Source organism: Palaemon carinicauda, chromosome 44, assembly GCF_036898095.1.
Source record: "Palaemon carinicauda isolate YSFRI2023 chromosome 44, ASM3689809v2, whole genome shotgun sequence".
In the NCBI taxonomy this organism is placed as follows: Eukaryota; Metazoa; Arthropoda; class Malacostraca; order Decapoda; family Palaemonidae; genus Palaemon; species Palaemon carinicauda.
This window is the reverse complement of record NC_090768.1, coordinates 54,174,067-54,242,433: the sequence shown is the minus strand read 5'-3', so window position 1 is coordinate 54,242,433 and position 68,367 is coordinate 54,174,067. Positions and strand designations below refer to the sequence as shown.

At 36.3% G+C, this 68,367-nt stretch overlaps 1 protein-coding gene across 2 annotated transcripts; it reads left to right on the top strand.

Annotated features, from left to right (window-relative positions):
• Window positions 1-10,044: 10,044 nt before the first annotated feature.
• LOC137634507 (acetylcholine receptor subunit alpha-like) lies at window positions 10,045-48,690 on the top strand. 2 transcript variants are annotated; one of them, XR_011042518.1, is made up of 11 exons: window positions 10,045-10,151; window positions 13,620-13,800; window positions 14,269-14,384; window positions 17,132-17,300; window positions 18,516-18,652; window positions 19,341-19,487; window positions 28,971-29,087; window positions 29,380-29,478; window positions 38,230-38,455; window positions 38,558-38,710; window positions 48,245-48,380. XR_011042518.1 is itself a non-coding variant. In XM_068366948.1 (10 exons), exons 1-10 carry the CDS (start codon window positions 10,096-10,098, stop codon window positions 48,458-48,460), a joined length of 1,464 nt encoding a protein of 487 aa, XP_068223049.1. In that variant the 5' UTR covers window positions 10,045-10,095; the 3' UTR covers window positions 48,461-48,690. The 2 variants fall into 2 exon arrangements, 1 of the variants encoding a protein (XP_068223049.1); XM_068366948.1 differs by lacking the exon at window positions 38,558-38,710 and having other exon boundaries at window positions 48,245-48,690.
• The last annotated feature ends 19,677 nt before the right edge of the window (window positions 48,691-68,367 follow it).

Below are 68,367 nucleotides of genomic sequence, written 5' to 3'. Positions count from 1 at the left end.
ACTTTGTAGATAACTGTTATAGCTTTGCTATGAAGTGGCCATATGGCTAACTTGAAGCAGGGAAGCAGTTCATCAATAGTGTGTGTGTCACATATTGTGTAGTGGCAGCATCTGGCCTTTGAGCTTGGATGTCCGCCGCTCATAATCCCCGTTTGGGATGGAGGGAAATCTGCCTTGAATTTTATCTCTGTGGTGATGTGGAACAAAAGTTGAATTATTGTTTCATGCAATTCCGGAAATACGCCAATTTATATAGAAAGAGAGAGAAGAAAAGAAAAGGACAGGGTAAGGACGTGGAGATGTGTTGGAGAAAGAAAGCAAGTGGGGTATCTTTGGAGATGTGGCATCAGTGCAGGAATCATTTAAAACGAGGTGCCGTCCATTTCTCACTGCGTTAAGTATAGGTGATTTAATTTAGAGAACAAACAGTGACAAAGCATGGTTGTCTTTGACATTAATATTCTATACCTCATTTAAATTTGAAAATACTTATATTTTTAGCTTGGCTAGAGAGATTTTTTGGTACCTAAAAATCTTATCTTTCTTAAGAATTATTACCAAGAGTTTTTGTCAGGTGGGATCCGGTCAAAATCGTAGTGATATCAAGTATATAGATACTAATTTAATCATGAATGTTTTTCTCGATTTCTGGCCGTCCAATATCTTTCATTTGGAGACAAATATGCTCAAAATAAAGACTCGCTTTAGGAACAAACTGGGTGCAGGTTAGGCCTACTGTAACATAGATCGAAGTTTCATTAGTGTATGCGTATACAGGTGGTTCTACTACCATCCTGTATGGATAAGTAGATTATGTATAGTATCCAGGAAATAGAAAACAATACTAATATCAGGTAGTAGAGGTACAAAACTGGTTTCAAATGAATTACATACACTTATTGGTTTTACTGGGGAAGCTATCTGGGACACAGATTATATGGGATATCAGATTATTACCTCCACCAACGAAGTTGGAAGGTTATGTTTTATGTCTGTGTATGTTTTTTTTTTTTCCTGGCCACAATCTTAATCGTAGAGTAATGAAACTTGCGGGGATTAACTATTATGTAATAAGCTTGAAGTGATTAAGGTTTGGAAAGGTCAAATGCAAGATTACGGTCAAGGAAAATGTCCAATTCATGTAATCAGTCATAAATTTAGACATCGTTGTCACAGAGTTTTCAAACTTGTTCATATTTTTATGTGCTTTGATGCTCAGTTCGGCTTATTTTGATAGTCTGAAAAATTAGGTTATAATAACAATCTCTTTTTCATCCTCTCCCTGTTTTATTGTTCATTTTTATTATTATAATCATTATTATTATTATCATTACTTGGTAAGCTACAACTCTAGTTGGAAAATCCGAATGCTATAAGCCCAAGGGCACCAATAGGGAAAATAGCCCAGTGAGGAAAGAAATAAGGAAAAAATAAAAGAGAAGTTCAAGAGCAATAACATTAAAATAAATCTTTCACATATAAACTACAAAAATTGGAAAATAACAGGAGGATAAAAACTTCAAAATAACAAGAGGAAGAGAAATTATCAAGATAAAACCTATTCCTTATAAGATAAAAAATATTGTAAATTAAATAAATATTAAATTTTATAACCTTGATATTTTCCCAGAAGAGATTTCTCCAGCTGCTGCTTAAGTAAAGGTTTTACTGAGGGAAGGTATTTAGTCATTGTCCACATCGTTGCTCTAAGTCCTTTTGGTGCATTGTTCTTCATACAGGGGATTTACGGAGTCTTTGTTGTCGAAGCGAAACAGTATATTTGTTCAAGTCTTATGGGGTGGTGGCTGGTCTTCTATTTTTAGGCATTAAATATATATAAATTATATATATATATATATATACTGTATATATATATATATATATATATATGTGTATATTTATATATATATATATATATATCTATGTGTGTGTGTGTGTATACGTAAATAACAATCAATATTATTATATACATGTACATATACCTATATATAATTATATAATCTATTTATCTATCTATCTATATATATGTATATATATATATATACATATATATATATATATATGTATATATATATATATGTAGAGTATATATATATATATATGTAGAGAGAGAGAGAGAGAGAGAGAGAGAGAGAGAGAGAGTATGGTGGATAGAAAGCACATTCTTTAATTTTTATATTTCTGATCTTTCGATATATTTATCCTAATAAGACCAAAATGTATACAGTATATGTTTGTGTTTGAGAGAGAGAGAGAGAGAGAGAGAGAGAGAGAGAGAGAGAGAGAGAATTAATAAAAGACTTCCACACTCCTTTAGAAACCCCTATAGGAACATTCTCCCAATGTAATATCAATGGAACGGTTTTACATACTTTATTTCAAATGTTCTTCCGATATCCGGTTGGAAAAGTTATGGAAATTTAGCTGCATAAAGTTTAAGTTGTGACAGTCAACATTGCGTTCTGTTATTTATTGTATGTCTTAGAATTGGATTTATAAGTTTTCTTCCACAAATGCTACATTTGGTGTCGGTTAAATGTATTGAAGAGCAAGGCTTTTCTTTGATTCCAGTCGCTTAACTTTTTACATTTAAATTTTGCTTTTCCTTCCATCATATTTCGCCAGTCGTCTATCTTCAGCTTTTAATTCAATACTTCATTCATCATATCCTACCTCATTCTTCATAGTCCTCAGCCATGTAGGCCTGGGTCTTCCAACTCTTCTAGTGCCTTGGAGCCCATTTGAAAGTTTGGTGAACTAATCACTCTTGGGGAGTGCGAAGAGTATGCCCAAACCCTCTCCATCTACCCCTCCCCATGATCTTATACACATATGGCACTTGAGTATCCTCTTAAGTAACTTTACCCAGTTCATTTTTAAATTTCTCAGTTTTCTTTGTATGATGTCAATTGTATTCCCATAATGTTCTGAATTATCTTGTCAATTTTTATAAGTAACCTTTCGATTTTTTTTTTTTTCTCGTTTGAATCAAGTTTTTGTCCCGTAAGTTTCCATGCTTTTACTTTCCGAAATATCACAATTGCCTATTTACACACACACACACACACACACACACACACTATGTTGATTGATTGCATACTATATTTTTTATTTACCTTTTTTATAACTTAGATATGCCCATATTTAAAACCAAGCCATTTTTCTTTCTCCCATGCCTATATAATTTTTTTTTTTAAATAACGAATTCACCCTCTCATACCATCCCACAGCCCTCCACCGACTTTTTAATTATATCCCTCCTCAACTCGTCCTCCTCCCCAAGTTTGTACTTGAACTCTGCAACAAGATAAAACTTTTGCAAGTTGTCAAAAGTCGATAGTATTCGAGAGGAGAAGACTCCCCCCCTCCCCCCTCCTCCCCCTCCTTGTGTTCCGGGACCTGGCATTATTGCTGACGTGTTCCATCGTGTCCTGAATCCACGTGACGTTTCCGACACACCTGACACTTTCGAGTGTTTTTGGCCCTTTGTGTCCTGTCTTCCACTGTCGACAACTTTTTTTTTTAATATAAGTTTATTTCGTAACGTTTCATTTTGTTTTTGTTTGTGTACTATGTTTGTAACATTTTTGTTTTTTTTTTTTTTGTTTTTTTTTGTTAGGGGAGTGTTTCTTTAACTCTGACACAAGTAGGATTATATATATATATATATATATATATCTATATATATATGTGTATATATATATATATACGATACATACATATATATATATATATATATTTATATATATATATATATATATATATTTATATTATATATGTATATGATCACTATACACATTTCCTCCAATGAAGGAGAAGACTCCAGAACAATTCATCTTCCTGTCATTCATTAAATCTTGAGGTGTGAGATCGCCAGCCCCGTCGTCTTCTTTGAACCCAGCAAGAGAGAGAGAGAGAGAGAGAGAGAGAGAGAGAGAGACTACATGATATATATCCACGAAGAAGGAAATCCAACTATTTTGCAAATTCTAAACTCTGAGAATAAATCTTTTGAAATGGGTCATTTGTGCATCCGATTCTGTTTCGTTGACATCTTTAGTACCTATTTGGGACACAACGTTGGGTAAATATTAGATTAGACCTGATTTATTTCTCATCCTCTCCTCCACTTTTATTCCCTTTATGCTGGAATCACACTACTCATTTCTCGCTCGAGGTTTTCGCTAACCTCTAGGCGATACTCGCGAGCGAAAGTGTTGTAGACTCGCAGTACGATATCGCAGTTTGAGGAGCAAATAGGGAAAAAAATGTAAACAAAACTGATCAGCTGACATCATCATGGCGGGCAGGAATATTCTGGATGTAATTATATGTATTCTCGGAATATTACGTGATTTGATGAATTCTACAACTACCACAGGATCAGCAAAGCAGATTTTTAGTATCTTTTGAGGCTGGTTAGGCCCAAGATTGCCAAGCAAGAGCTCATCCCATTTGTAGCAGCCATCTTGTTTGTTTATATCCAAAGTCATGCTCGCGGTTTGTGCTCGCTGCTTCCCGTCCAGTCGGGAAGCCAATATCTCGAGCAACAAGCTACCGGTTTCCCATTTTCAGTAGCAACAGCTTGCTGCTGGCGAAGACAAAGCCTAGTGTGACTCCAGCCATTCTTGAGAGCTAGGGATTAGGGGTTTTGGGAAGCCAAGCAGATCTACCTGCTGAGTCATCAGCAACCTTTACCTGGCCCTCCCTGGTCCTAGCTTGGGTGGAGGATGGGGGCTTGGACACTGATCATATGTATATATGGCCAGTCTCTAGGGGAGTATCTACAACCTCACCATCCTTGTGAGCTAAGGATGGGTGTTTTATGGGAGTCTATAGGTATAACTGCCGAGTCGTCAGCAGCCATTGCCTGACCCTCCCTGGTCCTGTCTTGACGGAGAGGGGCATGGGGCCTGATCATATGTACGAGTATATATGGTCAGTCTCTAGGACATTGTCCTGCTGGATCATTTCCTTGATCATATACATTCGTGGTCAGTCTAGGGCATTGTCCTGCCAGATCATTGTCACTGTCCCTTGCCTCTTCCATACATGAGTGACCTTTAAACCTTTATGGAAACAAGTACATTATTTCCCTAACCACACTCTATAACTTACACTTATAAATTTGCCTTGAAAACAGTAGAAATCATGGAATAAATGTTGCCAGGCATATACTGTTTTAAAAACGGATATATTGACGTAAAGGAGTGATATTACGGCCACCAACCTGTAAAAGATAACAACAAAGTAGGGTAAAAATTACGGTCTCCTGTATTTTACTGATATACGGCTGAGAACAGTATATTTTTACGGAAAATTTCCGATTGAAATTACGTTTTTTTCAACAACATGCGTACCAACGAAAGCAAACACGTCAGCTAAAATTGAGCCCCTTTCTTAATTAATTGCAGAAAACAGAATTAACCTATTATATCTTCCTAGTCAGGTATTTGAATCGGTAGAACTTCAAAAGTTCAAATTTGAGGCAAATGTTTTGATGTTGAACAGGCTGATGTAAGTCCCTTTTTATAGTTTATATGACATAGGCCTATCTGTTTTGATGTTACTGTTTTTTTTTTTTATTTTGTGGGTTTTTTTCTCATATCGTTTATTTATTTCCTTATTTCCTTTCCTCACTAGGCTATTTTTCCCTATTGGAGCCCTTAGACTTATAGCATCTTGCTTTTCCGTCTAGGGTTGTAGCTTAGCTAGTAATAATATAATAATAATAATGATAATAATGGTAATGATAATAATAATAATATTAATAATGATAATGATAATAGTAACAACAACAACAACAATAATAATAATAATAATAATAATAATAATAATAATAATAATAGTAATAATAATAATAATAACATTATATACTTTACATTCACATCAGTTAATGAGTTCTTCGCCTTTAGGGAAGAGGGAAATTGCTTATTTCGCCAGAAGTCAGCAGTGTTGCCAAGGGTTATTGGCTTCGTTTGGCCTTAATAGCCGTTGCACAGTGCCATGAAGCCTTATTAACTTCATTATGTTTTAATGATCTCTTTATAAACCAGTTGTGTTGATCGTTTTCTCGAAGACTGATTGCAAGTTCAACGTTTGGTGCATTAATTTTATTTTATTTTTTAATGTGTTTTCAAAGCGTCGTTTTATTGATAAACACTTTTTTATCATAAGTATATAACTCATAAACGCTGACGTGTATATCTATTTTTTTATATATCTATATATATATATATATATATCTGTGTGTATTCACTATAATACTTTTCTACCTATTGTTCTTGGTGCAAAATATCAGGAGGAAAGCTGTTAGCCCTTCATCCTCCAAGTATATATATATATATATATATGTGTGTGTGTGTGTGTGTGTGTGTATATATATATATATATATATATACATATATATATTATGTGTGTATATATATATATATATAAATATATATATACATATATATATATATATATATAATGTATTACTAGCTAAACTACAACCCTAGTTGGAAAAGCAGGATGATACAAGCCCAGGGCTCCAACAGGAAACCTAGCCCAGTGAGGAAAGGAAATAAGGTAACAGATATAATAGTGTGCCTGAGTGTACCCTCAAGCAAGAGAACTCTATCCCAAGACAGTGGAATACCATGGCAGAGAGGCTATGGCACTACCCAAAAACTAGAGAACAATGGTAGGATTTTGGAGTGTCCTCCTATAGAAGAGCTACTTACCATAGCTAAAGAGTCTCTCAGCGTTTGGAAAAATCACCCTTCTTTTGTACGATTGCTATAAACTTTTATTTAGAAACCGAAGAAACTTTTGAAAGAACACCAAAAAATGCTTTCATGGTTCTGCAACGTTTGGTCCGTGTTCACGTTGTCAGCAAAGTGGTTTTTTTTTTACTGCGAAAGAATTGTTTGACGACTCGCTCACCTATTGAATATTACAAAGGACGAAAAGTGTCCTTTTGGGAGCCTTCGCAGTTTTATTGTTTCTTTTATCGATTTGTGCATGGCTTCTCTTGCCTGAAAATGCATTTCCAAGGGTATTTTATCGTAATTTTTTAACAAATTTTACCTGATTTGGTAAGCTGGTGTCTCATCGTCATCTCCTACGCCTATTGACACAAAGATCCTCGGTTAGATTTCCCCAGTCATCTCTATCTTGAGCTTTTAAATCAATACTTCTCCATTCATCATCTACTTCACGCTTCATAGATCTCACCCATGTAGGCCTGGGTCTTCCAATTCTTCTAGTGATTGTGGAATCCAGTTGAAAGTTTGGTGAACTAATCTCTCTTGGGGAGTGCAAAGAGCATCCCCAAACTATCTCCATCCACCCTACACCGGGGTAGTATTATTTTTTTTTTAGAGTTAAAACGTTAGTAAGTACGTTGAATTACTTTTTAGCATATGAGATGTTTTGTATCAATAAATTACTGTAAAAAAAAAATTATTGCTTTATATGATTAATCGTTTTTTTTTTTTTTTTTTTTTTTTTTTTTTTTTTCCTGCTTGGACAAGCTGGTGTCTTGTACTCAGTATTTTATTTGAGCGTTAGAACGTTAATGAATACATTGAATTACTTTTTAGCATACAAATATGCTTTGTACCGAAAAATATCGTGAAAATACTATTGCGTTACAATCTTGTTTTTACAAGTACTTTTACACCTAATGCTAATTATATCTTTGCTTGTGTATTTGTACGTATGTCTGTATTCTTGCCAGCCAGTAATTTATGGAAAAGTTCAACTCACATAATCAAGAAATGCTGAAAAGAACAAAACCTGTCTTGAACTGACCATTATTATCGTGATATTTATTGAAAATAATCACTAACTTGTCTGTTGACAATTATCTTTTGTGCTGCAATATTTATTGCCCTCATTAAGCTAGCGTGAAAGAAACCAGATAACGAACAAAGGAAACGTTAAAGCAATAAAGAAATATTGAAAGGTAATAAAAAATGATGGACACAAGTAAAGATACCAACTAAAAGAATAAATAAATGACCAGTAAAAGTGGATTTGTAACTTCAAAGAGAGGATGAAACGCATTGTCAAGCGAGGAACTATCGTGCAATTTTCAGGAGTCGTCAAGAGAGAAACTATCGTCCTATTTTTAGGAGTCGAAAGATAACAGAACTTTATACGTCGAAGGCAGTTGTGCTTGAAGACCGTTGATAACAACAACCGTGACTTTGTGCTTGATTTCAGTCGAGAGATTTATCATTCTTTGTCTTATTTTTGTTGCTTTTAATAGTTTTGAAGTTGCAAGCCACGCCCCCTGCCCGCAGACTTAGGTTTATATACTTGGGTTATTTATCCAAGTGCTAATTTGCATATATTTGGGGAACACTATTTTTTCCGGTTTTTTTTTTATAGTTCCATCAATTTTGTCTCAATGTTTTTCCTGTTTTTTTTTTTTTTTTTTTTTTTTTGTTACATCATTTAGTCTCAAAAACTTGATATTAAATAATTTTATCTTTCTGGATAGAAAAAATACAATTCCAATATCCAAATTAAAATGAATTCAACTCAAGGATCTATAACAATGTAATGTAAATAGCAACTTCCTAATTTTCTATAGTTCAACAATGTCATCTTCATCATCATCTCCTCCCACTTCTGTTGACGCAAAGAGCCTCAGTTAAATTTCGCCAGTAGTCTATCTTGAGCTTTTAAATCAATACTTCTCCATTCATCATCATCTACTTCACGCTTCATAGTCTTCAGCCATGTAGTCATCTTCAATTATTCAATTTTACATTTTGATAAAATTTATTGTCAACTTTTGCTTGCTTCCTTTTTCACGCAATAAAACCTTTTGTAACTTTATTTTTTTTTATATTGGATTCGGTCCAAGTAATGAATAGCTTTTTTCTCTCTCTCTCTCTCTCTCTCTCTCTCTCTCTCTCTCTCTCTCTCTCTCTTTGATTGAACCCATCAAAACTCCCTTTATTTCGAGGCTTTGATCAATTTGGTCTAGTTCATAGAGTGTCGTTTTTAATAGAGTAGATTTTGTTGGACCAAGTTTGACTTATATTGTGCCTACTCACCCGTTTTCTATATATAATTCTTTCATCATCATCATCATCACCTACGCTTATTGACGCAAAGGGCCTCGGTTAGATTTCGCCATTCGCCTCTCTCTTGAGCTTTTAAATCAATACTTCTCCATTCATCATCTCCTCCTTCAAGCGTCATAGTCCTCAGCCATGTAGGCCTGGATCTTCCAACTCTTCTAGTGCCTTGTGGAGCCCAGTTAAACGTTTGGTGAACTATTCTCTCTTGGGGAGTGGGAAGAGCATGCCCAAACCATCTCCATCTACCCCTCATCATGATATCCACGAATGGCACTCGAGTAATCTCTCTTACAGTTTCATTTTTAATCCTGTCAGAATTAAGTATGACAGTAGGCTAATCCTATACAGGTTTTCGTTTCGGAATGCAGGTGTATTTTAACAATTAGATCCACATCTGTAGTGTATGTATACACTATTGGACAGATTAACAAGAAATTATTTTTCCCAACTTGTGAACCCCCCGTAGAATTTAACTACAAAATTATCATTCGAATGCTTACATCAGTGGCATATATATATATATATATACATATATATATATATATATTTTATATATAATATATATATGTATATATATATATATATATATATATCAGTATACTCCAACTGTCAAAAATGACAAAGTTATTTACATATACAGTATATGCACAGCGCACAGAGATTCGACCCTTCCCACCCCCCCTCCCCTTAGTCATATGTTTGATAATGACCGGCAATATGTGTATATATATATATATATATATGTATGTATATATATATATATATATATACTGTATATATATCTGTATATATGTATGTATATATATATACATATATATACATATATATATATATATATACATATATATATATATATATATTAGCGTCTGACTTTCATTCAATCTACTGCTATTTTCCACTTAGTATTTACACCGATTGTTGATATATTCATTTGAACTAATTTTAAATCTTTTGATTTCAGTTTTGGTACGACTACAAACTACAATGGGAACCCGAAGAGTACGGGGGCGTACAGATGCTGCACGTACCTTCAGATCATATATGGAGACCTGATATCGTGCTCTATAACAAGTGAGTTTCAAAAAGGCCCAGAGAGAGAGAGAGAGAGAGAGAGAGAGAGAGATTTTCAATATTATCAGGTGAAAGAATTTCTTCTCTAATACCGTGAGAGAGAGAGAGAGAGAGAGAGAGAGAGATTTCCAATAATATCAGGTGAAAGAATTTCTTCTCAAATACCGTGAGAGAGAGAGAGAGAGAGAGAGAGAGAGAGAGAGAGAGCTTTTGATAGTTGATTGCTATTATGCACCAAAGTTATTTATATTTTCACAACGGAAATTATTTTTGGGGAATTAATACTGTAAAAAAAATTTGGAGTGATTACAATAAAAAAATTTGAATGATAACAGCACAAGTGTTTTTAATAATTACAATATAGGTTTTCCTGGGGATAATGACAATAAAAGTTTTGGGGGAATAATTACAATAAAAGTCTTTTGGGAATAATTATAATAAGTTTCTATGGGAATGATTACAATTAAATGTTTTTGGGAATAATTAAAATAAAAGTTTTTTCGCAAAATGATTACAATAAAAGTTTTTTGGGGAATAATTACAATAAAAGTTTTTGGGGAATAATTACAATAAAAGGTTTTGGGGAATAATTGTAATAAAAGTTTATTTTTGGAATAATTACATCAAAAGTTTCTTTAGAATAATAACAATTAAATTTATTTTTGAAATGATTACAATATTTTTTTTTGGAATAATTACAATAAAAGATTTTTGGGAATAATTACAATAAAATTTCTCTCTCTCTCTCTCTCTCTCTCTCTCTCTCTCTCTCTCTCTCTCCAATTCGGTTAATCGAAGACAATTGGAAACGACATTGCACCATTTAATGTAAACTGCTAATTGCAACCCGGGACGTTTAAAAGTGTTTGCGTTCGATAACAATGCTTTAATCATACGCTCCCAGTTGTCCTACATAATGCGTATAATGCGTACCTTTTAATGGATGGCGTTCATCAATCATCAAGGGAAGTATTGATGACATTCATTACGCCATTGCGTAGATCGGCGTTCATTAGTGATACGCCTCATTTAATTCAAAAGCAATTTAACATTACGGTTTTGGGCGTTTATGCCATCCGTTGTTTACATGGTCGTGTTGATTTTGATTTTTTTTTATTATTGTTTTTTAGAGAATTATTTTGGTGTCATGTTGCTAGAATTTTTTTCAGGTCGTGATGCTATTATTTATATATATATATTATATATATAAATTATGTATGTATATATATATATATATATATGTATATATAATTTTTATAGCAGTATATTGTTTAAAATTTATATCTATGGTTAATGTGATTATATATGTATTTGTTTATATATGAATTGTATATATTTGTGTGTGTGTGTATGCGCATGTATGTATATATATATATATATATATATAAATATATATATATATATGTGTGTGTGTGTGTGTATGTGTGTATGCATTGACATTTTTTATATATAATTTCGAAATATGCCGGGGGAGATATATATTTGACCACGTGAATCTGTGTAAGACAGCAATAATGTACGTATTTAATATATATAAAAAAGAAAGTCTGGAAATGTATGAAAAATGACGGTGGAGAATTTCAACATTGGCGGTAGTAAAAGAAGATGAGGAAAGAAAATTAAATTGGAGTCGATTGAAAATGGAATGGGAAGTTGATGGAATGGGCGTGTTATGGCGATTGTTGGGGAGTTGAATGGCAAGGTGATCTGATGGAAATAAAGACGGACCCTTTTTTTTTTTTTTTTTTTTTTTTTTTTTTTTTTTGCAAAGAAAATATTGCAGGAAGAGTTAAGAACAGAGCGAGAATTTAGTTTGTTTATCTACACAGCTTAGGACTATGAAGTGTGAAGTGGTTGTGGTGGCCGATGTAGTAACGTCCCTGACTGGTAATCGCCAGACTGGGGTTCGAGTCCCGCTCAAACTCGTTAGTTTCTTTGGTCGCTCAAACCTCACCATCCTTGTGAGCTAAGGATGGGGGTTTTGGGGGAGCCTATAGGTCTATGTGCTGAATCATCAGCAGCCATTGCCTGGTCCTCCTTGGTCCTTGCTTGGGTGGAGAAGGCTAATCATATGTTTAGATGGTCAGTTTCTTGGGCATTGTCCTGCTTGACAGGGCAATGTTACTGTCCCATGACTCTGCCATTCATGAGCGGCCTTTAAACCTTTAAGCGGGAGATGAAGAATGTAGAAGTACTGATTCAAAAGTTCAATATAGAGACGACTGGCAAAATCTAATCGAGGCCCTTTGCGTCAGTAGGCGTAGAAGGAGATGATGATGTCCTTTTAAGAAGTTACCTGAATGAATGGGCAGAATAGTAAAGGAAAAGTGGGTGATCTAGAAAAAGAATGTTGAGAATTGATTAACTGATTGATTGTTTTTTTTTTTTTTTTTTTTTTTTTTTTTTTTTTTTGAGGACAAAGTCTAAAAATTTATATATTTCATGTATGGATCTTGAACAAACAGTTGACAAATTGTTGATTTGCGTAGAATTGTGAAGAAAGAAAAAAGGATGGCAAAGATGAAAGACAGTGTGAGTCGCTGTTTTATTATCTGATTGAGGATTGGAAGTTAGTGAAATTAATACATATTATTTATGAATCATTGATAAAGTTGATTTTTTTTTCTTTCTTTATTTTTTCTCTCTCGTAATGGCTCTATTCAATAACGAAAACTCAAGTTAAGGTGTATTTGTTTGGCCAAATGTATCTAATTTTTTTTGAAGGTTGAAATTATTGTTATTTGTGTGTTTTTTTCTTTTCTAGAATTAAACGAAGTTATGGTAGAATGTTTATTAATTTGGCCATAGGAAATTCAGTTAGGCCTATATATACATAGACGCATTATATATATATATATATATATATACAGTATATATATGTGTGTGTATATAATATATATATACATATATATATATATATATATACAGTATATATATGTGTGTGTATATAATATATATATATATATATATCCATATATATATATATATATATATGTATATATATACAGTATATATACCGTATATGTGTGTATATAATATATATATATATATATCCATATATTATATATATATATATATCTCCATATATATATATATATATATTGTACATATATATATACAGTATATATGTGTATATAATATATATATATATATATGTGTGTGTGTGTGTATATATATATAATATATAGATATATATATATATATATATATGTATATATATACATACTCTAATTTCATATTTACGGTAAAGAATGATATTTTGTTTACTTGAATCTAATATCTTCTGCAATTTTACTTATGTTTACAGTACCTTTAGATTCATTATTATTATTATTATTATTATTATTATTATTATTATTATTATCATTATTTGCTAAGCTACAACCCTAATTGAAAAAATCAGGATGCATAAGCCCAAGGCCTTGTGAAGTGTAACTTACTCATGAAGTCCCAATTATCCCTCGACAGCGCTGACGGTAACTTCGAGGTGACATTGGCCACAAAGGCCACCCTCCACTCGGATGGCCTGGTCGAATGGAAGCCACCGGCCATCTACAAGTCTTCCTGCGAGATCGACGTCGAATTCTTCCCCTTTGACGAGCAGACTTGCGTCATGAAGTTCGGCTCTTGGACTTACGACGGGTTTCAGGTGGGTGGGAGTAGTAGTAGTAGTAGTAGTAGTAGTAGTAGTAGTAGTAGTAGTAGTAGTAGTAGTAGTAGTAGTAGTAGTAGAGTAGCTAAGGTACAACCGTAGTTGGAAAAGCAGAATATTTGGATGGCCGTGTTCATTATTATTATTATTATTATTATTATTATTATTATTATTATTATTATTATTAGCTAAGCTACAACCCTAGTTGGAAAAGCAAGATGCCATAAGCCAGAGGGCTCCAACAGGAAAAAATATCCCTGGGAGGAAGGAAATAAGGAAATAAATAAACGATATAAGAATTAATGAACAGTAAAAATAAAGTTTCTTAAAAACATTAATAACAATAAAACAGATATTTCATATATAAACTATAAACGGGAGGTATTTTTAGATTAACTCGCTAGTTAGTCCATCAGGTTTAAGTTTAGCTGCTAGAACTTGAAGTGAAATAATCTCATGTTTCAGGTGGACCTACGACATATTGAAGAGGAAACAGACACGCCGGTTGTAGACATAGGTGTGGATTTAACAGAGTTCTACATGTCCGTTGAGTGGGACATTCTTGCAGTTCCTGCTATAAGGTAAGAAATGATGTCCTTATGTTTGATTTCCACTAAATTGTTCGACTTTTTATCTTAGTGGGTGGTGATGATGGAGATTGTAAATAAAAGAAATTTTTATTGACAATTAATTTTGGTTATTTGAATATTAACAATTTTTGTTGACAATTAAATTTGGTTGTTTGAATATTAACAATTTTTGTTGACAATTAAATTTGGTTTTTTTTTTTAATATTAATTTTTTTATTGAAAATTAAATTTGTTTGTTTGAATATTAAAGGAAATTTTTATATTGACAATTAAATTTGATTGTTTGAACATTAAAAGAAATGTTTATTGACAAATAAATTTGGTTGTTTGTATATTAAAAGAAATTTTTATTGACAATTAAATTTAGTTGTTTGAATATTAAAATTTTTTATTGACAATTAAATTTGGTTGTTTGAATATTAAAAGAAATTTTATTGACAATTAAATTTGGTTGTTTGAATACTGGATTTTTTTTATTGACAATTAAATTTGAAGTCGTTTATGTTTCCTTTATTGAAATTAAATTGAATAATTCAAAGCTATTTAATTTGTTTGTAGGTCACTCAAAGCAATAATGAATTTGAATAAGAAATTAAATTTTTCAATTTTCATTACACCTAAAACTGTTGCTTAAATATCCTCTTTAAAATGAATATGACATCAACTCATGCTTTTCTGAAAAACGAAAAACATTAAAAACTAAAAATTCTTACAAAATATCCAATTCTCTTAACTTCAAATCCGTTGTTCGTATATTCCCTGTAAAATAACACCTTCAAAAGAAAAAAAAATTGACATCATGAAATCTCACTGTTCCGGAAACGAAAAGTTTTAAAAAGGTAGACTATTAAATTGTTTCCAATTGCCATGTCATCAAACTCGTTAATATATTTTCCATAAAAAGAATAATTTAACATTAACTCACACTTTATCAGAAACAAATTATTAAGAATAGTAATTTTTTTTACAATTTTTCCAATTATCTTGACTTCAAAAATTAGTTATATATTCCCCTCGAAATAGATTAACAATTAAGTCACGCTCTTCCAAGAACTAAAAGTGTTAAGACTAATAAATAAATTCTTATAAATGTTATAATTATCTTGACACCCACACCCATTTGTTCATATATTCCTTATAAAATTACCCATAAAAAGAATTTAACATAACTCCCGCTCTTCTAGAAGCGAAAAGTATAAAAAGACTAAATATATTCTCCATAAAAAATGAGGATTGGTTTCTTTACGTTTATTGCAAAAAACACACTGTGTGACTTATTCACTGCTGGCGCCATGATTTCGTTGTGTCAACTGTCAAATTCTGAATATAAACAAACAGACGACAAACAATATACCTACAACGCCATCTAAATACAGAGCTGTCAAACTATTGTGTTCACTTTGGAGTTGACAACTAGTGTATTGACATTCATATTTTGAGCCTTCCTATCTTCCTTCAGTATATAGTCCTTGCTCTCTACCTTCCAGAAATGAAAAGTATTACACAAATATTTTTCCCCAAAAATAAAAGAATTTATCTAAACTAACTCACTATTCCAGAAATGGAGAGTATTATAAAACTAGAAATATATTCCCCATGAATAAAAGAATTTATCAAAACTAACTCACTATTCCAAAAAGGAAAGGATTTAAAAAACGATAGATATATTCCCCATAAAAAGAGAATTTATCATAACTAACTCATGCTATTCCAAAAATAAAAATATTTTAAAAAACTATAGATATATTCCCCATAAAAAAGAACTTATCATAACTAACTCATGCTATTCTAGAAACAAAAATATTTTAAAAAAACTATAGATATATTCCCCATAAAAAGAGAATTTATCATAACTAACTCATGCTATTCCAAAAATAAAAATATTTTAAAAAACTATAGATATATTCCCCATAAAAAAGAACTTATCATAACTAACTCATGCTATTCTAGAAACAAAAATATTTTTAAAAAACTATAGATATATTCCCCATAAAAAGAGAATTTATCATAACTAACTCATGCTATTCCAAAAATAAAAATATTTTAAAAAAACTATAGATATATTCCCCATAAAAAGAACTTATCATAACTAACTTTTGCTATTCCAGAAATAAAAATATTAAAAAAACTATAAATATATTCCTTATAAAAAAGAACTTATCATAACTACCTCTTGCTATTCGAAAAATAAAAATATTTAAAAAAAAACTATAGATATATTCCCCATAAAAAGAACTTATCATAACTAACTTTTGCTATTCCAGAAATAAAACTATTAAAAAAAAAAACTGAAAATGTATTCCCCATGAAAAAAAATAATTTATCATAACTACCTCTTGCTATTCGAAAAATAAAAATATTTAAAAAAAAACTATAGATATATTCCCCATAAAAAGAACTTATCATAACTAACTTTTGCTATTCCAGAAACAAAAATATTAAAAAACTATAAATATATTCCCTATAAAAAAAGAACTTATCATAACTAACTCATGCTATTCTAGAAATAAAAATATTTTTAAAAACTATAGATATATTCCCCATAAAAAAGAACTTATCATAACTAACTCATGCTATTCCAAAAATAAAAATATTTTAAAAAAACTATAGATATATTCCCCATAAAAAAGAACTTATCATAACTAACTCATGCTATTCCAGAAACGAAAAGTATTAAAAACTATAAATAGATTCCCCATAAAAAGAGAATTTATCCTAACTAACTCTCTACCTTCCAGAAATGAAAAGTATTACACATGTTGTGATGAGCCATACTTGGACATCACCTTCAACATAACAATGAGACGGAAGACCCTCTTCTACACTGTGAACCTCATCATCCCCTGCATGGGGATTTCCTTCCTCACCGTCCTCGTCTTCTACTTGCCCTCGGATTCTGGGGAGAAGGTATTTCTCAAAGGCATTTCCTTCCCTGTGTTAACTCAAGGTGGTTTCAAAATATTATAGTTTCTCTATTGATTTGATTTTAAAGAGTATCCTATCCTCTTTCCTCTTTCATTTGTTGTTTTACTCTGGTAGATTTTAAACTTTTGCAAGTGGCTGTGAGGTACTTGAGAGACCCTAGGGTATATATAGGATGTGAAAAAGTCTACATTTTCCACTTCCAACTGTTGTTTTATTCATGGTAGATTTTAAACTTTTGCAAGTGGCATTTAGGTACTTAAAAGACCCCATAGTATATATATATATATATATATATATAGTATGTGAAAAAGTCTACATTTTCCACTTCCAACTGTTGTTTTATTCATGGTAGATTTTAAACTTTTGCAAGTGGCTGTGAGGTACAGTATATTGAGGTTTTTAAAAGACCCCGGGAGATATATATATATATATATATATATATATATATATATATATATATATATATATATATATATATATATATATATATATATACATATACATATACATATACATATACATATACATATACATATATATATATATATATAGTATGTGAAAAAGTCTACATTTTCCAATTTCAACTGTTATTCATGGTAAATTTTAAACTTTAGCTTATGATAGTGGAGACCCGAGGGTATAGCACGTGAAAAAGTCTAAATTGATTAAGATATATTTTAAGCACAGTATGTAGGTACAGTTGATTTTAAAGCATTTACTGTGTAAGATTTAGATATACTATTGAGATTTGTGTACCTTAGATTTATTTAATCTTGTGTATTCATAAAGATAACTACATTTTCTGGTTGTATATGGTTTAGACAATCAGATTTGTGTGCAATCATTATTCTTGTGTATTCTTAAATCATTTTTTTTTTCAACAGTATATAAGAAGCTGCTCCAAAAATCTTGTACCAATGTTATTGTTTTTAGTTTATCTAAACTTTCTATAATCTTGCAGAAATTTCCATTATAACAATATTCATCATTTGTGTAAGAGTAGATATTATATATATATATATATATATATATATATATATATATATATCAGTTGTTTAAGATTACTTTATATAATTAATTTACCATTGAAGTTTTAATAATAGAGATTATAAACATTAGTACTGTACATTTCATATAAAAAAAAAACATTGTATTGTATACTGTGAAATCATAATAATAATGATAATAATATTTCAGGTTAGTTTGTCAATCAGCATTCTCCTCTCCCTGACTGTGTTCTTCTTGCTGTTAGCAGAAATTATTCCGCCCACGTCCCTCGTTGTTCCTTTATTAGGGAAATTTGTACTCTTCACTATGATATTAGATACGTTAAGGTAAGTTTTAAATCATCAGTTGTATTTTTCATATGTTGAAATCTTAGCATAGTTGGCTCAGCATAATTTTTTCATTGAAGATCTAAGTAACAATGACCCCAAAATGCCATAATCTACAGTTCGTCCAAATATCATTTGTTGAAATATTCATGTTATTGATTTTATATCTATATCTATAAAAGTTAGCATATTTAGGTAAACGTAATTTTTTCATTCAAAATCCAAGTAACAATAACCCCAAAATAATATTGGCAATTCGTCCTGAAAATAATTGTCAAAATATCCATGTTACTACCTTGAGGTATTATGTGCAATGCCTTATAGTATTTTATCATATTCATGACTTTTTTATTTCCACCATTTTTGTCACGGTGGTAGTTCTAAACGTTCATTTCTGCGTCCAAAAAATATCTGTCAAAATACCCATGTTATACCTTGAGGTGCTATAGTCAATTTTTTTGAGTGAGGCAGATTTGCACGATCACAGGGGTGCCCCTTTAGCTCGGAAAAGTTTCATGATCGCTGATTGGTTGAACGAGATAATTCTTACCAATCACATAGCAGGAAGCTTTTCTGAGCTAAAAGGGCACTGCAGCGAGTCAGTAGAAATGCACCTCATTAAAAAAATGAGTATACGTACAATGGCTCACAGAATTTTATCATATTTATCACTGTTGTTTATTTTCAGCATTTGTGTCACGGTGGTAGTTCTAAACGTTCATTTCCGCTCACCTCAGACCCACACAATGGCTCCCTGGGTCAGAAGAGTCTTCATTCATATTTTACCTCGTCTGCTGGTCATGCGCAGACCCCAGTATCAAATGGATAGGCACCGGTAGGTTTTTAGTACCTTTCATTATATTTGCTTATATTCTGGGTTTTTCCCTCTGTTGTACATATGAATATCAAGAATCTGTGATATATAAGTTGCTAGGATTTAGGTAATCATAGCCATTTTTCCTTTCCTCACTGGGCTATTTTCCCTGTTGGATCATCTGGGCTTATAGCATCCTGATTTTCCAACTAGGGTTGTAGCTTAGCTAGTAATAATAATGATAATAGGGTTAGCAATAAATAATTCCCTATTGGTATTAGACTCAGATCCGTGATTGAATTATTGTTTCGTTCCAGCTAAAATTGAACAAACTCCTCAAGATCGTGGGACCTGTAATGAAAATAGTAAATTCTTTTTTTCATTTATGTCAGTTTATAACCAAATTATTTACTTTACTTTACCATTTTCATTACGTGTCCCACGATCTTTAGGAGTTTGTTCAGGTGATGTGAATTTATTAGAGATATTTCAGACGAGAAGAGAGTTCATCACAAATGTAGCTGAAAATTAGTTTAGGTATAGAATTACTATAAGGTTATAGTGCATCATCTAGGTACATATGTCTTAATGTGTATCTACTTGTGTGTACATGGTGCATGTACTAGTGTTATTATACATATATTCACATACCATATATATTCATAAGCATATGTATATACAGTATAATTGACCTGGGATATTTATTCAAAACTTTCAGATACTGTATCAGTAAATATTCACTAGTTCATCACAATTTCCTGACATTTATAGTACACCAATTTTTTTTTATGGCCTTACACACCACAATTTTGTCAAGGTAAATTTCTCTGTAGTATCATGCTCACTTGTGATATCCTAGGCTTCGTAAATCTCTTATTTGTTATCAATACAGTATATCAAAATATTGACATTCATCAACACAGTCTAATTAAATAATCCTTATCATCTAAACTTGCTATATGATTTGTGCATTTACCTCATTTAACTCTATTCCCAAGCATTTGTTTCCCCAGGAAAAAATTATTCATTCACTGACAGAGATAAAAATAAAAGAAGTGTAATGTAAAAGGCTCTGAAATCCAATGAGCAACCATTTAAAAAACTCCAATTATGAGTTAGCAATTTAAGTGTAGCAATGTTGAGTTTAAATGATAAAATCACATTACTGTACAGTACTTCAAATCTTTTTGAACTAATCGGGACATTATCTGTGTTTCCTGATGTTACTCATAAAGATTTTTGCAACCAACTGCAGGATTTCATTAAAAAATTTACTTTTAACTAAAATTACTTCACTAGTAGTACTTATTTACATTATGAATAACCATTTAGAAATAATTTGCTATACGGTATTTCTATTATAAATCTTTAGCATTATTTAGAAGTATGGGGCTCAGGTGCAGTATGTTTGCCATAGTTCAAAGCATCACAGTATGTAAAAGTAATCTTGCTTCCAAAACCCCTCAGTGCTTACGGTATTCATATTTGTACACAGAATACCTCTTCACTGTCTAAATGGGAAGAACGATGAAGTGATTTGCCCTAGGCAGAGGTTTATGAGTAACATTCTATTTTTTTCTACAATTAGAGGTACAGACACACTTAAGACTTCAGTACATGCTTAACAATATAGGTAATCTAACCTGACTTAAACTAACCTAACCTAACCTAACTAATCATCACCTTATGTTCTGACCTCTGTACATAAATATTATTCTTAGCAGATACAGTATGTCAAATTTCAACACTTACCCCAAAACAATCTTGTTTGGTATGTATTTATTTTGTTCTTATTTTGAAGTTTGAATCTTCGTAATACAGTAAATGATCTATTGTCTTTCCATTACCTCAAAAAGTATTGTTATTAAAATGGCCCTCTCCAAAAAAACCATCAGAATGGTCTTCTAGGAGTAACTTGGCGAGATTTGTGAAAGGCTCTAGATTTTGGCATTTTCGTATATGCTGCTAAAAAGTTTTACCGTTAATACTTTTATGTAATAAGCAATCACAGAGTAAAATATGTAAGTTTAAAGTTAGGGAATCTTTGAAGAGATTTGCCTGTTTGGAAGGCTTCACGCTAATAATTTCATATGAACATGTGTAAAGGCAAGAAGTGAGGAAAATTGGTTGAAAGTTGTTGCTTTACAACTAATGTCATAATGGTTACCAATTGTCTGTGTTATAGCAGCTTCAACTCAAGAAACTCCAAATAAATGGAGGAATTAACACGGTATGATACTTTCCCGGATGCATCAGAAACAGGATGTGGTTATTGTCAGTAAGCATGATGCGAGAAATATAACTACTCAATTTTTTTTTGTGAGCCAGATTTGCACCGACTCGCAGGGGTGCCCTTTCAGCTCGGAAAAGTTTCCTGATCACTAATTGGTTGGACAAGATAATTCTAACCAATCAGATAGTGGGAAACTTTTCCGAGCTAAAAGGGCACCCCTTCGAGTTGGTTCAAATCTGCCTCGCTAAAAAGAATTGACTGTAGAAGTGGTCGTCTGAAGCTAGGAGTTTTCGGGTTGAGATTCATCGAAAGCAATGAGATGGGGATGGTTAATGCTGCTCCGAAGTGGATGTTATCAAGGAGGAAGTGAATAAATGCTATTTCTGAAGAAATGACTGATAAGACTTTGCAAGTACACTGGGCATGTTTTGGTCTATTTCTTCTGGTATTTCCCATGGCGTTATACATGCCATGTGTTGAAGTCTTTAAGACTGGAGATACTCTCTTCTAATTGTGTCATATTGTCTGTTACTATAATATATATCAACCCAAAAGTAATGTTACTTTTGATCTTTCTGTAAAGTAACAAACCTTCAAAAGTCAGGTACTGTAGTAGGTTGGCAAAGGCACCAGCTACCCGCTGAGATACTACAGCTAGAGAGTTATTGGGTCCTTTGACTGGCCAGATAGTACTACATTGAATCCCTCTCTTGTTAAAGATCTTTTTTCCTTTGCCTGCATGTACACAGAATAGTCTGGCCCATTCTTTGCACATCGTTCTCTTTCCCCACACATCAGACAACACTTAAGATAACCAAAAAAAAAAATTCTTCTTCACTCAAGGAGTTAGCTACTCCACCGTAATTTTCAGGTGACTACTTTCCTCTCGGTAAGGATAGAAGAGACACTCTAGCTATGGTAAGCTGTTCTTCTAGGAGGCCTCTCCAAAATCATACCAATGTTGTCTAGTCTTGTGTAGTGCCATAGCCTCTGTACCATGGTCTTCTACTATCTTGGGTTAGAGTTCTAGTGCTTGAGGGTACAGTCAGGCACATTATTGTTTCCTTATTTCCTTTCCTCGCTAGAATATTTTCATTGTCGTAGCTCTTGGGCTTATAGCTTCCTGCTTTTCCAACTAGGGTTGTGGCTGAGCTAGTAATAACAATTATATTAATGATCTGCCCATCACAATCTTCTGTTATCCTTTGGAGTTTGCTGCATAAAAGTTCAACAAAGAACCTTGTGCATCATTTAGGAGATGGAGAGCACTCAAAGCAAATGTTGGATGCACACTTTTTCTTCTTTCTGGAAGGGTGAGAGATGTGACTGATTCCAATCACTTTGTGAGCTTTCCACATGGGAATATTTAGAAAGGGAGCATCCAGTTTCATGGTCCTATTTCATTGTTGGTATTTTAACTACCTTTTAATTTGGAATATGTATGCAAGAATGTTCTTCCCCCACCTTCTGTTAAAGAAAACATTGCATGAAGAATTTGATAAGTTTCAGCTTGAAATACCAAGGATATATAGTCCATAAACTCTTGTAATCCTCAGGTACTTTAGGATAATCGACCGTATTACCTATTCTGACTCAGGATTATGAACCTCTTGTTTTTTTTTCAATGCTGTATTCATAGAAGATAAACTATTTCTAACTTCATTATATTTGTTGGGCCTGTAAGGTAGAAACTGTCTCAAGTTGGTTTTATTTTACTTTAAATCATTGGGCATAATGAAAGTGCTGTGTCTCTACTAAACTTTCCACTTTCAGAATCTCATGGATACACATCTTGGCTAATTATACTTGATTGTAGTTTTAGCAAAGCAGTGTTGGGTTTCATCAGTGCTCTGAAAAAACCTAGAGAACTTTAATTGGCTTTGAATAAGGATTTTCTTTATAGACTCATGTCCATCGTCATTTCTTAAAGCCATAAGAGCAGAACTACACATATTTCTTGGGTAGGGACATAGCCTCTTTACCATGGTCTTCATGGTCTTCCACTGTCTTGGGCTAGAGTTATTTTGCTTGAAGGTACACTGAGGCACAATATTCTATCTATTTCTTTAGTTCCTATCCTCTCTGGGCTATTTTTTTTCTGTTGGAGCCCTTTGGCTTATAACATACTCCATGTCCAAATAGGATTGTAGCATAGCTAGTAAAAAATAACACACCATTACACATACTGCAGATTTAAGGTTTTGAACATTTTATGTACCCCATAAAAAATATGATGTGGCCTGTATTGTGCAGTAGTTTATTTTGCTTTTCCAAGCTGAATGAATGTACAGTATTGTATTTTTCATAAAGGTACTTTTGTTTTAATTGTGTACATATGGAAAGTTACAGATAGGATTTTTGGCCAATCTTATTAGTTCCCTTTTCTCCAGTATAATGTAGATGGCCTTATTAATACCACCGTGCAGATTCCTCCTTTTGGAAAATTGAATCATGCTGTGATTTTATAAATTGCTAAGGTCATAGTTATTTTGAGGATTCTGGTCCTCATGTATATTTCTTCTATCTTTAAACTTGAAATATTCATCTAACCAATCATTGATTTTTTGTACATTTTTTTTTTTTTTTAAATCCAGTAGACTGAATGTTTATGTTTAATTTTAGTTAATATTTTTCATGCCAGCAAATAGTACTTATATAATAGGAGATAAAATTTTCTGCGGTTTTTTATCATTTTTTTTAATATGATGAATATACTAGAGTAAGCACAAGTGGTATATGAATTTAGACTGATAGCCATTAATATTTTTCCACTGTGATTTATTTTTTTCTAAGTGTACTTCACCACCATAGTAGTCATGTCAAAACAAATTATCTATATGTTCCAAAATGTTATAATTTTTAGCCCCATGTCACTTCTTTGCACAGCAGTTACAGAAATAATATGCTTAGTCGTGTCATCTCTCACCATCATTTCTTAAGTGTTAATGTTTCCCATGCCCGCCCGTCCTGGCTGACGCCCACAGCACAATCAACAGGTAGTACAGATCACTCACCCTGCCATCAGTGCATGAGAGTACATAGGGACTAGATTAGTTTATCTGGTATCTGGTATATACATATATATATTTATATACATAGAGTTAACGAGATTAAAGAATGGCTCATCCTTTTGATAATAACTTGTGACTGATTTTCATATACGGGTGATTATTTTGAAGGATTGTCTCCCATTAAAGCGATGTAATAATTAAGATACATTTCTACCGGCTTGTTTTATATAACGAACCATGAATTTTTTCCCTAATAATGGGAGAGATTCTTTCTTGATAATCATCTAGAATTTAAAACCTGTAACTTTTCTTCCTAATTTGTACCTTACCTTATTTGACTCCCCATATGTATAGTAGTTACCTTTGGTATTGATACAGTCTGTATCAATTGTAGTTGATGTTTTATTAATTACTCTCTCATTAATTAACGTTACCTGATAAACCGAGGGAATATCTTCATTCTTTTATGTAAGGTACTATAATTGTTAGCCTAATGTTTATACTGTACTTTTAACGGACAAATGACTAAACCATTCATAATCTCGTTTAGTAAATAGAATCCTTAGCTAGGTAATCCTAAGGACTCATTTGAATTTGTATATAGAATCAGCACTGTATGAAAATTATGAAATTTCCCTTTCTTTCTTCTAAATAAAAACAAGAAATGAGAAAAAACTTGTACGCCATAATGGAAGGAGAAAAAAAAAAAAAACGTGTGCTTTTCAGTAATGGAACCATTCCCCCCCAGATTAATCTGAATTTCGCTCCTTAGGAACCACCATGAAAGCGCACTCTTTAGCATCAAAGAATGTTGCCGGTATGCAAGCTCCTCCACACCTTTGTCAGTTTTGAAACAAGCCCTTTATTTTCAATTCGCTTCCTGCATTGCATGAATCTCTTAGTTCTTTTATTGCATAATCTCTCATTATTTTTTGTCTTTTTACTTAGATCCTTTTCTTTTGATTTCCCGCACCCGTATTGATTTTGCACAAATTTTTCGTCTGTTCTGGTTGATATTATAGGCATGTCTTAGGACCCATGGAAAGGACCCATGGAAGTGAGGTAGTAGACTTAGTCATTTTAGGCTGGTGACCTTTTATTTGACTTTGCAGATGGCTGATTACAGATTAGGGTAAAGGAAAGATTTTATCACGTGTTTATTTTAACTTTTGGGGTCTGCTTTCTTGATAGGCTGGAACATAAATACACACAATCACTGCGATACAAAAAAAAGTACCAAAATGTACTTGGATAAAATCCAACTGCCCTCAGAACCATTTTACTTTTACCGTTGTATACTGCTTAAGATTTGTTGTGTTTTCTGCTGTTGACTGCTAGATTAATAATTTCCATTGTTCATTACAAAATTAATTATGTATAGTTATTGATTAGAACAAAGAGGATTTCCTAGTCTTAAAATTGGTGACATATACTGAGCATTCAAAAATGTTCAAAATAATAACCAACATTAAAAAAAAGGAAACATGTAACTAAAGTACAGTGTTTGATACCTTGAAATGTACAAAATTTTAACATGAAAGCCCTTTATGAATGTAGTTAACTCTGCAATAGAGGAAGCAATATTTCTTAAAAGTTGTTGAATATACTGCGAATAGAAATTTTATTGTATTATTAAGTTGCGCAGGTGATAGGCTGTATTTTTCTAAATATATGTTTTTAAAAGCCTTCACACAATATTTCTATATATTGATTTAGTTGAAAAACTTGATGGGTACTGAAGTTGAAATTATTAATGTTTTTGTTTAACAAGAAGAATTGCTGCTTTAGTAGGATTAATTTTATTTAGCTATTTCTCTCTCTGAGTGGCATAACCTTTTAAACATTTTTCATATATTTAGTTTTTAATTTTCTAATGTAAATCTGCAATTTTAAAGAAGAGTAATTAGCATTAAAATTTTTACCATTAAGGAAGGTACTGTATTGAGGACTTAAGTTTGGGAGATTTCATGTGGAGCAGTGGTATGTAATGTGGTGTTTGTAAGTCACTCATTCTTAATGGTCAGCTAGGGAAGAAAACGTAATGTATTAGGTAAAATATCTAGATTTCTAGATTTTTGCAGCTTCCATTTCAGAGCACTTGAGCTGTCTGTGCTTAAGCTGTCGAGTGTAATACACTTTTATGTTTGTGCTTGCCAAAGTTGGCTCTCTGTTAAAGATCCTATACTGTACAGTTTTGAATTTTATTGGGTCATAATAAATATATGCAGTACAAGTACATTTGTGAAAGGTTTTTACATAAAAAAGTACGATAAATAGTTTTTATGTTTCGCAAGTTATATGTGAGTAAACATGCAGTATACTTTTGCTATTGTAAACTATCTAATTACGAGCTAAGAATGAACATTTGTATTTAAGTCTTTAGTTTAATTAAGCAGCTCTGTAGTTTTGTATCATATATTGTGGTTTCTTTTCATATTTTGAGGTCATAACTTTTGTCAGACTACTCGTTAAAGAATATATCATCATTTATGTTCCAGGGTCGTATGTATGTATCTATGTATGTATGCATATATATACTGTATATATATATATATATATATATATATATATATATATATATATATATATATATATATATATATATATATATATATATATATATATATATATATATATATATATATGTTTATAAATATGTACTTTATATATGTGTATATGTATATGTATACAGTATTCTAAATAGACTATACACTTTAGAATTTTGTTCCATGGGTTCATTTGTAGCCTATATACAGTATATTTTTTAAACCTGTAAAGGAAGCTTAGGAATGGTTGCATGACGTACCACGCATTTTGTTTTTTTTATGAATGAATGACGAATGACGTCGCCGTGTCGTTTCTCTATGGGCACAGAGTTGTAGATATACAAATTATATGTATTTTGTATTTACTCCGGTAAAAAGTTGATGAACCTCTGGAAAGGGTAACATTTTTACGGAAATTGGTAGCAGTTGTGACTGAAAACGATGTGTCGAAGCTTTTAATCATTCCACGCTCATATTACATTATCTCTAGTTTGCATTTTATGATTTATCTTTACAAATAATTATAAGAAAATATCCCATAACTAATTTTTTTAATGCTAGTCTTTCGACTTGCTTTTATGCTTTCTCTTGAAGTAACCTCTCGTTCATTCCTAGGAGTCAATGCCCTTTATTTAAATTTCATAGCTAGTCTTATGAAGCATTCAACAAATACTCAGGGCTAGTTCAGAGTTGCTTGGACAGGCCTGTCAAAATATGTAAGGTCCTTGCTAATTTTCGTAGATATCAGCTACATACATATGCAATGTATGTAATATGTACACGTATGTCCATATTTATATACCTTTTTTCAGCATTATCTGCAAATAATTTTTCAATGTATGTTTGTTTTGCAGTTTTATAATTTGATTCAAGTGCTTTACCATAATGTGCAGTTTGAAGTAGTATCGGAGTTTATGATGTCTTTTTTTCCTAGTTTTTTTTTTTTTTTTTAATTAGAGTTATATGATTTACCTTTTGGTGGTTCTGTTTTAGCAGTTATGCATTAGTTCAGAATGGTTGTTGAATGCTTTCAGATTCAGCAATGTCAAACACTCAATATTAATGCTGCACACTACTGACTTAAGAAATGACAAAAGCCAGATTACAAGTAAAATGCCCGAGTTTTTTACATAATTAGTTTTAAAAGCCAATTTATGATCCGATGGAGCCAAAATTATGACTTGCTCTATTTTAATAACTTAACACCAACTTGATGACAGAGGCATAATATTTTTTTTCAGACACATGCTTGAGTAATTTGTATTTTTATTTTTCCTTAGGCTAGGTAACTTATTACCAAAAAGGTATGATTAAACAGCATTTTCAAATTAAAACTGCCCTTTTAAATGCAACTATAAACAGTCGTAAAAATTATGATAATTGATAAGTGCTTTATTTTCTATAGCACTACATAAATCATTTAGTTTTCAGCTTGTTTATATTAATGTGGTGTTTCCGCTAAGCCCCTTAACATTCCAGAAATGAATGGCTGTATAAATGTTAACATACTGAAGGGAAGTAATAATAGATGGAAATGTTTTAAGACATTTAATTTAATCAGGAATCAATCAAATAATTTTCTTGGAAAAAATGTACATATATATATATTTACCTTTTTTGTAATTTATATTGTATTCATTTGCAACAATGTTAGATGGAATTTGTTTAAGAAAATATCTCAGTGCACGTTGTCTAATGAAGTATATTTCCACAGCCTCTTCGCTAAAGCCAAATCAGGAATGCTACGTTCCTGCAATGGGGGTGACGTCCGAGATTCCTGTAATTATTATCAAGCAGGAGCTTTCCAGGAATCCAGAGACAATTCCTTTACGTAAGACTGTTAACATTATAGTCGCTGAGAATATACCTTACTGTGCCTGTATATCAAGCTATTACTGTATAAACCATATGGGCATTTTTATTCAGTTGAAGTACAGTTTATTTTATAGTTTCTTTAACTAGATTAAATTGTTTCATTTATAAAGGATGTGGTCATAAATGTACTGATATTACAAACCAGATATTGACTGCCATGATTATATTTTTTGAATTTCACGACATTTTAAAAGGATGTAATTATTTGAAATACTCAGCTATCACAACTAAATAATCATTTTTTATAGGAGTCATCAAGAGCTTCGAGATGCCATACGTGAAGGTTTGATGTACATGGATATGCCAGGTAGCCACCCCCGTTCTCCACGTGGAGAATATTCCCCAAGGTGATATATTAACCCATTTTATACGTTAAATTGTCGATGTTTTTATCAACAATAAAAGATGATTATGCTGTTATAGAAGACTGGTGTGTTCAGTGTCCTCATGTAATTTGCTAGTTTGTAATAATTGACTAATTTAACTTCCCTATGTGCATGATTAATTGAGTGCTTTTGGTTTTGTGATGTTATGATTTTTAATGAAACCTCGTGTATCTCTAGGTGTTATTCTCTTTCGGATAAAAAAAAAAACATACAGAATCATTTTCCCTGTTGTTATAATGAAATATTTTTTATGATGTTGAACATAATGGCCACAGTAAAGTTATTCTTTTGATGAAAATTAACATACTATTATTTTTGCATGTATTTTTGTATCGGGGTTTTTCAAGGTATAGTGTGATAATTTTGCAAAGGCATGGCTCATTGAATTTCCATTTCCCCTTATTTTGAAGATTTTGTTACATCACAGGTGAAAATTTTGATTTTTTTTTTTTGTAGTTTTGTGCACTTAAACCACAAATGTACTGTATTTCATCCTTAAAATTTGTATAGCCTCTGTTTCTGTTGTCTTGTCTTTAAGAGTGCTGTTTTCATTTCAACACCTTTTCCTGTTGCACACTAAGGTGAAGGAACTTTTCATCCACTTTTTATTGATTTTTTACTGGTATATACTTTTTAATGCATTATTTTCATAAAACTCTGCTCAAAGTCCAATAGTTCTGTAGCTTCAAGGCAATTTATGACCATTCCCAGTTCTCTTTACATCATTCATCTTGTTTCTTCCCAATCCATGTTTGATTTTTTCTTTATTTTAACATGTGATACAATGTATTAGAAATTTTCTCTAAATTATATTATGGTGAGGGGTAGATGGAGGTGGTTTGGGCATGCTCTTTGCACTCTCCAAGAGAGATTAGTTTCCCAAAATTTCAACTGGGCTCCACAAGGCACTAGAAGAGTTGGAAGACCCAGGCCTACATGGCTGAGGACTATGAAGTGTGAGGTAGAAGATGATGAATGGAGAAGTATTGATTTAAAAGCTGAAGATAGGGACAACTTGCGAAATCTAACAGAGGCCCTTTGCATAAATAGGTGTAGGAGGAGATGATGAGGATGATATTTCATGAGACCAAACTCAGGTAGAAGAATTGGTGGCTATATAAGGTTATTTACAGCTTGTTAGGTTCATGTGTATTTATTCAAAAGCCTATAGAATGTTCTTCAGTTAAGGTTAATGTATGTCTACATGGGAAATATTTTTTGGGTATTGGTGATCATTTATGAAATCTAAAGATTAGTGAATAAATGTAACTTAGAAGTTTTCAATATTAAACTTACCCGATAATCATGTAGCTGTCAACTCCGTTGCCCGACAGAATTCTATGGAGGGATACGCCAGCTATCACAATACTAGAAGGGGGTGTACTTACCAGCGCCACCTGTGGCCAGGTACTCAATCATTTGTTGTTGACACCTCCTCAATTATTCCTCTGTCGTGCTTCCGGCTAGACGTTCTGGGATACGCTCATGGTCTTCGAGTTTATTCATGGATATTTGGTGAAGTATTCTCTTAGATTAACGGCTGTCGCATACTGGAATCCTTTTTATATTAGCTAGTTAGCTTTTATATAAATACTGATTAACGGTTAATGAATTTTTGCTTGTTTTTGGATCACCCTTTGACTTACTCTTTGAAACAAGATGTCTGACGTTTCGCAAGCTCCCTCCCATAGACGATGTAGGTCTTGCAATAGGCGTATTCCGAAGGTCTCGGTAGATCCTCACACCGCTTGTTCTGACTGTAGGGACAGGCCCTGTCTATTAGAAAATCGGTGTGAGGAGTGCGCCGGACTTTCGGAATTGGATTTTGTACGTCTTTTAAAATATTCATCCAAGTTAGAGAGAACTAGAGTTAGGAGAAGTTCTTCTCACTCTTCTATGTTTTCCTCACCTCATGATCCCCTACCTTTTCCTACCCCTGTAGTGGCTACCCCCGAACCTACTGTGTGCCCTCCGCCTGATATGTCAACTGTTTTGCGTGCTATTCAGGCTTTAGGAGATAAAGTAGAATCAGTGGTAAGTGACCATAAGTCTCTGATGGCCGAGGTTAAAGAACTGAAGGTCAAGAGTGCAGTGGGTGGAAATAGTGCCAGTGCTGTGACGAGTGCTAGTGTCTGTGCAGTGCCAAGTGCTAGTGGTGCCAGTGTGGTGCGTGAGGATTTTTCTGTGCGAGCCAGTCGTCCTCCCAGTCCGGGACCTCTTGCAAGCTCCCATGCCCAGGGGAGAAGCAATGTCGAAGGGCTTAAGGGTTCGACAGGCCTTGTTAGGCGCACAGAATTATCCTCGGTGGTTGCGGGCGTGTCTTCCTTAGACCGTCACTCCCACCTGCAGACGATTGAGCCCGTCTTCTCGTTCGCTGATCTTCATGCAGGGAAGAAACGTTGGTCTCAGGTCTCGAGACCGCTTAAACGTAGAGTTCAGTCAGCGAGTGCTCAGCCAGGTTGTAGTCATTGGCTCAGCTCCGACTCGCCTCTGTCATCGGTCGACTGTACTCCGCCCAAGAGGAGTAAGGTTCTGCCTATACAGACCCCGACTGTGACTTTACCTCAGTCTGTTATCGTTTCTGCCGACCCCAAGTGGACCCTGCTTCAGTCCATGCAAGCTCAGCTTTCGGACTTGATGCGTGAGTGTCGGGCTGAGAGTGTTGCACCTCCTCCACCGCCTACACTCCCTCCACCTGTTCTCGCTCCGCCTGTGCTCGCCCAGCCTGCACCTGCTCCGCCTGTGCTCGCCCAGCCTGCACCTGCTCCGCCTGGTCGCAGCACCATCTGCCAGGCGTACGATGTTGAACCACTTTCGGAGTTTGCTGTTCACAGTGTTGTTCAGCCTCAGCCTTCTTTAAGGCAACCCTTGCTTTGGGATCAGGAGAGTTACACTCTTCCTCCTCCTCCCCTTGCTGCTCCACCAGTGGTGCAACTCTCGGTTGGGGTACAACAACCTCTCCCCTCCGTGAGTCTGTCTGCTCAACCAGCGCTGCACCGAGTTCAACCCTCATCTAGGCAAGCTCCTCTACACCATGGACTTGCGCCTCAGGAGCCTCAGCTTGCGAGAACTTTACCTTGTTCTGCGCAGCCTCAACCTTCTCATGCTCCACTCATCTCTCAGGAACAGGAACGGACTACTCCGCCTCCGTCCTCCGCTCAGCTTGTGCAAGCCTTGGGTGCAACTCTTGCTAGGAGTCAACCTCCTTCACCCATGCACCTGCCTTCTGCTCCGTCTGTTGTTCAGCCTATGCAGTCTGAACCTCAGGTTTTCCCTCAAGTTGAGGAAACCTCTGTTATTGTTCCTACCCGTTCTGACTCTGCGGTTCAGCATTCTGGTCCTTTTGCTTCGCTACCTTCTGCTGATGAAGTGTCGGATGATGAGGAGGCACATCTTGATCCCTCATCAGATGTGGAGGAGTCTAAGCTTTCTCCATTGTCTGTTGATTTTAGAAAGGTCTTGGCTCTACTCAGGGAGCTTTACCCTGACCACTTCGTCTCTGCTGTTCCCCGCTCTCCTCCATCTGAGTTTTCGCTAGGCGTACAACAAGCTAAGTCGAGCTATACTAAGCTTGTCCTAGCTAGATCCTCCAAGAGGGCCTTAAGGACCTTAGGGGAGTGGCTTCAGTCTAAACAACACCTGGGCAAGACTTCCTTCATGTTCCCTCCAACGAAGCTCGCTTCGAAAGGTTGCGTTTGGTATGCCACAGGGGAAGCACCAGGCTTGGGAGTTCCTGCCTCTGCCCAGGCTGACTTCTCAAGTCTGGTGGACTCGCCTAGGAGGACTGCGATGAGACGCTCGAAGGTTTGTTGGACCTTCTCAGACCTGGATCATCTTCTGAAAGGGTTGTTCAGAGCTTTCGAAATGTTCAACTTTCTCGACTGGTGCCTGGGAGCCCTCAGCAAGAAAACATCTCCTGCGGACAAAGACTCTGCCATGCTAATTATGTCCTGCATGGATAAGGCTATCAGGGATGGATCGGGTGAGCTAGCGTCGTTATTTGTATCAGGGGTGTTGAAGAAAAGGGAACAACTGTGTACCTTCCTCTCAGCCAGCATTACACCGTGCCAGCGGTCACAGCTCCTTTTTGCTCCACTCTCAAAGTTCCTCTTTCCCGAGGAGCTAGTTAAGGACTTGTCGGCTGCCCTGATACAGAAGGACACGCACGATCTTGTAGCCTCATCGGCTCGTAAGTCTAAGGTTACCACCTCTGTCCCCAAGACTTATCGCTCCCCAGTGGCTGATACCCCGGCCACTAGGTTCATACCGCCCTTTCGTGGTAGAGCCCCCAGCCGAGGAAGCTCCCGTCCAGACTCTCACAGGGGCAAGTCTAAGAAAGGACCCAGGACATCTAAGGGAAAGCACTGACTCTCAGATTCTCCAGACAACAGTAGGAGCCAGACTCAAGATCTTCTGGCAAGCCTGGGAGAAGAGAGGTGCAGACGCACAGTCTGTCAGTTGGCTGAGGTACGGTTACAGGATTCCATTCTGCCTCAAACCGCCTCTGACCACTTCGCCCATCAACCTCTCTCCCAACTACAAAGAAGAGGACAAGAGGCTAGCATTGCAACAGGAGGTGTCGCTACTTGTGCAGAAGAAGGCAGTGGTTATAGTCCGGGACCATCAATCCCCGGGCTTCTACAACCGTCTCTTTCTTGTGGCCAAAAAGACAGGAGGTTGGAGACCGGTGCTGGACGTCAGCTCTCTCAACGAGTATGTCACCAAGCAGACGTTCACAATGGAGACGACCAAGTCGGTCTTAGCAGCGGTCAGACAGGAGGACTGGATGGTCTCGTTGGACTTGAAAGATGCATACTTTCACGTTCCCATTCATCCAGACTCCCAACCTTTCCTGAGATTCGTTTTCGGAAAGGTTGTCTATCAGTTCCAAGCCCTGTGTTTTGGCCTAAGCACAGCTCCTATGGTCTTTACTCATCTGATGAGGAATGTAGCGAAATTCCTGCACTTATCGAGCATCAGAGCCTCCCTCTACCTAGACGACTGGCTGTTGAGAGCCTCCACGAGTCGTCGTTGTCTGGAGAACCTCTCTTGGACTTTAGATCTAATCAGAGACCTAGGTCTATTAGTCAATATAGAGAAATCTCAACTCATTCCCTCCCAATCCATTGTGTACCTGGGAATGGAGATTCAGAGTCGGGATTTTCGGGCTTTTCCATCGGCCCCCAGGATAAACCAAGCCCTAGAGTGCATCATGAGCATGCTGAAGAGGAGCAATTGCTCAGTGAGACAGTGGATGAGTCTCACAGGGACCCTCTCATCTCTGGCCCTGTTTGTCGAGCTAGGGAGACTCCACCTCCGCCCTCTTCAATTCCATCTTGCAGCTCATTGGGACAAGGGCTCGACTCTAGAAGCAGTCTCTATCCCTATCAACCAAGAGATGAAGACCACTCTCCGGTGGTGGAAGCACAATCTTCTTCTCAAGGAGGGTCTATCATTGGCCATCCAGACCCCCCATCTTCATCTCTTCTCGGATGCATCGGACTCGGGCTGGGGTGCGACCTTGGACGGACGGGAATGCTCAGGAGTATGGAACAAGGAACAAGGATTACTCCACATCAACTGCAAGGAACTGTTAGCAGTTCATCTTGCCCTGTTGAACTTCAAGTCCCTCCTGCTAGGCAAAGTGGTGGAGGTGAATTCAGACAACACCACAGCCTTGGCTTACATCTCCAAGCAAGGAGGGACCCATTCGAGGAGCCTTTACGAGATCGCAAGGGACCTCCTCATTTGGTCAAGAGGTCTAAACCTCACACTGGTCACGAGGTTCATCCAGGGCGATATGAATGTTTCAGCGGATCGCCTCAGCAGAAGGAATCAGGTCATTCCCACGGAATGGACCCTCCACAAGAGTGTGTGCAACAGACTTTGGACCTTGTGGGGTCAACCTACCATAGATCTGTTTGCCACCTCCATCACCAAGAGACTTCCGCTTTATTGTTCCCCTGTTCCAGACCCTGCAGCGGTTCATGTAGATGCTTTTCTTCTGAACTGGTCCCATCTCGACCTGTACGCATTCCCTCCGTTCAAGATTATAAACAAAGTTCTGCAGAAATTCGTCTCGCACGAAGGGACACGGCTGACGCTGGTTGCTCCCCTTTGGCCTGCAAGAGAATGGTACACAGAGGTACTTCAATGGCTAGTCGACTTCCCCAGGACTCTACCTCTAAGAGTGGACCTTCTACGTCAACCACACGTAGACAGGTTGCACCCAAACCTCCACGCTCTTCGACTGACTGCCTTCAGACTGTCGAAAGATTCGCTAGAGCTAGAGGCTTTTCGAAGGAGGCAGCCAGTGCGATTGCCAGAGCTAGAAGAATTTCCACTCGTAGAGTCTACCAGTCTAAGTGGGAGGTCTTCCGAAGCTGGTGTAGAGCCAATTCAATATCCTCTACCAATACCTCTGTGATCCAAATAGCTGACTTCCTTCTTCATCTTAGGAATGAGAGATCCCTTTCAACATCTACGATTAAAGGGTATAGGAGCATGTTGGCCTCAGTCCTCCGCCACAGGGGTTTGGACCTGTCTTCCAACAAGGACCTTCAAGACATTCTCAAGTCTTTTGAGACGTCTAAAGAACGTCGTCTTTCCACTCCAGGCTGGAATCTAGACGTAGTCTTAAGGTTCCTTATGACATCTAGGTTCGAACCTCTCCAGTCAGCTTCCTTCAAGGATCTTACCCTCAAGACTGCTTTTCTCGTTTGCCTTGCAACAGCTAAGAGAGTCAGTGAGGTTCATGCCTTCAGCAAGAACATTGGTTTCACAACCGAATCAGCTACATGTTCTTTTCAGCTTGGATTCCTAGCAAAGAACGAGCTTCCTTCACGTCCTTGGCCTAGATCGTTCGAAATACCTAGCCTCTCCAACATGGTAGGTAACGAACTAGAGAGAGTTCTTTGCCCTGTCAGAGCTCTCAAATATTATCTGAAGAGGTCTAAACCTATTCGAGGACAGTCAGAAGCCTTATGGTGTGCCATCAAGAAACCCTCGAGACCCATGTCCAAGAATGGGCTTTCGTACTATATAAGGCTTCTGATCAGAGAAGCACATTCTCACTTAAAGGAGGAAGACCTTGCATTGCTGAAGGTAAGGACCCACGAAGTAAGAGCTGTAGCTACTTCGTTGGCCTTTAATAAAAACCGTTCTCTGCAGAGCATTATGGATGCAACCTATTGGAGGAGCAAGTCAGTGTTTGCATCATTTTATCTGAAAGATGTCCAGTCTCTTTACGAGAACTGCTACACCCTGGGACCATTCGTAGCAGCGAGTGCAGTAGTAGGTGAGGGCTCAGCCACTACATTCCCTTAATCCCATAACCTTTTTAACCTTTCTCTTGAATACTTTTATTGTTGTTTTTATGGTTGTTACGGTAGGCTAAGAAGCCTTCCGCATCCTTGGATTTGGCGGGTGGTCTATTCATTCTTGAGAAGCGCCTGGGTTAAAGGTTTGGTAGAGGTCCTTTAGTAGGGTTGCAACCCCTTGTACTTTGGCACCTTTGGGTTGATTCAGCCTCCAAGAGGAACGCTGCGCTCAGTAAGGAAGACGAACTTTAAATAAAAGGCAGAGTAACGGTTCTATTCGACTTCCTTACCAGGTACTTATTATTTCATTGTTATTTGAGATAACTGTTATATGAAATTTGGGATACTTAGCTATCCTTTAATCATGTACACTGGTTTTCACCCACCTCCCTGGGTGTGAATCAGCTACATGATTATCGGGTAAGTTTAATATTGAAAAATGTTATTTTTATTAATAAAATAAATTTTTGAATATACTTACCCGATAATCATGATTTAATCGACCCTCCCTTTCCTCCCCAGAGAGAACCAGTGGACCGAGGAATAATTGAGGAGGTGTCAACAACAAATGATTGAGTACCTGGCCACAGGTGGCGCTGGTAAGTACACCCCCTTCTAGTATTGTGATAGCTGGCGTATCCCTCCATAGAATTCTGTCGGGCAACGGAGTTGACAGCTACATGATTATCGGGTAAGTATATTCAAAAATTTATTTTATTAATAAAAATAACATTTTTAGTACCATAAAGTAAAAAATTCCAATATAGATATATATATAGGGTATTTTTGAGCACACACCAGTCTGTGTTCCAATTACCGGGTATTGTAGATTTTATATTAAGGTTTGGAAAGAAATTTTTAGATTAGGTCTGAGAATCAGTGCAATGAAGAATTTATTTGTTAGAATCTGATTCGTATTTTTCCTGGTAGGAAAGAAAATTCTGTACCTTGAATTTTGAAACCCAAAGGTTTATGTTGTACAAGATTTGAAAAATGAACATTCTTAGGTTACAAATATGCAGAGAATATTTTTATGCTGAACAAACAGGCTGACATATGTTTCTAGAGAGATGTCTTTTAATGTTACTTTTCTTAAAATGTTTTATTTTATTGTTTATTACTTCTATAGTAGTTTACTGTATTTATTTCTTTTCCTCACTGGACTATTTTTCCCTGTTGGACCCCTTGGGCTTATAGTTTCCTGGTTTTCCAACTAGAGTTGAAGCTTAGCTAGTAATAATGATAATTACATATCTTTGGTTTGGCATCTCATTATTATGTCTACATAACAAATGGCTTAATTGTTAGGCAATACATTACAGTATTGAATATTTAAGTAAATTATTTGGCTTCTTTTTTAAGTAGAAAATTAATGCTCTGATGTCTTTTACAGTCGTGATATGGATGCATTAGGCATCAACGGTGGATGCAAGATTCACGGCCCTGCAGTTTTAGCGGATGATTTAGGAGTAGGTGTCGGCCTGAATGGTAACGTTGGATCACCAGGTAGAATGCCTTGTGAAAATGGCTCTACACAGTACTGTCCAGAAGTCATCAAGGCCTTTGAGGGTGTGAAGTTTATCGCAGAGCATACTCGCAGAGAAGAGGAGTCAGTGAGGGTGAGGAATTGGAAACCTAAATGATTAAAACAGTTTTTTTTATGTACTGTACAAACATTTTTAATTCCAGTGTGTGTAAAGTTTTTTTTTTATAATTTTCAGATTGTTTTCAGTGTTTTCTGGTTGCAGAATTGTACCTTTTTCTTTTTGCACGGAAGATTAACATCAGTTTTGTTCGTGGATAGTCAGCCTTCAGCATGAATGCAGATTAGGTGTATTTTTAGACAAATTTTCTCTTCAGCCTATTTGAAGATGGTAGGTCAAATTTTCTTTTTCAGTTTTACCATCAATATACAGTATATACTTTATACTTTGTTCTCATGTAAAATTAATTTGTTCACTTGCACTCCAATAGATTAATTCCTACATGTCAGCCAAGTTACACAACAGATATATCTCCCAGTCTGTTAATTTTTTGTGCTCTATCCCTCCCATGCTAATGTAGATGTTTTTTCTTTCATAATTTATTTTACTACAGAAAAGACATAAACAACAGAAATGAGTAGGTTTTGGTATCATAGCATATGTTTTTTTATTTTAATGGCAAAATTTTTTATCTTTTCATTGTTCTTTGAAAATTACCAGTGGATAGTTACTGTACTTTAAATAATGTATACTGTACAGTGAATTTCAGGGTACAGTAATTGACAAGCTTGAAATATCACTAATAGCACTAAATAGATGACCTACTTATACGAAATGAGGGATACTATATTTTTTTTTTTTTTAATTTCTGTCCGATCTCTTAAATCTCATTGGCACAATATTTTTTTTTACTCATAAGTGAACAATAGTTCTTGTTACATAAAGCTTGTTAACAGTTTACCAAAACTATGTGGAAAACTCTCTCTACATCTTGCTAGTATAGTTTATTGATTTCATCCATATAATGCATTTTAAGTTTATATATTCTTTGAAAGGGAAATATGCATATACTGTAGTTTATGTTTACCACCTAAAATTTGAAAGGGCTAACCAACAGAGTCTGCATGAAGTAAGAGCTTACTTGTATGGCATCTGTGCCGTGGGCTCTAAAAGTATCAAATTTATCTCAAGAGCCCAGGATTTTGGCAAAAATACAAGACAGCTACAAATTTAGTGTAAAATTTTACTCCAGCATCTATTGTTACATCCTGGAATTTTGACTCGATAGGTAACTCCAGTGAAAGTTCTAATAGAAGTAATTGGTGTGTTATTTCATGTTTGACAATTTCAACCCACCAATATTTCTCTGCAACTTAATATGATGAAATTATTAGGAAGTCCACTGAAGGTCTTATTCTATCATAGATTAAATTGCCTGCAAAATCCATGTTCTTTACTGTACTAAGGAGTGTTTATATACTTTGTTTTAGAAAATAATGATTGGTGTCAAATCTTCTGCACATAGTTACAGTGGCTTTGCATTTTTTGTTGATATTCTCTCTCTCTCTCTCTCTCTCTCTCTCTCTCTCTCTCCTCTCTCTCTCTCTCTCTCTCTCTCTCTCTCTCTCTCTCTCTCTCTCTCTCTCTCTCTCTCTCATGTACTGTATATTGTTAGAGCATTTTAATGAAATTTATCCCTAAGTTTTTATGCTCTCATATGCCATTTCTATGCATTCCTTCAGGGGGTCCGACTTTTAATTTTTCAATATTAATCTTACCCGATAATCATGTAGCTGTCAACTCCGTTGCCCGACAGAATTCTACGGACGGGATACGCCAGCGATCGCTATACAAGAGGGGGTGTACTCACCAGCGCCATCTGTGGCCAGGTACTGCAGTACTTCTTGTCAACACCACCTCAATTTTTCCTCTGTCGTGCTTCCGGCAAGACCTACATGGATACGCTTATGATTTTGGAGTCTTTGTTCACGGTTTTGGTGAAGTATTGCTCTGAGATTTCAGCTTTCGCTATACAGGAAGCTTTTCCCTTAGCTTAGATAGCTTTTGGATTGATTTTGATTAATGGTATAACGATCTTTGCTTTAATTTGGAAATCCCCCTTGACTGTTCTCTGATTCAAGATGTCCGACCATTCTCAAGCTCCTACCCAAAGACGATGTAGTGTTAGGACTTATATTAGGCGTCTTCCGAAGGCCTCGGTTGATCCTCACACCGTTTGTTCCGACTGTAGGGGAAAATCCTGTCAGTTGGAAGATCGATGTGAGGAATGTGCCGGGCTTTCGGAATTTGATTTTATTCAATTCCTCAAGTATACGACTAAGTTAGAGAGGGAGAGAGTTAGGAGGAGTTCTGCTCGCTCTTTGCTTTATTCCTCCCCCCATGATCCTCAACCTTTTCCTCCCCCTGTAGTGGCTACCCCCGAACCTATTATTAGTGCTCAGCCTGATATGTCGGATGTTTTACGTGCCATTCAGGCTTTAGGTGATAAGGTGGAGTCGGTAGTGAGTGACCACAAGTTTCTCTTGGCAGATGTCAAGGAACTTAAAGTGAAAAGTGCAGTGGGAAGTGGTAGTGCCAGTGCTGTGCCTAGTGTCAGTGTCAGTGTTGCGCATGAGGATACTTCTGTGCGTGCCAGTCGTCCTCCCAGTCCGGGACCTCTTGCAAGCTCCCAAGCCCAGGGGAGAAGCAATGTCGAAGGGCAAAAGGGTTCGGCAGGCCTTGATCGGCGCACAGTAGTATCCTCAGTGGTTGCGGGCGTATCTTATAGAGATCGTCACTTCCACTCTCAGACGATTGAGCCCTTAATTTCCTCGTCTGCAGAAGATGTTTCCGGGAGGAAACGCTGGACCCAGGTTTCAAGGCCTCTTAAGCGTAAGGTCCAGACCGCGCGAGTCCAACAGCCCAGGTGTAGCCACTGGGCTAGTTCGGACTCGCCGCAGTCATCGGATGGCTGCACGCCTCCTAAGAGAGGTAAAGCGATGCCTCAACAGACCTCAACTTCTGTTAAAGCTATGCCTCAACAGACCTCAACTTCTGTTAAAGCTATGCCTCAACAGACCTCAATTTCTGTTGATCCTAAGATGGCTATGCTGCAGACTATGCAGTCGCAGCTTGCGGTGTTGATGCAGGAGTTTCAGGCAGAGAAGGTTAATACACCTCCTCCTGCGAGCGCTCCTCCACCTCTGCGCAGTCCAGTCTGCCAGACGTATGATGTTGAGGTTCCTCAAGCTACCTCCATGCGTGAGCTGCCGCATTGGGAGTTGCCAGATACCAGCGCTGTGCAGCAACCTCCACTTTCCTTGAGGCAGGAGCCTCTTGCCACGCGGCAACCTCCTCAACACTGGGGGCAGGAGCCTTATGCTTTGCAGCAACCTCCTCTACCCTTGAGGCAGGAGCCTCATGCGTTGCAACCATCCTCGAGGCAGCAACCTCTTGCGGTGCGACAACCTCCACCATCCTTGAGGCAGCAACCTCAACTCTCGCGGCAGCCACCTCCACTTTCCTCGAGGCGAGAACCTCAACTCTCGAGGCAAGCACCTCAAGAACCTCAACTCGTGAGACAAGAGCCTCTCTCTGCGCAGCCACCTCAACCCTTGAGGCAAGCGCAACTCTTGAGGCAGGAACCTCATGCTATGAGACAGCCACCTCAACGCATGCAGCAACCACATTCTTCTCAGCTTGAGCCGCTTCCCATTCAACTTGAACCGCAGACTATGTAGCATGAGCCTCATGCTTTACAGCATTCGCCTCTCACCACGCTTGCTCCTCAGACCCCCGCAGAACCTCCTTCATCCCAGCCTCATGACTTTGTCATTACCAGCCCTCATCCTCTTCAGCAGAGACTTGAGGATGAATCCGCAAGTGCGCATGCACCCGCTCTTCAGGATTCAGCCATTCAGCATACCGCTTTATCGTTACCTCTCGCTTCTCAACCCTCAGGTGACGAGGTTTCTGAGGATGAAGCTGCTCACCTGGATGATCCTTCATCTGATGTGGAGGAACCCAAGTCATTGCCACCCTCCATTAACTTTCGCAAGGTCCTAGCTCTGTTCAGAGAGTTATACCCTGAACACTTTGTTTCTGCTACCCCTCGCTCTCCTCCATCCGAGTTCTCTCTAGGCATGCAACCTATTAAGTCTGCTTACACTAAGCTTGTCTTCGCTAGATCATCAAAGAGAGCTTTGAGAATGTTAGGGGATTGGTTGCAGTCCAAGCAGCAACTGGGAAGGACGTCTTTTATGTTTCCGCCTCCTAAGCTGACTTCTAAGGCGGGCGTCTGGTATGCCACGGGAGAGGAACCAGGCTTGGGGGTCCCTGCCTCTGCCCAGGCTGACTTCTCAAGTTTGGTTGACTCTCCACGAAGGTCGGCTATGAGACGCTCTAAGGTCTGCTGGACCTTTTCTGACCTGGACCACTTCTTAAAGGGAGTCTTTCGCGCCTTTGAAATTTTTAATTTCCTCGACTGGTGCCAGGGGGCCTTGAGCAAGAAGACTGCCCCTTCTGACAAAGACTCGGCCATGCTGATCATGTCCTGTATGGACAAAGCAATTCGCGATGGTTCCGGCGAACTTGCCTCTATGTTTGTATCGGGAGTCCTCAAGAAAAGGGAACAACTTTGCTCCTTCCTTTCCACTGGTATCACCTCTTGCCAAAGGTCACAGTTACTTTTTGCTCCTCTTTCTAAGTTCCTGTTTCCTGAGGATCTTATCAAGGAATTGTCTGCGGCTCTTATACAGAAGGATACGCATGACCTCGTGGCCTCTTCAGCACGGAAGGCTAAGGTTGCACCTTCAGTACCTAGAACTTACCGCACCCCAGTGGCTGATACTCCTGCTACCAGATTTATTCCGCCCTTTCGTGGCAGAGCCCCCAGCCGAGGAGGTACCCGCCCAGACGGTCACAGGGGCAGGTCCAAGAAAGGTACCAAGTCTTCGAAAAGCAAACATTGACTCTCCTCCTCTCCCGACAGCTGTAGGAGCCAGACTCAAGACCTTCTGGCAAGCTTGGGAAAGAAGAGGTGCAGACGCCCAGTCTGTCAAGTGGCTAAGGGAAGGTTACAGGATCCCATTCTGCCGCAATCCCCCTCTGACCACTTCTCCCATCAACCTCTCTCCCAACTACAAGGAAAAGGACAAGAGGCTAGCGTTACATCAAGAGGTGTCGCTCCTGTTACAGAAGGAGGCAGTGGTGATAGTCCGGGATCATCAATCCCCGGGCTTCTACAACCGTCTCTTCCTGGTGGCCAAGAAGACAGGAGGTTGGAGACCGGTGCTGGACGTCAGTGCGCTCAATGCTTATGTCACCAAGCAGACGTTCACTATGGAGACGACGAAGTCGGTCCTAGCAGCGGTCAGGCAGGAGGACTGGATGGTCTCGTTGGATCTGAAAGACGCCTACTTTCACGTCCCCATTCATCCAGACTCCCAACCTTTTCTGAGATTCGTTTTTGGAAAGGTTGTGTACCAATTCTAAGCCCTGTGTTTTGGCCTAAGCACGGCACCTCTGGTGTTTACGCGACTGATGAGGAATATTGCGAAATTCCTCCACTTGGCGGACATCAGAGCCTCCCTTTATTTAGACGACTGGCTTTTAAGAGCCCCCACAAGTCGTCGCTGTCTGGAGAGTCTCAGATGGACTTTGGACTTGACCAAGGAACTGGGTCTTTTGGTCAACTTAGAGAAGTCCCAGCTTATTCCTTCCCAAACCATCGTTTACCTGGGAATGGAGATTCGGAGTCAAGCTTTTCGGGCTTTTCCGTCGGCCCCAAGAATCAACCAAGCCCTAGAGTGCATCCTGAGCATGCTGAAGAGGAACAGATGCTCGGTGAGACAGTGGATGAGTCTAACAGGGACCCTGTCATCGTTAGCCCTGTTCACCGAGTTAGGGAGACTCCACCTCCGCCCCCTTCAATACCATCTAGCAGCTCACTGGGACAAGAATATGACGCTCGAAGCGGTCTCTATTCCTGTTACCAAAGAGATGAAGACTACTCTCATGTGGTGGAAGAGCAACATCCTTCTCAAGGAGGGTCTCTCGTTAGCTGTTCAGACCCCCAATCTTCATCTCTATTCGGACGCATCAGACTCGGGCTGGGGCGCGACCTTGGACGGACAGGAATGCTCGGGAACATGGAACAAGGAACAGGAAACGCTTCACATCAATTGCAAGGAGTTGTTGGCAGTACATCTGGCCTTAATGAACTTCAAGTCCCTCCTGCTAAACAAGGTGGTGGAGGTGAACTCCGACAACACCACAGCCTTGGCGTACATCTCCAAGCAGGGAGGGACTCATTCGAGGAAGCTGTACGAGATAGCAAGGGACCTCCTCATTTGGTCAAGAAGTCGAAACCTCACGCTGGTAACGAGATTCATTCAAGGCAATATGAATGTCTCGGCAGATCGCCTCAGCAGGAAGGGTCAAGTCATCCCCACAGAATGGACCCTTCACAAGAACGTGTGCAACAGGCTTTGGGCCTTGTGGGGTCAGCCAACGATAGATCTGTTCGCTACCTCGATGACCAAGAGGCTCCCATTGTACTGTTCCCCAATCCCAGACCCGGCAGCAGTTCACGTGGATGCTTTTCTGCTGGATTGGTCCCACCTCGATCTATATGCATTCCCGCCGTTCAAGATCATCAACAGAGTTATTCAGAAGTTCGTCTCTCACGAAGGGACACGGCTGACGTTGGTTGCTCCCCTTTGGCCTGCAAGAGAATGGTTCACAGAGGTACTGCAATGGCTGGTCGACGTTCCCAGGACTCTCCCTCTAAGAGTGGACCTTCTACGTCAACCTCACGTAAAGAAGGTACACCCAAGCCTCCACGCTCTTCGTCTGACTGCCTTCAGACTATCGAAAGACTCTCTAGAGCTAGAGGCTTTTCGAAGGAGGCAGCCAGAGCGATTGCCAGAGCAAGGAGGATATCCACTCGCAGAGTCTATCAATCCAAGTGGGAAGTCTTCAGAAGCTGGTGCAGAGCCAATGCAGTTTCCTCTACCAGTACCTCTGTAACCCAAGTTGCTGACTTCCTGTTGCATCTTAGGAATGTTAGATCTCTTTCGGCTCCTACGATCAAAGGGTACAGAAGTATGTTGGCAACAGTTTTCCGCCACAGAGGCTTGGATCTTTCCTCCAACAAAGATCTACAGGACATCCTTAAGTCTTTCGAGACCTCTAAAGAACGTCGCTTGTCCACTCCAGGCTGGAATCTAGATGTAGTCTTGAGGTTCCTTATGTCTCCTAGATTTGAACCTCTCCAGTCAGCCTCTTTCAAAGACCTTACTCTCAAAACTCTTTTCCTCGTCTGCCTTGCAACAGCCAAAAGAGTTAGTGAGGTTCACGCCTTCAGCAGGAACATAGGATTCACATCCGAAACAGCTACATGTTCCTTACAGCTCGGGTTTTTGGCAAAAAATGAACTTCCTTCACGTCCTTGGCCTAGATCGTTCGAAATTCCTAGCCTTTCCAACATGGTGGGTAACGAGCTAGAGAGAGTTCTTTGCCCTGTCAGAGCTCTTAAGTACTATCTTAAAAGGTCAAAACCTATACGAGGACAATCAGAGGCCTTATGGTGTGCCATTAAGAAACCTTCGATGCCTATGTCCAAGAACGCAGTTTCGTATTACATAAGGCTTCTGATTAGAGAAGCTCATTCTCACATGAAGGATGAAGACCTTGCTTTGCTGAAGGTAAGGACACACGAAGTGAGAGCTGTGGCTACTTCGATGGCCTTCAAACAGAACCGTTCTCTGCAGAGTATTATGGATGCAACCTATTGGAGGAGCAAGTCAGTGTTTGCATCATTCTATCTCAAAGATGTCCAGTCTCTTTACGAGAACTGCTACACCCTGGGACCATTCGTAGCAGCGAGTGCAGTAGTAGGTGAGGGCTCAGCCACTACATTCCCTTAATCCCATAACCTTTTTTAACCTTTCTCTTGAATGCTTTTATTGTTGTTTTGGGTTGTTACGGTAGGCTAAGAAGCCTTCCGCATCCTAGTTGATTTGGCGGGTGGTCAATTCTTTCTTGAGAAGCGCCTAGGTTAGAGGTTGTGTAGAGGTCCTTTAGTATGGGTTGCAGCCCTTTATACTTCAGCACCTTAGAGTTGTTCAGCCTCCTAAGAGGAACGCTGCGCTCAGTAAGGAAGACGAACTTATTAAAGGCAGAGTAATGGTTCAAGTCGACTTCCTTACCAGGTACTTATAATTTCATTGTTATTTTGAATAACTGATAATATGAAATACGGGATACTTAGCTTCTTGATTAACATGTACACTGGTTTTCACCCACCCCCCTGGGTGTGAATCAGCTACATGATTATCGGGTAAGATTAATATTGAAAAATGTTATTTTCATTAGTAAAATAAATTTTTGAATATACTTACCCGATAATCATGATTTAATTGACCCACCCTTCCTCCCCATAGAGAACCAGTGGACCGAGGAAAAATTGAGGTGGTGTTGACAAGAAGTACTGCAGTACCTGGCCACGGATGGCGCTGGTGAGTACACCCCCCTCTTGTATAGCGATCGCTGGCGTATCCCGTCCGTAGAATTCTGTCGGGCAACGGAGTTGACAGCTACATGATTATCGGGTAAGTATATTCAAAAATTTATTTTACTAATGAAAATAACATATTTTGATGTATTGTATACTTGGACCATCATTTAACTTTTATTGTCCTATATTATTATCACTGATCACTGATTCAATTTGGACCACTATCTTTTCTGCATTTCTTCCTGTCTTGCTGCTATTTCACTAGAATAAATATTTCCCTTTAATACTACGGATAACGGAATTACTTTAACCTTGCTAAGCTCTGTGTGATATCCATACTCTTGTCATATATATTCTTGAAACAATATCCAGAGAAACGAGGTGCAAAGCTACAATGAAGAATGTCAGTTTCAAATATTTGGTCATATGTTCTTGACTAGGTAAACTTCAGAAGTTTAATATGTTCTTGACAAGGTAAACTTCAGAAGTCCAAACTCGCAGTGATTTTTTTATGTTGAATAAGTTAACATAAGTGTCTTTTCATGGTTTATGTATGGCAGATCTATTTTAATGTTGATACTGATCTTAAGATATTTCATATTTTTTATTCATTGCTTCTCTTATATGGTTTGTTTCCTTCCTCACTGGCCTATTCTCCTTGTTGGAGTCATTGGGCTTATACCATTCTGTTTTACCAACTATGGTTGTAGCTTTGCTAGTAATGATAATAGCAATGATAATAATAATAAGAGGGTTTTTGTTAAATTGTAAGCTCCCTGGTTTCATAAGCATTACATCTTTATGCATCCATCTTAACCTTTTACCCCCAAAGGACGTACTGGTACGTTTCACAAAACTCATCCCTTTACCCCCATGGACGTACCGGTACGTCCTTGCAAAAAAATGCTATTTAAATTTTTTTTTTGCATATTTTTGATAATTTTTTGAGAAACTTCAGGCATTTTCCAAGAGAATGACACCAACCTGACCTCTCTATGTCAAAAATTAAGGCTGTTAGAGCAATTTGAAAAAAATATACTGCAAAATGTGCTGGGAAAAAAATAACCCCATGGGGGTTAAGGGTTGGAAATTTCCAAATAACCTGGGGGTAAAAGGGTTAATAGAAGTTTTCATATGTACTTGTTGGAGCCATTGGGCTTATACCATTCTGCTTTTCTAACTATGGTTGAAGCTTTGCTAGTAATAATAATATTAATAATAATGATAATAGGGTTTTTGTTGAAAAAGCATGACGTCTTTGTGTCCATCTTTATATGTCATATGTACAATATCTGGCTTTAAAGATTAAAGTGTGGTACATGTATTTCTCTTTGTATTTATATATATGCTTTATCACTAATATCTATACCAACAAAATGAAAGCTAATGTAAATCTTATATTCCAGGTGAAAGAAGACTGGAAATATGTCGCAATGGTGCTGGATAGATTGTTTCTATGGATTTTCACTCTAGCAGTGTTAGTCGGAACAGCGGGCATCATCCTTCAGGCACCGACCCTGTATGATGACAGACTACCAATTGATGTGAAGCTATCCGAGATCATAGCAGCTGGGAAAGATGGAATACCTCAGAGCAAAGCAGCATCACAGAATCAGCAATGACCTGAGTGAAACTGAACTGAAAAGTATTTTTGTTCTGATCTGTGGTGCTGTTCGTGCAATGACAGTTGCTAACAGCCACTTTTCGATAATAAATTCCTAACCAATATTTAATAAAGCAGCTGAGGCTCCTTATCATCATTATCAATTGAGGACCACAACCCCATCACTTTTAGTACAACATAAATTGTGGCTTCCCAGTAAATAGTGCTATTAACGGTGTTCATTTTAAAAGCCTGGTGCCGTAACATCCATTTGAAAGTGAATGAAAGATAATCACAAACTTGTGATGCTTTGGTATTTTATCTTGGAAAGAAATGATGCTTTGGAGCAGTAGAAAATGAAGTGGTTAAAACAACTGTGTTTTAAAGTGAGATAATGACTCCATGATAATATATTTGGTTTAAAATCATTGATTATGGTTTATATTTGTGACCACAGTTGATAGACCACAACGATATAAAAAAAAGCTCAATGTTGGCAGTACATGTACAGTATTGCAACAAAATAGGTCCAAATGGGTTGGAAGTGTGTGGCATTTTGCTAGCACTAGGATCTCAGTCATATTACGTTTTTAATTTTGCTCTTGTGAAATTGAAATGATTTTGCTCAACTGATTCAATTTTTTATAGATCAGTGTGTGGTAAAGATTTGCTAAATGAAGGAAGTTGTATTTTGTAAGGCTTTATTACCTCGAATTACCTTGCTTTTCCAACTAGGGTTGTAGCTTGGCTAGTAATAATAATAATAATAACAGCTAGGATTGATTTTGAAATCATTGTGGTGTTGGCTGTATATGAAATCCAATCACATTCACTGGATTTATGGTAATGCAATAGTCATGCAATGGATGCTTGACTTTATCGTAGATTAGTGGACGGTGCGCTGCACAGATTTTTCTCCTTGATAACAGGAAGGTGAAATTCTTCATTTATTTCATATTCAAGTTTTCAAAAGATTTCATTAGAAATTTTATTTGAAGAAAGTTGAAAATTCGTATGTGAAGCATTGCATTGCTTGCCTGTTGCCTTATGGAATGTAATATTTTTTTATAGAATTATGCTCAAGTTATAGCATTATCATCAAAATCTAATGCTTTGGAAAAGTAGCGTAATCCATTAGATATACTCGTATGTATAATTTGAGTTAAAAGGTATTCAGTATTTGTATCTTACGCATCATTTTCATCATCCAGTAACGTACAGTTTTAAAGAAATACACAAATAACCTTCCAATTGTGGTAAAACCTTACTAAATACAGCGTGCTCCTAGAATTTGGATACATTTGAAAAGAGCTGAAGAGAATTAGCATTTCAAGTGGTACAGCATTTCACCACGTTTGGCAGATTTGACATTTTTCCTTTCTGCACATCGGCAGTGTCAGCTTGTGAAATGGTGTTAAATCTATACTTTCATTGCACTTTTTTTTTTTTTGCCAAATTGAGAAGTGTACATTATATATATATGCTGTAACCTCCAAGATTTTAGCATCACTTTATCCTGGTGTGGATATATTAGTATGTTTGGAAAAATTCTGATTTGATGATTTAACTCGTCACAGTTTCTTTTTGTAAAGAGTATTTTTCAAAAAGAATTAAAAGGTATCGTACAGTAAGTAATTATTAGTTTTTGTTTGAAAAATTTCAATATTTACTGTTTTTTTTTTTTTTTTTTTTTTTTTTTGCACTGACGGTAATTACAAGTCGTCTATAATCTTCCTTATAGTGATTTATGTACAGCATTGATTAAACCTATAACCATGTTGAATTTACCTGGCATGCTTTTTCTCAGTTTGTTCAAATACTTTTGTATTTGATTAGAATTTCACCAGTGGAATCCAGGTAAACTATGCATTGAAAAGAATGTAGGTGATATGGAAACTACAGATTTGTATTATCACATGGGTATCTACATTATGTTTAAGTTGTACATTTATACACAATTTGTTTTGTCTGGCAAGTACCTAACTCTAAGAACTATCAGAATATTGAAACATAATTTAGATTTCTTTATTTACATTTAGCTATGAACTTTTAAATATCTCTAGAAATTTTAATAGAGGTAACATTTTGTTTTAATACCTTAAACATTGTCCAAAATGTATATGTGAATCATCTCTAATGTATTTTTTTAAACCAAAAGGTATGGCCTTGTACTAAAAAATGTTCACCTGAAAAAATATCTCGGTATGTGTTGAATTTATACAGCATTGGTAGATGGAGCTTCAACTATGGTAAGTTTTATTAAATGAATGTAATCTCTCTTGTTTTATAGGAATGCTGGGTATGACATCAAAACAATTCACAACAGATAATTTAGATGTTTTACATCACAAACTATCATGTATGTATTGGAGAAATGCTTAGTAAGCATGAATACTGTTGAAATTTTATTTTTTTTAGTTATTTCTATTTTACAGTACAATGTACAGTAATGTCATTAATAATAGTTACCCAAGAGGACACTGTTTAATAAGCTCATAACTGATTTGTGTTATATATATATATATATATATATATATATATATATATATATATATATATATATATATATATATGTATATATATATGTATATATATATATATATATATATATATATATATATATATATATATATACAGTATATATTTTCAACTGTAAATCTTTTTCATCTTGAAAGGGGTGAGTCCAGAAGGCATTATCATCTTTTTTTTACAGCAGAGATTTATGGTTTGAGGTGTGAGCCCCTGGCTCGGCCGTATGGGTATCAAGTAGGTTTATGTGTTTATCTGGAATATTTAGGTAGTCATAAAGCTAAGTACTCGACTGTACTTATCACTCCCAGCATTGCTTAACTTTACTGCTGAAGTGACCAGTGATATAGCAAATGTGTTATTGCCATTGGCAATGTTGAGCCCACTTTCTTTTATGAAGAGGAGTTTGGATAATTAAGACAAATATAGTAAAAGCTAAAAGGAATGATGCTATTGAAATAAACTTTTTGTGTTTTATATGTAGTGTACGAAAGATTGAAAGTGTAAGAAATGTGATGGTATCTTGGAGAATTGGTACAAAAGTTAATGTACAATGAGAGAAGGATTTGTGTTTTTAAATGGTTCAGAATTGTGTAAAGAAAGAAAGAATATGATATGATATTGATTGAGGAAATTGAAGAGAAATTGTGAAAAGTTATTAAAAAAAAAAAGTTGATACACAAGGAAAATGTGAGTGAATGTAAGCCAAATTAAAATCATGAAGAGAAACAGAAACAAGAAAGGTGAACCCAATTAATGTTGATATGGATGCTTGGAAAATAAAAGTGATTGATGTATAAAAGTATTTGGGAGTAAATGCGGTGGATGATAATAGGATGAAAGAAGTTTATTGCAGAATATTTTAAGCATGGCATTAAGCAGCAGATTTGGAAGGTACTTGCAATGTCTTTGGAAGCCAAGGCGGATTGCAAGTGGTGTCAAAAGGCTAGCATAGGTAAAAGGATGGATCATTGTGTTTTATGGTGATTTTGTCTTGTGGAACTGAGTATGATATGTTGGTAAGAAGAGTTTATAACAATAAAATTATGAAGGCGAAGGAAAGGACAAGAAAGATGTGGATAGATGATGAGAAAATGTAATCGGAGAGGAATGGTAATATCCAGGATTTGCCTGAGTTTATGCAAGCTCGCTGCTCACCCAAACGCCAGTTAGACTACTGTCTGTCGGTTGAGGAGATTCCTAATTATTCGTCTCCATTCCAGACGTTCTTGTTATATATCTTTAGCATCATTGTATTCCATACTGCATTCTTCAAGAATCTCATTTATACCATCCTTCCATCTCAATCTCGGTCTTCCACGCCATCTTCTACCTTTAGGAACCCATTTCACAATTTGCCGTACATCCCTATATTCAGGCATTCGTTGTCTATGGCTGAACCATCTTAAGTGGAATCTTTCTATTTGCTTATGCAAGATAGAGGTAAATTATGCATTGTAAGTAGGGGAGTTTTCTGTACAGAAAGTTCATGTATGGTTCCGCAGTTAAATCATGAATGCGATAATAACTGTACCATTCTTTAGAGCTATCCCCTGTTAAGAGTAACATATACATACATAATATTGTTGTGTGAACATTTCTCTGATAACAACCCCTTTTGGTGGATCATTTAAATTTCATTCTTTAACATGTTTGGCATTCCTTCAAATCCCAGCAGAAAAAATCCTAGTGGTTCCCTTCATGTCACTCTAAGAGATTCCATTACTCTATTTATTCTTGGGACTAAAAAAACAAGTAAATCGTCTCCCCACTGCATAGTAGATGCTGTAACATTGGTCAAACTATTGGAGTGCCCTTACTGAATCTCATAGGAGGGCCTATGGTTTTGTATTATTTTGTTGCCTCTTCTACTTCTGTTTACAATTTGTGGTCAAACATATCTTGGCACTCATACTTTAGCCTTGTTCTATTCATGGAAAAATACTTAGTATCATATTTAATGTTAAGTACAAAGTACTTGTTAATAGTTTTATGTTGTCTCAATATATCATGCTTTATAATCACTCATAGCTCTCAAAGTATTAAAAGATTTTTCCATGGCATTTTATTGAAGAACATTGTTACAGAGAAAGTAATTAAGCTCTGGATACCCATTCCAAAATGTCAATTACTTCATTAATACAATGCATGTCACCTCATGCTCAGCTATTTTTATTTTAATTAGGATCTTGGTGGAATGCAATTTTTTGCAAGATCAGATGTATTTTTGTCAGCTCTGTAAACTGTAAAAATTGTCATGAAATAGGAGTAACACCTTCATTACATGAATATTGTAATGTTAAAGTTGCACAGCCTTTTGAAGTTAGTTTACTGTATCTTAAATTGTATAGTAAGTTAAAGGCTCTTGAATTTTAAATCAAACATCTCTGGAAAAAAAGGCTCACAAACCAAATACATTTTTAAGATCTGTAAAGGTACAGTAAAAGAGTAGGTTAAGAAATGAACATTTCAATGTCACTTCTTCGTTACACTGAATCAAGTACTATAGAATTAATTTATAGAAGCAATTCTAAAGCACAAAGTAACTGGGTGTGTGGCGTACAACATGTTGACGAAACATGGTGCACATTCTTTTTAATGATTGTTGTACATAATTTGTACAGTGTGTTACCTAACATAGTTTCCAGAAATGAACTTTGATATATACCTAAGTAAAAAACCATTTCTCACTTCACTTTTAAATATTTTCGAGAATCTATATAACATTAGCTATTTTTCGACAATAAAGTATTTGTAACTTTGTATCCATAGGTAAATCTATTGAATAAGTACTAGAATCCATGTTCAACATCACGTGTTCATCATGAAGAAAACTTGTTCTTGTACTGTATAAATTAGACGCTGAAATATAATATTTTGAAGTGAGATGCAAACAATATGTACTGAAATTCTGCTGAAGTTTATAATTTTCTTTTAAAACGATAGGACCAAGCTTCTCATTGCCACTTTATTTAGAAATTAACATAGACATGTATGGCATAGGTATACATATACCATTATCCATTTCGAAACTGTCATTGCATTATTTAATTTTTCATTTATTGACATGGTTAGTTCAAGATTCATGAAAAGATTTATTGGAACTGAAGTTCCTTGCAAGGTTTGACACTATTGCAATAGTTTTTTATGCTATATAAATGTTTCACTTTTAGAAAAGGGAACTATAAATTAGCCAATTGAATCATCAAGTTTTGAATGTTGTGGCATCTCTTCAGCTTTTAAGAGTCAATGCAGACTTGTATAGTATATTGTGTTCTAAACGGGTTCAAGTCTGACTAACAGTAAAATTAGTATAGCTCTGGAAGTTTTGAGACCCCTGTAGAATCTGGGACATTCCTAAATGCCATTAAGCTATATTACTGGTACTATTTAGTCAGCATTTTGCGATGGGTGTATAACTTGTGCGTGTGCATCTCGTCACGTGATTTTTTGTTTTTTATCCTTTCGCATAGCTCTTATTATGCCAAGACTAATAGCATATGCATTTGTGTATTATGTACTTCATGATGGTAACTCCTTTCATAGCAAATGCAGGCGGTTACTTTTCTCATGACAAAATTTGATAAAAGGGTACAGGTATTTTATGATTTGCTTTTCTCTAATAATTTCATTCAAAACTATTATAACATTTTTATTTTATCTTAATATTTTTAAAGGGATCATGGTACTTACCGCATTTACTATGAAAGAGGGTGCCATATGAAATATGCAGATGAATATTGTAATATCGGTTTTTCTTGCTGTTTGCAAGATTGTGCAAACTTGTATAAAGTTGAATTATTTTTTTCCAACGGAAGTGATTTCCTGCAGAGACAAGTGACCAGGGTGTATTAGTTTTTAGTGGTCTTAGTGTAAAAAAAATAAGGGCCCTGGCTATGGAATTTTCTTTTCTTGGACTCAGTTGAACCTGTACTATGTTCTAGTATTGTATCATTGTACAGTAAATGCTAATTTTTTTATACTTTGCATATGACCCATGCAATTTTTATTTTTAGTCATGGATTTTTTTCAGTCAAAACAAGTTAAAATTGGTCGTTTTTAAGCTTTATTTTTTCTAATTCCATCTCTTCTAGGGACCATCGGATATTTCGATGTTTTGTATATAAAATACTTTTTTGTGGATTTTCCTGATGATTGATGTTCCACAAGGAATTCCAAGGTCATAGAGTTTGCTTGGAAAGGGAGAACGAATATACTTTGAGAAAGGTTATATATTTATGGCAGTTCTGCAAATGAGATTTGAAAAACCATTATGGTTAAATATATTTTTTTGCTGTTTTGGTTAATTATAAGAATCATAGTAGCACTTGGAAAAATGTATGTGTTTGCGTGTGCTCGTGTGTGAACATGCGTCTGTATTACTTAACCCAAAGCAATCATTTTGGTCTCATTTCCATGACCTATGTGGTCTTGAAATCCTTGTGGGCCGTAGAGTGTATGATTACCATTATTTAAGAGTGTAATCATTATTGTTTACAATAGTCTGTTACTGAAAATTTCTAGATGTCTTATGCATATTGTTGATCAAAGAAACTATGACATTTTAATTTGTAGTTTCACTTGTACCTATACAGACAAGTGGCATATGTGTTGCACGCTTTGGCAATGAAATATTGTAGCGAGATGCTGTAGGTCTAGAATTGAATTTGGTTTTATTGTGTTTTGTTGGTTTTATGTTTTAATTTGGTTATTCGGGAAAGGTATTAAGGATTATTTTAAATGAACAGCTACAGCATTCTAATTAAAAGCTGGAGTATGCCTCTGATAAAATAGTTTCTACCTACAATGGTTATGATGTGCACTATTATAGTGAGCCACAATAATATTCAGGCAATGAGAGATGTAAATATACATTCCAAGTGTCATGGATTGAGTGTAACCAATGAATTTATTTTTATAATTTACCATTACAGTATCATGTTCTAACTCTTGTAAAGAAAATCCAAGTTACTGATACTAATGACTAGCTATTTGGGGATTGATTTGTTCTTTTAGTTTTTGTTTGTCTTAATTTTACTGCATTTGTTATTTTTGTTGTTTTATGTAGGCATCCTTTTGTATTGGTAAAACATTTTATTTACCTAGTACAGAAATTGTATTTTATTTATTGGAACATGTGTACCTATTTTTTTCTATGTGGAAAGAACTCAAAAGAACACTTTAGTGGAAGCTCACTCATATAATAATCACTTCAGCGTCTGTAGGTATAATACCCCAGTGTCAACAGCAGCTTCTTGATAGTGCTGAAAAGGATGGTCTTGCAGGCAGCAAACAAATAGCATATCACGGTATCTGTGGTTGGTCAAGAGGCATCTTAACATTCTAAGCATAAAGGTACAGATTGCCTGTGCAATATCTATTTGCTATTTTTGCTACATGATATCTTTTAATTATATAGAAATTAGAAACGATTAATTTGCTTATATGTTTTCGAGCTACCTAGAGAAAGCCTTGTCTGAAGAGATACAAAACTGCTCTGTTTGGTGATTGATTGCATACTAAAGGTAATCGATATTTGAGAATTTTATGATACAAAAAACTATGAATAGCTTAAAGAGAACCAGTTGGTAGAGAGGAATCCAATAAACAGAGTTGAGGATTATGACTTTGTGTGAATATTATGATTCAAGAGAGGGAATTTTACATAGATTATACAATACTGTACTTCAAATTGTTAATAGTATGCTAAGGAGAAGAACCAGAGGAAATGTAGACTGTACACAGGAAGGACACATCTTAGGCTAGTCCTCTTTTGTTTGTTAAAAAAAAAGTAACAGATTTGTGATTCCCACAGTTTGTAGCCCTACTAAGATGTCCAAAAAATGCATGATGAAAAAAGTCAGCAGATAAAGCAAAGATGAAGGCTGTCAGACTATAACCTCATGAGGAGAAAATCTCCATGTCAATTTTAATCAGTTTTCATCATTTTCATGGCAATTATGTATAAATATTTGATTTTACAAAATAGGTAGTAGGTAGTAGGTTGGCCAGGGCACCAGCCGCCCGTTGGGATACTACCACTAGAGAGGTATTGGATCCTTTGACTGGCCAGACAGTAATGCATTGGATCCCTCTCTCTGGTCACGGCTTATTTTTTCTTTGCCTACACTTACACAGAATAGTTTGGCCTATTCTTTACATATTCTCGTCTTTCCTCATACATCTGACAACAATGAGATACTTAACACATCTTCACCCAAGGGGTTAATTACTGTACTGCAATTTGTTCAGTGTACTTTCCTCTTGGTAAGGGTAGAAGAGACTCTTTAGCTGTGGTAAGCAGCTCTTCTAGGAGAAGGACACTCCAAAATTAAACCACTGTTCTCTAGTCTTGGGTAGTGCCATAGCCTCTGTACCATGGTCTTCCACTGTCTTGGGTTGGAGTTCTCTTGCTTGAGGGTACACTCAGGCACACTGTTCTATCTTATTTTTTTTCTTCCTCTTGTTTTTTTGAAATGGTGTGTTGGGCAGGCTTAATAGAAGGGCCATGGATGCCTGGTGGTTTATCAAGAGGTTGTCTTTTCCTTTTTCTGATTATTTTTCTTCTCAAAACCATCCTTACTGTCCTCCCTTCAGTTGAAGTGGCTATCCTGGAGGGTATTTAGCCTTGCATGGTGTATCGGCTCCTCCATGTTGACCAGTTTTTCCGACTTTTTACTATAGTCTATGGGTATCATCAATCACTTTGTTTATAATTCTGTACGTATTGTTTTTGTTATAATTCTTGTTAATCTAGTTTTTAAGTATGCTGTCTCTTTTTTATTTCTATTAATTCTTATGCTGTCTGGAGACATTGAGCGAAATCCGGGACCAGTACGTCCTAGATTTCGTCAATGTCGTCTTCTGTATTGCAATATTCGTGGTCTTCATGCAAATATCCAAGACCTTACAGTTGCGTCCAGACAGTATGATATTCTTTTGTGCTCAGAAACTTTGGTTTCTAATATGAGGCACTCATCTGAGCTCCTTATAACTGGTTTTAAGAAGCCAATAATGTTGAAACGTGATGCCATCCCTAGGGCCAGGGGAATGGCGGTGTATATTAGGACCGAGTACCCTGCTTCTCATAAGTCCTGCTATCAATGTGGATGTCATGAGATCCAGGTAATAAAAGTTTGTGGCAGGCATAACAACTTTTATTTGTGTTCGATCTACCGGAATCCAGACTTAGATGATTCTATCTTCGATTGTCTTCTTACCATTATGGCTAAGATACAAGAAGATGATAGAAAGGCTTCTTTTGTCTTTGTTGGTGATTTTAATGCTCACCATAGGGAGTGGTTAAGTTCTATCTCTCCTACCGATCGCCATGGCTTAAGAGCTTTAGACTTTGCCTCTGAATCAGGCTGTGAGCAAATCATAAATGAAGCTACTCACAGGTCTGGTAATTGCTTGGACCTCGTATACACTGACTCCCCTGGCGTTATAACTAGTAAGGTTGGTTCTCCAGTCGGGACATCTGATCATGCCTTGATTTCATTATTAGTGAAGACTGAGCAGCCTGTCCCTGATATATCATATTCTTGTAAAATTTATATGAGATCCCAAGCAGACTGGAATGGGATTTTACATGATCTTTTGTGCTTGAATTGGTCACAATTATATAATAGTGTAGATCCTGTTGTCCCTTTGAATGAGAATCTAGTCAACATAATTGATAGGCGTATCCCTTCTCGTGTGCTAAGGTACCGAGTGAAGGACAAACCGTGGTTCAATGATGATTGTAGACGTGCTTATTTGGAGAAACAGGAGGCCTATCATCTTTGGAAGGGGAACAGATTAGATTTGACCTGGAACAACTATACTCAGCTTCGAGCTTTTGCTCAGAGAGTTTATGCCTCAACTGAAAAGGAGTACAATTTAACCATAAAAGAAACACTTTCTGGTACAACTCAGGAACATAAATGGTGGTCTACCCTTAAATCTGCACTCTTTGGTGTAGATGCAACAGTTCCTCCTTTACTTAAACCAGATGGCTCAGTCACTCACTGTCCAAAGGAAAAGGCAACCCTTTTGGCTGATGTTTTTGACAGTAAACAGAGTAATGGAAAACTTGAACTTCCTCTTTCCTGTTTTCCTGAGGCTAAACTAACTAGTTTAGCTTTTCGATCTCGTTAGATTAAAGCTCTGTTGATGGACCTTGATGCTTATGGAGGTGTAGACCCAAATGGTATTTTTCCTTTGTTTTTTATAAAGACAGCAGATTTCTTAGCTCCAAAGTTATCTGTTATTTTGAGCAAGTTAGCAAGAAGAGGAGCTTTTAGCACTAGTTGGAGAATTGGTAATGTTACTCCTCTATGTAAATGTGTTTGTGGTAGCTCAAGTCCCACTGATTACCACCCAATTTCCATAACTCCCATATTATCTAAAGTTTTTGAACGTCTTCTAGCAAAACGTCTTAATAGGTTTGCTGAAGGTAATCATCTACTCCCTAGTTTGCAATTTGGTTTTCGTAAAGGCCTTGGAGCATGTGATGCCCTTCTTACAATCTCCAATGCTGTACAGAAATCCCTTGATTGTGGTCGGGAAGTTCGTATGATTGGCCTTGATTTTAGTGCTGCCTTTGACCGTATTAATCATGAGGCCCTTGTTTTCAAACTGAAACAGTTGGGAGTGGGTGGGTTGTTTCTTAGCATTATTATTAATTTTTTAAGTAATAGATCTCAAAGAGTTGTTGTTGATGGGCACCATAGTGATTATAGGAACGTGATATCCGGTGTTCCACAGGGTAGTGTTCTTGGCCCATTACTTTTCATACTATATACACATGACATGTGGTTTGGCCTAGAAAACAAACTTGTTGCATATGCAGATGATGCTACTCTCTTTGCATCAATTCCATCCCCTGAATGTAGATCTGGGGTTGGTGAATCCCTTAATAGAGATTTAGCTAGAATTAGTGCATGGTGCAAATTATGGGGTATGAAGTTGAATCCTAACAAAACTCAAAGTATGATTGTAAGTAGATCAAGGACGGTAGCTCCTCAACATCCGGATCTCAGTATTGATAATGTTTCTTTAAATATGTATGACTTTCAAAATTTTAGGTGTGATTCTCGACAGTAAATTTACTTTTGAGAAACATATAAGGTCTCTGTCTTCTTCAATTGCACAAAAAATAGGCTTATTGAGAAAGTCTTTCAAGATTTTCGGTGATCAATCTATTCTGAAGAAGTGTTTTAATTCTTTCATTCTACCTTGTTTTGAGTATTGTTCTCCTGTCTGGTCTTCAGCTGCTGATTCTCATCTTAATTTGTTGGACAGAAACTTACGGTCTATTAAATTTCTTATTCCTGATCTAGATATTAATCTCTGGCACCGTCGTTTAATTAGTTCATTATGCATGTTGCATAAGATTTTTCATAACTCTGACCATCCTTTACATTCAGATCTCCCTGGACAATTCTATCCTGTTCGTAATACTAGGCAGGCAGTTAATTCAAATAGCCAGGCCTTCTCCATCACGAGGCTCAGTACTACGCAGTACTCCAGAAGTTTTATTCCAGCTGTTACCAAGTTGTGGAATGATCTTCCTAATCGGGTGGTTGAATCAGTAGAACTTCAAAAGTTCAAAGTTGGAGCAAATGCTTTTTTGTTGACCAGGCGGACATGAGTCTTTTTATAGTTTATTTATGACATATTTGTTTTTGATGCTGTTAATAGTTTATATATGACATGTCTGTTTTGACGTTGTTACTGTTTTTAGAATGCTTTATTGTTAATTTGTTCTCTTCATTTATTTATTTCCTTATTTCCTTTCCTCACTGGGCTATTTTTCCCTGTTGGAGCCCCTGGGCTTATAGCATCTTGCTTTTCCAACTAGGGTTGTAGCTTGGATAGTAATAATAATAATAATAATATGCCATCTTAATTCATTCATATTTTTATTATAGGTAATGCTATATACTGTACTGTATAAGAATTTAATTAGTGGACTAAGTGTTCAGTTTATCAGTTGGTCTATTAGTTTTACATATCCTGATGACCAACAGTAAACATCTGATGGTTTTAGGCAACTGCTTATCTTTTGGTTAATTGCTCCCATTTCCATATTAACACGTACGTTATTTTTATAAAAAGGTCACAACTTTTTCCCCCTATTCCAATTTTGTTCAAACTTCTTAATAAGAATATCTGTGAAATATATAAGATACAGTGCTCAATAAGATAAAAGTTAAGATGTAAAAGAAATGCAAGGGGAATTTTTTTACAAATTGTCTGAAAATAAAATTACTACTAAGTATTCCAGCACTCAAAATCTCTACAAGTAAATTGGTAAGGTTTTAATAAAAGAACAGCAGTCTTTCAGTCATGTGGCTATGTTAATGCTTGATTTCCCTGTCCAAATTTTGTGAAGGAAAATTATTTTGATTTTATAAAAGGTTGAGATATTGCAAACCGGTTCAGCCAATTCTTCGCATTGTGAGAAAATGTGCTCTATTTTAGGATTTCTGATCTGAGACCAAGATGGTGTCAATTTGTCACATTAGACAAACTGAGTAATAGTACCACTCTTCATATCAGTCTGACTTATGTCGGTTCCGACTTTTCATCGCTCATTCTCAGACAATGAATGTTGTACATAAATAAAATCTACTGTATGCTGTTTTTGCGATCTTACAGTAGTTTCTCCGTTGCACAAGACATACAGTACAGGTTCGAGCTGTACTTTATCCCGACTGAAGTTGTGTTAGCGTTGTTACCTCAAGTCAAACAATTATTTCATGAATGGCTGTTACAGTATGATATGCTGGATGCTCAATCTTTGACTGTTGAAGATCAAATAAAGATTAGACAAAATATCTTACTAATGATTCAAAATAAGGATTATGATATTAAAAAACAGCAGAGTCTTGAATAGCTTTCAACTTGTTTTGACTAGAAGGAGACCTACCACCCATGAGTCTTAAATTGTTTAAGTATTCGCATGCACTTTGTACATGTTGAAATGATCCTGTTATACCCTGCATATCTTTCTTGAATATAGCCATGGCCACCAAGAAGAGCAAAAAAAAGTTTGAATTCTATGCAAAATAAATTGGAGATGATAAAGAGATATGAAAGGGGAAGAGAGATAAATATTGTGTACACCTTAGATCTGCCTGGAAAATGGTGTCCACCATTATCCACGACAAAGACCAAATTATTACTGAGAATACTCCATCATTTAAAATTTGTACCATTATTGTGAAGAAAGGTATAATTTACTATAAAATAGAACATCTAATATCCTTTTGGATAGAAAGGCAGAAACATGAATTAATTCCTATGAGTCAAATGCTGATCCAAGAGAAGGCCAAGTCTTTGAGGATTCATGTAGAAATAATCCTGATGAAAAGGGCACTTCATTTGCTGCAAGTCATGGGTGATTAACTATGTTTAAGAAGCATTCTAGCTTGCATAACATTAAAATAGCTCTCTTCAACCATTGACATACCTTATGTCAGACAGTAGATGCTACATTAGAAGATAACTGCATTAACATTAGGGAGTTTGGGAAGGGCTACAATATTCACCAGACAGTGTTAAGAAGCATCTGGTCTTTGACCGAAGTGACTCAAACGGCAATTAATGGTGTATGAAAGAAACTTATACGGTACCAAAAAATTTGGTATCCTTAACTAAGGAACTTCATATGAAGTTGGAAGAAGAATTGGAAGAATTAAGAATTGATTTAGGCCCTCAAGCAACCACTGACTAATGGAGATTTGTTGGAGTTAGAGGAACAAGAGAAAATTGAAGAAAGTTTCCTCAATTATTCATAACTAAGGAACTTAAGGCTTAAAAGAAATGCAATGTGGTTTTCATTATTTATCAAAGTTTATGGCAATCTTTGAGTCCCAGGATCCTATATCTGAAGTTTTGCTGAATTATCCGATATTATTGATGTTGCATTCTGGACAATTTTAAAAGGTAAGAGAAGAAACGCTATCATTCAAAGTATAGATTAGTTCCTCGTAAGGGATGAGAAACGAAAAGCTACAGAGTTATCACCTGATATTGAAGCCAAAGAACCAATGCCATTGATATGTTTTACAGCACAGAAACGTCGTATAGCAGCTGCATCATCGCCAACAACCTCATCGTGGACAACTTTTTCCAACTACAGTAGTTTGTTGCTTCCAGATCCACCTTCTTTTGTGTCGAGTAAGTAGAAGAGATGTCAGATTTAAGGTAAAGTGGTAATTGTTAATGTGTCATTACTGTAATACTTTATATCAATGTATCTCTCTCTCTCTCTCTCTCTCTCTCTCTCTCTCTCTCTCTCTCTCTCTCTCTCTCTCTCTCTCTCTCTCTCTCTCTCTCTCTAAATAATTACTTATATTTCATTCAAACACTATATTCAAGTTCTTCACATGAAAGCTAATTAATGTAGGTATCTGTTTTGTATAAAATGATAGCAGGTTGTAAGTACTTTATTGCTTTGTGGAAACAAATTAATCTCTATTGTGGACAGATTTCCACAGCATTTGTCATGTTGTACACCTATGGTAAGTCAAACCCTCCACACTCATTGCATCGTCAATCTTACCTTGAACAGACTATTGCCTTTTATGTACAGTATAACAAAATCCTTCCTTTCCTATACTGTACATCTTTCACCCCATTTATCTAATCCTTTGTGACCCTCCTCTCTTCCTGCCTCCTGACATTTCTGAACTATGCCCATTTTTTCACTAACCTTTTGCCATACATTCTTTCTGCATGTCCAGATAAATTGTGTATGAGCCTGTCCCTCTTAAACCGATGACAATCTCATATATCAGGATTGTCTAAGCACTGAGGACTATTGCAATGGTAGTAAGTTGTAACGTGTGGACAATACTTGTCCAAGAAGTGGCAGTGGATTGGGATACTGATAAACTGTACCTGAAGGCAAAAGAGTGCCTAGTTAAACGTGGGTCCCTTGAGAAGAGGAAATAACCCTTAATCCACATACGAACCTTCTCTCTTGTGGCCAACAATAATCACAATTTCACTCCTGTGGAATGTAATGTTAGGAAATAGAAGTAATTGTACACTTGCATCTCTGCAAGGTATTTTTGGGCTCGAGCCATGTCGTCCTGATGGAAGTTCACTTTGGCTGCTTCCTACTGTATAATATCTCTGCGAGTGATATTACAAGAGAATTACCATCAGGTATCACAGGGTTCCAACCCCCGAAACGACTATCCGTAGAATCCCTTTTAAGTTACAGTACCAAACAATCAGAGTCAGTAGGTTTGCAAGCATATACTGTACCTTGTTTACTGCACTTGTGGCATTACCTGACGATATTGACACCGACCCTTCAATCTTCAGTTGCACCCACTTTTTAGCCCAATACGATGCTGCCATTCCCGCTTCCTTTCTTTCATGTTGCTCTCCAACCTCTTCTAAGTTTTTCCTACTAGCATAACTGCAAAGTTTACCCATGGTTGCTGAATCACCCCTTATGCCCATCTCTGGGCTATATAGCCCAAATTCATAAATCCAGTACATAATTCCATTCCTATTTCCTTCCATCTTGCAATTCAACCTCTTAACCTTTACTTGATAGTGCAATAAAAGTTTCCCCCTGTTGCACCTTGGCACGAAATGGCTTTCTTGGTCCCAGCACTGATCACTTTAGTTGTCTTATTCCATAAAATATAATTTAATCCATTCATCAAAATGGGTAATATTGGAACCAATGATACATAAAATGTGCCATAATTTATTGCATTTATCCCCTTGGTATAGGGGGGAAAAGATGAATAACCTGGTAACACTATGCTAAATCAATACTCTTATTTTCATATATGATAAATCTTAAACTAATGTTTGCACAAGAGGGACATAGCAACCAACTATATGTAGATGTCATTAATTGAATTAATCGTTATGCATGAAAAAAATGGTTGTATGAACACTATTATTATTATTATTATTATTATTATTATTATTATTATTATTATTATTATTATTATTATTATTATTACTCTAGTTGGAAAAGCAAGATGCTCTAAGCCCAAGGGCTCCAAAAGGGGAAAATAGCCCAGTGAGGAAAGGAAATGAGTAAACGATATAAGAAGTAATGAAAATTAAAATAAAATATTTTAAAAGCATTAACAACATTACAACATAATTAATTTTATAAAATTGTATATTATTATTATTATTATTTATACTCTAGTTGGAAAAGCAAGATGCTTTAAGCCCAAGGGATCCAATAGGGAAAAATAGCCCAGTGAGGAAAGGAAATGAATAAACGATATAAGTAATGAAAATTGAAATTAAAAACTTTAATGGCATTAACAACATTACAACATAATTAATTCATAAACTATATAAAAAAGACTTATGCAAGCCTGTTCAACATACAAACAAACCCAAAAGACTTTAATTTAGAATACAGTATTTTAACTTATTGTACTCGATGTTTAGAAACTTTATAAAGCTTGACTGTCAGTGTGAGTATGGATGCAAAGAAATTAACTTAATCAAGAAGCACTTAAATTACCCAAGAAAATTTTACCAGCAAAAACTAAAAATAAAAACTGAAAATATACGGAAACGTTGACACAAAAGACAATTGAAGTAAATCATTTAAACATGCTCTTAAGTTTAAAACTAGTCAATCATTTACAGTATATTAATGAACGTATGTTGTATATTTGTCAGTGAAAAAAAAAATCATTGATGTAGCACGTTTTTCAACAAAATAAATATTAGAATATTTTGGGCCTTGGTACATGAGTCAATCTTTTAGATTAATGAACGTACGTTGTATATTTGTCAGTGAAAAAAAAACATTTTCATAATGTGGGTCAATTTGTCAGTGAGAAAAAAAATCATTAATGTAAGTCACGTTTTTTTTTTAGAAAAAAAAAAATATTAAAATATTTGAGGCCTTGGTCCATCCCGTTATGAACCCTCCTTCCTTTAGGGTCCTTGATTTGCGTAGTTGCCAGATTTGCCAGAAATTAATTTTTAGCAACTTGGACGTATTACTGCCAGTGTATTGTTTACACGTGTGTGTTGAGTATCGGAAGCTCTCGTTAAAGTGTAATTAATATCACGGTAAAGTAGGGTATCGGTAATATGTAATTATTACTATTTAAGGTTTTGAAGGGTATTGGTGTCTATTATATTTGTTGCCAAACGCTCTAAATGATTGATGTCGTGTTAGTTGTTGGATGATTTGCTTTTGAAGGAGCCGGTGTGTTTGTTAAATTTGGGTAACATTGCGTTTCGATTAGAAATTAAAACCAATTTTTTTTTTCTATTTAAAATGTTGACTCGTCCGTATTTATGATATTACCTGAAATTGGTAATCATGTCTTTCAAAACTGTAGAAGGAACATTCTGGAAGTTGCTTTTAGTTACGCCAAACTTGTGGGTTTTGGATTTAAAACATTGTTGTAACAATGCACTACCTCCTGCTCCTAGTCCGGCCTTGTTAGCCGTGCCCGTAGTCCTAGCTTGGTCACGACGTCCTTAGCTTGGCATTATCTTCGGCTCCCTTAGACTGCCCTAGGTTGCCGCACCCCTAACCTGGCCAAGGATGTTGCCCCCCCCCCCCCTAACCCGGCCTAGGTTGCCGCACCCCTAACCCGGCCAAGGATGTCGCACCCCGGTAACTTTGTATTGTATTACAGGGTGAGATTTTGAACAGAAAATATGTATTCTTATAGTAAATAGCGTGATTTAACCGGATTTGGTGTTTATTTCAATCGGAAACAAACCTCAACCAATTCGGCTAACTTTAAGTTGCCGAATTGGTTGTTGTTATTATGGATGAAATGAAGGTGAAAACCGGTTAGATCATGTTATTTTTACAGGAAAACTTATATTTTCTGTTAAAATGTTTAATTATAATCACTGATGTCATATACATTGTGTTAAAATATTTAAATATAATCATTTCTTCAACGGTGTCACTTCTCTTAAACGAATGTACTGCGAACGATAACATTAGCAACGTTACCAATAATACACAGTGCTACCAACGTTGACATATGGTACACAGTTATCAACGGCACGATGCCATTACTAACGATAACAATGGTAGATATTTCCATACGTATTTTAAATAACTCCATATAAGTTTTACTCAATATATAAAAAGTACAAAAAGGTCACAGAAACTAACAAAACCACCTAACCTATCTTAGTAGTATGACAGGTCACAAACCTCAGGTATTTACTGAAAACGGTAAAATTCTCCACTTACCTTTACGAAGACGACGCCGAAACTTGCGGGTCACGGGAGTCTTCCATGGGGGGTAGACGACTTTTTCCCAAAAATGTAGGCCTACCTTTATAGGAAGTAACGGTATAACCACAACCACGCTTCTTTTTGGTTTTAGGTATGGATGATTCGGTATTGCAATAAAACTTGTGAATATCTTTCCTGTAAGATAGGGGGGAACGACACTTGGGGCACTGCAAACGGTTAGGAATTACGTTGTGTGATTTCAGGAAAATATCAACATTGGCAGAAGAACCATAAAAATCGCCATGGAATTTAGCAAATGTTTTTTAGCTACGGAATACTGCAGCCGTTGCAAGTATCTATAATTTCCTCTATCGTAAAATACAAAAAAATAAATCTCACTCTAAATGACTGACACCTACTAGTTCAAAGGTTACAAAGGAAAAGGGCTTCGTGGAAGAGGAAAGAACAGACCAAGGAAGACAAAGGAAGGAGGGTTGGGAAATATCAGTTGTCAACCGCCTTGTGCAAACTTTGAATACGTATTGGTTCCTGATTGGTTAACAGAAATATAAGGGAGCTTAGAGGGTAAACATAAATAAACTGGGTAGGGAAACTAGTCCAGGGAAAGTATTTATGTGAAACTGGGGAGTGAAAAGGAAATAAAAACAATATAGGAACGTAAAATGGAATGAATGATAAATAATATTGATAGGAAATATAAAAAGAGATGGTTTTACCATGTATGAACTGGATAGGGAAACTAGTCCAGAGGAAGAATTTTATGTGAAACTGGGTAGTGAAAAGGAAATAACAAAAGAAATAAACCCCATTTAGGAAGATAAAATAGAATGAATGATAAATAATATTGAATGGGAATATAAAATGAGATGATTTTAAAAGGAATAGGATAATATAATGGGAAAAAGCTTCTGCGCAGGGGGGAGGGGTTTCTGTGCAGGGCGAAACTGGTATACACGAACGTACGGGTGCTAATGGTAGCATGGAATGTCAACATTTGATCTACATCGGACGTTGGCAGCACTGGTTACTGTATTTTTTCATGACAATCTTTGCAACGGCGCCTCCAAAGTTTATGATAAAACCTGGAAAAGCTTGCCAAAGAGAGTGCAAACTACGCATGCGCAATAATTCTCCAGTAGTCTCCCAAATGTGAACAACGGGCTTAGTGAGAGATG

What these genes read in the sequence shown, in the direction of transcription:
- LOC137634507 (XM_068366948.1), top strand. Translation starts at nt 10,096, where the DNA reads ATGCTGCACGTACCTTCAGATCATATATGGAGACCTGATATCGTGCTC. An exon ending in CTTGCAGTTCCTGCTATAAG is followed by an intron (nt 14,385 to 17,131) that starts GTAAGAAATGAT and finishes TCTACCTTCCAG; the next exon opens with AAATGAAAAGTATTACACAT. An exon ending in CCTCGGATTCTGGGGAGAAG is followed by an intron (nt 17,301 to 18,515) that starts GTATTTCTCAAA and finishes ATAATATTTCAG; the next exon opens with GTTAGTTTGTCAATCAGCAT.